The sequence below is a fragment of the Canis aureus genome, chromosome 32 (genome assembly GCF_053574225.1).
Source record: "Canis aureus isolate CA01 chromosome 32, VMU_Caureus_v.1.0, whole genome shotgun sequence".
NCBI lineage: Eukaryota > Metazoa > Chordata > Mammalia > Carnivora > Canidae > Canis > Canis aureus.
In genome coordinates, this window is record NC_135642.1 from 27,984,640 (window position 1) to 28,056,728 (window position 72,089).

Sequence of the window (72,089 nt, forward strand, 5' to 3'; positions counted from 1 at the left end):
GTTTTGGACAGATCAATGCATTTTCTTGGGCTTCAGTTTCTAAAGGGATTCTCTTCACTCCCTCACTCCACATGTGTTTATTCAAAGATTACTTGCCATGGGCACACACCATGGGTATCTACACAGTCAACATGGTTTCTAACCTTCTAAGAGTTGGTATGGTATGAGAGGCCAAGTAGCAAAAAATTGTAATTTATAGTTGACTCTTTTTCATTACATAATTGCTTTGAGAAAAAAATAAATGATTTATACAAATGCTTGATAAACTGTGAAAAGCTATTAAAAAGGGTCCAGTATTCTACCCATATTTCATTCTCCATAAATATTTATTAAACTGTACTTCTATAATGATCATTTTATTGTGAGATGATTTGTGCATTTGGTAAAGACATATTTATAGATTTTCTTAATTCATGAAATTGGAGTATATTAAAATAAGATGATATTTCCGAAAGAGAATACTTAACAGGACACTTGTACTCTCCAACAGGCTCTGTACTCTCTCTTATTCTTTCCCAAAGCCTCATCCCTCTTCCATCAACCTCTCAGACACACCATTCCCCCCTACCTCACTCCTAAAGCCCGCTGACCATGAGTCATATAGACAAGGTGAGTCTCAGGACACAGGGGGTGGGATAAGATGGAGGGTCTGTTGTGTACATTACTGGTCAATTTTGTCTAAGCTGAACATGTAGAAGTTTGTTTCTTGGATCATGTAAAAATGTCCCTGTTCCATGGTGCCTAGATAAAAATGGCTACATTGTAATGTCATGTAAGTGAGAATATTTCTGAAAGGAAGGACCACTGGGAAATTTGAATATCACAGCACATAATATGAACTAGACACATTCCAATACATCAGCATTAGAAATAATTTTGAAAACTGTTTCTAAGTTTGATTTTAGTTTGAGGCATTTCAAAGCATCCCATGCCATGAAAAAAATTGAGAAATCTTATTTATTTGTATGACAATTGTTTATTGTGCTAAACTTTTTAGACCATACCATGAAATATAAAACAAAGCTCTTACTTTTGAAGTGTTTATTACCCATTTTGGGGGGGCGGAGACACAAGCATGCATACATATACATACACACAGATAGAAAGTTAAGAAACTATGATTAAGAGTGAAGTGAGTAATTTACACCATGAGTGGTAGAAGCATTTGATTGTGAGAATATAGGCATTTGATTGTGGGATATTTCACTGTTCAGTGGAATTGTGAGGGAAGGGTTCATTTATGAGTTACAAAGTGGGCTTGGCCTTCAAAAGAAGAAGTGAATAGGCTTTGTTCGGATGGGAAGAGAGGCAGAGGAAGGGCATTTTAGACGAAAGGATAGAGCATAAGTAAGGACTTGTAGGCAGAAATGAGTAAGGCATTTAGTGGGAACTAGATAAAATGGAGTGCATCACGTTGGGGGATATTGATATATATATTTGGATATATGAGGAGGAGTGATATTGCGGAAGACCTTGAATGTCAGTCTAGAGAGTTTGGACTTTACCCTTAAGAAAATGGAAAATCAAGGAGTTTTAGGGGAAAGGATGTTGTAATTCCTGTTTTAAAAAGATTTCTCTTTTAAGGATGTATAGGGTGAATCAGTGAGGAGGGGGAAGCAAGGAGATCATTTTTCCTTCATTTTAAATGTTGTTTTATTTTTTCTTTTTATTAATAAAACAAATATAAAGTATAAAAATACATAGTACAGTGAACATCTATGAACCTACCTCCCAGTTTCTTTTTTTTTTAATTTTTATTTATTTATGATAGTTACAGAGAGAGAGGGAGGCAGAGACACAGGCAGAGGGAGAAGCAGGCTCCATGCAGGGAGCCCGACGTGGGATTCAATCCCGGGTCTCCGGGATCACGCCCTGGGCCAAAGGCAGGCGCCAAACCGCTGCGCCACCCAGGGATCCTTACCTCCCAGTTTCTGATGAGCAACTAGTCTATTATATGACAGTCCCCTCTTTGGTTCTTCAAATCTGTCCCTTCTTCCACCACCTGATAGTTAGCCCCTATCTTGAGCTTTTTGTTTATCATTCCTTTGCATTTCTTCATAAATTTACTACCTAAGTTTGGTCCCTAAAATATGTTAAATAATTCTGTATAAAAATGAAAATACATTACTCAGTAAACTCAAATAAGAACAGTAAAAGAAATTAAAATAAATAAGAGAAATATATGAAGAAAAAAGAGGAACTAGTTGACTTGAAAGAAAACAAAACCATAATTGACAAAAAAGTCAAGGCATCTTTCTTCAAATATAACAATAAAAGTAGACGGGAGCACACCTGATGTGATGAGCATTGAGTGTTATATGCAACTGATGAATTATTGAACACTACATCTAAAACTAAGGATGTACTATATGTTGGCTAATTGAATTTAATTTTTTTTAAAAAAAGGGTGCTTGGGTGGCTCAGTTGGTTAAGCATCTGCCTTGGGCTCAGTTCATGATCTCAGGGTCCTGGGATGGAGCTCCCTGCCCAGCAGGGAGTCTGCTTCTCCCACTCCCTCTGCCCCTTCCCCAGCTTGTGCATGTGCAAGCTCTCTCTCTCTCTAATAAATAAATACAATCTTTAAAAAATTACCAAGAATTAAAGTTGTACACTTCTGGCAACTTAGATCAAAGAGAAAGGAGAGGAAAGTACAAGTAAATAATGTTTGAAATTTAAAAAGATACTTTAAAATTGTATGATGTACCTGTATTAATAACTTTGAAAGTCTACATTAAAGAATTTATAGGAAAGCATAACTGACCAAAATTTACTTAAGACATATAAACAGCAGTAACTGTGATATTAAAGCATTCTCAAAAATCGACTGCCCAAAAAGGAGCTTGGCTCATATTTGTATATAAATGGAGCCTACCATTTTTTAGGGAACAGATATTTCTTGAATTATTTATTTTTTTAAAGTTTTTATTTATTTATTTGACAGAGAGAAAAAAAGCACTAGCAGGGGGAGTGGCAGGCAGAGGGAAAAGGAGAGGAGCCTGATGTGGGGCTAGATCTCAGGAACCTGAGATCATGACCTGAGCCGAAGGCAGACACTTAACCAACTGAGCCACCCAGGCACCCTTTGACTTATTTAAATCATTCCATAAAATAGAGAAATATGGAAATCTTTCCAGTTCATTTGTTCATGGATAGTATTAGTCTTCTATCAAGATCTGAAAAATAAAGCACAAATCACCTATTTATAATTTTAATGGTGAATATCCAAGTAAAAAAAAATATTGGAAAATTAAATCTAACAGTATATGTATTTGTGTATCATGCATGATGAAGTAGGGTTTTTTGAGAAATGCGTGTATTTTAACAGAACATTTAAAATACAGTATAATTAATTAATGACATAATGATTAACAGAATAATCTTTAAATGCAATATCTTCATTAAATATTCAAGACATTTGATAAAACCCAATATCCATTCATGTTTTTAAAATAACATTTCTTAGCAAATTTTTAAAAATGTCTTAGTATGATAAATAGGAATCATGAAACTTAATGAATGGTATAAGAAAGGCATTATTTTAAAATTCAGAAACAATATAAGGATGCCTGTTTTTCATTATTGTGATTCAATATTTTTGTAATAGTTTCTGCCCATACAATAAGGCAAGAAAAAGAAATAAATAGGAATATTAAAAAGGAAAATAGTAAATGATGATTATTTATAGTTCATACTATATTCTCCTACCTTAATTAGAAGCCTGGTTTCCCCCAAGTTTATAGGATGTGTATATGTTATAATTGAGGCTGTAAGTTTCCCTGTATATGTCCAAGAGATAGTAGAAAACTGGATTTTTATAGCTTTCTAGAAGAATTAAGAAATTAAGGAATTCCTTTCAAAAGCCCCAGAAAGCTTCTCAAATTTATTGGCCCAAATTGGACCACATTTTTATTCCTGAACGAGGCATGTTTTCAAAGGTGGGAAAATGATTCTGATAGGCTTATACTCATCAGTGTTTACCCTAAAACCTGGGTATAATCCATCTTTCACCTAAAGCGTATAATTGGTGAAAAATAAAAAGGTAGGTATCCAAATGAAAATCTGATACTATTAGAAAAAGAATTGAATAGATTCCAAATAGGCAACTAACAGTTTCACTATAATGTCAGCTAGAAACCTACGTGAAACTATTAAAAAGTTCATTAGGATGGACAGTTAATAGATATATACATAGAAATAGAGTTTTGCTTGTAATGGTCAATTAGAAAATAGAATAAAATAAGGGATTTCCTCCTAACTTCAAAAATAAATACAACTAAATATCAAATAAATAAGAATTTGCAAGACCTAATGGAGAAGGGTACAATGTAATTTTGCTTGAGAAGATAAAAAAAGATGGAATAGAGAGATGAGAATTATATTTCTGAATGGGAAAATTCATATTATGACTTTATAAAGTAAAGGCTTCCTCATTAATTATAGTTGGGAAGAGATGGAACTTAAAAATGATTCTAAAGTTCACCTAGCTAATAAATATTTGAAAATAATAATGAAGATGGTACCTATTCTAAGCAGAAAGGCATCAAAAGGTATAGCAGGGCTAGAGTAATTAAAAATCATAATTTTATGTTGGGGAATTTTTTATATAGGATAGATGAAATTCCAAATCAAATGGTGTTGGAAAACTTGTCAAAATAGTTGGGAAATGTATTAGAATCCTACCTTATGCTATAAATCATAATCTAGAAAAATTTAAAATATAAGTATGAAAAGTAAAATCATGAAAATATTGGGAAAAATATAAGACAAAGTTTAATATTTTTGTAATTTTGGTATAGGTTGAGTCTTTCTTAGAATAAATAACAAAGTAAGGGATGTCTGGGTGGCTCAGTGGTTGAGCGTCTATCTCTGACTCAGGGCATGATCCCTGGGTCCTGGAATCGCGTCCCGCATCGTGAGGAGCCTACTTCTCCTTCTGCCTATGTCTCTGCCTCTCTCTGTGCATCTCTCATGAATAAATAAATAAAATATTTTATAAAGTAAAAAATAAAATAATATTATTTTTTAGCTGTTATATTGGGGAATGATTGAAAATGGTTTGCATTAACCAATATTGAAAAGAATGGGAGCGATAAATAAGTACTTTTAAAGCACTTGATATATGCATATTCTTTGATCAGTAAATAACTCAGTTTCAAGGAAGTTGTGTTAAGAGATCAGTAAGTATATATACGAGAATTTTCATTTAATGGTGGAAATTGGAAACAACTGTCAAAAGGAGCTAGTTAAATTATAGCATGTTTGTACAATGCAATGCTATGTAGTGATTAAAAAGATGAGTTATAAAAAAAAAAGATGAGTTATATAGGGGTGCCTGGTGATTCAGTCGGTTAAGCATCCGACTCTTGATCTCAGCTCAGGTCATGGTGATCTCAGGGTCTTGAGTTCAAGCCTTGCAATGGGAGTTATACATTGGTATAGGAAGATGAACAGAATGTTTTACATGAAAAAAAAAAACCACTCACCTAATATCAAGGAAAAAAAATATATATATAGATCTACTGAAAAAGAATTCTGGAGAGATATATTCCAATCTATTAACAGTGTTTATCTCTGAGAGATGAGATTATGGGATATTTTTATGTTTTAATTTAATACTTCTGAATTAGTTTTATTTTTTTCAATGTAATGATTTTATGCTCAAGGGGGAAGTGGTTAATTTTTCCCCAAATAAGTCCCAAGATGGCGGCCACCATGAAGAAGGCGGCTGCAGAAGACGTCAACGTTACTTTTGAAGATCAACAAAAGATAAACAAATTTGCACAGAATACAAGTAGAATCACAGAGCTGAAGGAGGAAATAGAAATAAAAAAGAAACAACTCCAGAATTTAGAAGATGCTTGTGAGGACATCATGCTTGCAGATGATGATTGCTTAATGATACCTTATCAAATTGGTGATGTTTTCATTAGCCATTCTCAAGAAGAGACACAGGAAATGTTAGAAGAAGCAAAGAAAAATTTGCAAGAAGAAATTGACGCCTTAGAAGCCAGAGTGGAATCAATTCAGCGAGTGTTAGTGGATCTGAAAGTTCAGTTATATGCAAAATTCGGGAGCAACATAAACCTCGAAGCTGATGACAGTTAAACATTTTATAATACTTTTTAAAAATTTGTTTAATAAACTTGAATATTGTTTAAAATGATAATTTCCCTTCTTCAAATGATATGGAAAGCAAAACTTTCTTTTTTTAAAATTTTCATTTATTTAATGGAAACTTGCCTATTTTCACATGTCTTGCTTATTTATTTTATATTTTTAAAAGAAGACAGTATTCATCTATGTATTTTGCATAACGATTCTGTCAAGTGTAGGGGCTTTATGTCATGTTATTAAAATCGGTTAAGCAAAAAAAAAAAAAAAAAAAAAAAAAAATCCCCCAAATAGAAAAGAAAGAATGTGGAGAAAACCAATAAAATAATTGCTATGAACTGCTCATTTATGTCCTCCACGCCCCCCCACCAGATTCATATGTTAAATCCTAATCTCTAGTGTGCTAATATTCAGAGGTGGGGCCTTGGGAGGAAACTGATTCTGAATGAAGTCTTGAGAGTGGAGTCCCCATCATGGGATTGGTGTCCTTAATGGGGGATAAAGAGGAGGTCTCTCTCAGCCACGTGAGGATACAACAAGAAGGTTGCTATCTACAAACCAGGAAGTGTGCTCTCACCCAAACCCAACCACACTGGCATCCTAATTTCAGTCTCGTAGTGGCTCAAACTGACTAAAACAAGAATCTGAGGTGGAACAACCCTGAAGGAATATTTTTCAGGATAGGTGAGACCTGAAGTTGTTTTTAGGCTCTGGTAAAGAAACCAATGGGGAAAAGAGATTGAAAGTGTGAGGAGATTATTTACCAGCTGAGATCCTAGAGGGGCTAGGACAGTCCAGCAGCATCAGGGCTAAGTTCAAAAAGAAGGAAAGAAAAGGAGGACAACTCTAATAAAATTAGGTTTTATTTTATTTATTTATTTTATTCAGTTTTTTGAGAAGAAGAGGCACAAAAGGTGTTATAGCTAACAAACCCATGGTTTTCCCCAATGGATTGGTTAGGGGAAAAGTTCATCAGCTGAGCAGGAGGTTTGGGACAGGTATCTTGAGAGGAATAGGAAGTGTATTGCTGTTACATAAAATGAAATAAGGCATGTTATCTGAATCATCAGGTATATGCTTATGAGATTCCTGAACTCCATCCTAGACCTACTAAATCATAGTCTCTGAAGGTGGGTGAACCTAATGCACCCTAGAATCTGGAATCTTTGAAATAAAAGGTTAACTAAGAATGTGCTCCCATTGCTGATGCTAGATCATAATGATCTGAAATAGGGTCAATCAATATATTAATCTAATTTGCTCCAGCATCATTCAACACCCTGGGATGTTGAGAGAAATAGGTGGCTAGGTACACTCAGAGTTGGGCTTTGGCCATGTGGATGTAGAAGAAAGTCAAGATGTCTGAAACACCAGTAAGTGCATCATTAACCTGGAAGATCACGAGGCTAGGAACTGGGTGGAAAGGAAGGAACTGAGGGACTGAAATTTATGAGGAGGATGTGTAGCACATTTGTGAAAGTCAGAGAGTTGGGGAAATGTGAGAAGCAGAAGCTGTAGTCAGTGAGATGCACGTTGGTGTGAAAGGTTCTGAAAGAGGAGATGGTGACATCCCAACAATGGCCTTCAAAGGCATTTCTGAACTAGAGTGGAGATAAATTTGTCCAAGTAGAAGAGGTTGGGGAAGTGAGGTCAGAGTGTGAGATAGTTCTCCTTATGAACACCAGACTTGTTGAATCCCATGAATGGAGGCAGAGCTGGTTACTCAAGCTACAACTAGATGGAGAAGAAGAGAATGTTGGGGTCAGGGAGTGACAGAGTCACAGGGAAACTGTAATTGCTGGCTAGGCTGGCCCCAGAGAGTCAGCATGACACTGCATCTAGGGAAGTATGATTCTAGAACTATTGGTGGCAGGATGAGTCAATATGTTGACAATGTACAGTGATCTCTTAGATGCCCATAGCTGGAATTTTACTTCAGTGCTTTGCATATGATTCCATTTTACTATACAATGTATTCATTTGGAAGTCTTTGTCACATAGACTATATAATCCCTTAGCCACTAGACATCTGTCTTCCTAATTTTTGAATATCCCCTGTGCCTCACATATGGTATACTCAGTAAAATCTTTTTCTGAATGAGTCAGTGAATGAATGAGTGAATGAATGAATGAATGAAACTAAGCGGCCCCATATTTCCAATAGGAACTCTGGTGTGAGGGTACAAAGGAGAGTGTGAGTGAGTTACGTTTGATGATAAGTTGTTCATGGTGATGAAGGTGAAAGTGTGACTGTCATCTGAAGGCAAAATAAATGACATAACAAAAATTTCATTCTCTACCTGAGCATGGAATGTCCAGTACCACAAACTCAGCCTCTGCTTTCTTGAAATCTCCCCCTAGGCAAGCTCACCTTTATTCTGGGCTTCAATTGTCACATCTATGAGCACACAGACCTTTCTTCTGACTCCAGAACCATATCCCTTCCTATTTACCCCCATCCCCCCAAGCACCAGAGAGCCCCGGTGGCTTAATCTGCACAAGCAGAAATCATGATCTGCCCCAGCAGTCCTGGTCTTCTTCAAGTGTTTTCTCTCTCAGTACTTAGCACCTCCTTCCCCAGCAAGCCAGGGACCCAGCAATCAACTGAGTCCCTCTTCTCACCTTCTATAGCCAAGCTGCCAAGTTCTTCCAATTTTAAGATATAAAGAACATTTGAATCCTTCCATTTCTTTCCATTACCCAAGCCACTCAGTCCTGGAATTCTGTAATAGCCTCCAGTGGGTATACTTTAGTCCCCCTCCAATCCCCTTTCCACCTCACAGCCAATCTGATTTTTTTAAAACTCAAATTTGGTGGTGTCGTGTTCTTGCTCAAACTACCTGTGTGATTTATCATTGCTTTTAGCCCTGAGTATGATTTATAGGCTCAGTATGTATGGTCTGACTCCTACCCATGGCTCTAGGTTCATTTTGCACTGTGTTCCTTCACTGTACCTGGGAGCCAGGCAGTAGGTTTCTTTTGTTCTTGGACAGGCATCGTACTGTTCCCACCCCCACTCCCCAAGGCCATTGTACATGCACTTCCTTCCCCACTTCATGCAGTTAAACCCTACACTTCCTTCTGATCTCAGCTCGGACATGATTTCCTTAGAAGCCATCAGAGGTCTCTCTGTTGAGGTGAAGTCCCCCTCTTTTATTTGCTCATAGAAATATGTCTTCCATCTGTGTAGCCTAAATCTTAGTTGTGACTTCATAGTTCTGTGTGTATGATTATTTCACTATGCCTATCTCCCTCATGAGACTCTAAGCTCTGTAAAGGGCAAGAACTGTGTGTGCTTTGCTAGGGGCAGTCCTTGGCACATAATGAGTATGCCATAAATATTTGTTAGATGAGTGAATGAAAAGACCAAAGAACACCCTTGTGTGGGGTTAGTTGTAGTCACTGCAATCAAGTCCTGTTTCTCTGGTCCATCCACTGGGACTTGGGAATAGCGTAGTCATAAGTAACCCTTCTAGACAATGGTATCCATGATAACTTAACCAATAGTTAAAGCCAAAATGTTGGGTTCTTATCCTGGCTCTGCAATGGTGTTCCCTCTGGCAAGTAAGAATTTCTTTAGGCCTAAACTCTATATTTCATCTATAGATTAGGTATCTCCTTCTATACTTGGGCTATCAACAGCTGTTCTCTCCAGATCTTTTCTCCCTCCCCTCTTGTCTGCCTCTTCAGCTGGAAATGACTAGGCCTCCTGCAAAGGGGGGGAGAAGCCTGAAACAGAACTGGCTTCTCTGTGGGAGGATTGGGAGGAAGCACAAAGCGTGGGTACTGATTCCAGGGAAGGGCCTTGGTATTCAGAAACAACTGCTGGATTCTGTTTCTTCAAACGAACTAGTTTTGAGAAGCAAGACTCGAATACTTGACATGACATGCTAGTCCTAAACAGTGTGTTGCCTGCAAGGATGTTAATTAATCAAACTTAAATGATATAACCTAGAAGCCTTCTTGAAGTGTGTTTAATCCCTTTCTCACTTAACTGGGGTCTCTCTTTCTGGCTCAGTGATCTTCAAGCAGTATAGAGTTCCAAGCCGCTATTGTTTATTTTCTCTGTATTTTGCTTAAATATTTACTTCATGATAAGTGAAGGGGAGTAACTTGGTTTTCAAACTGGAATGCTTCTACAGAAGAAAGTCAACAGGTTGCTTTCTCCATCATTCTGATTCGTGGATCCCAATCTGTCCTCAGTAGATGAAGCCCAGCTACAGTAACCAAGGAGGAGATCCATCCTGTCCTAAAGTCTTGCAAAATGAAACTTGCAATGGTCTCTTTGTATGTTAGTATCTCCATCTCTAGAATGGATGCAGTTGTTTTTAACCACCCTTAGGGAGGTGTCATTAAATTACTGAAATGATATTGGAAGAAAACAAGAGTGTTTAATTAATCTTGCAGAACAACACATCTGTATATTCTCCAGTGTGCATGAAAAGTTTCTTCAGAAGAGAATGTTTACACTGGATGTATATATACCTGATTTGATAATCCCAAACTACACCCCAACCACCCACTTCTGAATAGGGAAAAAAAAAAATCAGAAGCCTGCAATTGTGTAACATGCAAATCTCTTCTGGACCATTGCCCATCGCTGTGGTTTGGCAATACAACCAGCACAACATCTCTTTTCTCATCTCTTGGAGAAAAAAAAAACAAAAAACAAAAACCAAAAACCAACAGAGAAAAAAAATACCTTGAGAATAAAGGTAATGATTAATCTATCAGGCACAAAAAGAATCGTTTTTGGGATTTCAGGTTCTAACTCGCTAAGTCAGATAAACAACAGTGAACAGGGGATGAATTTCACCAGAAGAGGATTAAGTCACGGGCTCTAATTGGGACAGTGTTTGTACAGTCATAGAATCTCACCGGACATCTCCAGGAATCTGTGAGCAGTTGTCAAAACTTCCATTTTCACGTGCGAGTGAAGTAGAGACCAGAAGAAGCAGATTGTGGTGGAGAGAGTGGTCCTTGGAGAAGCCCCACGATGCAACCTGGGAAGGGGCGAAAGGGAAAAAGTCTCAAGCAGAGGCTGGTCTTGAAGAGCAGCTTAGCTAAAGAAACAATCTCTGAGTTCTTGGGCACCTTCATAATGATCGTGAGTATTTCCTGAATTCTGACCCAATTGTACCTCTCTTTCTGTGTAGCTGGTGGCGGATAGTTTTGTTTTGTTTTCTTTAAGCTTGTCACTAGATTCATCTCTTCCAGGAAAGAGCACGTTACTTCCAGGCTCTTTGGCTATTTACTGGCCTCAGGTTTGGTTTTCATTTTTTCATTTCATTTATTCACAAGAGTTGATGGGGGTGGGAGAAGGGGAGTAAACTACTTTCTTCATTCCAGAGATTTACTCAGACTCTGAGCTGGCTTTGATTTCAAAATCAATGAGAAATTTTTCTCATTAATTAATTGATTTATACCCTGTTTGTTTCCCATGAACGTTGAGAAGATTCAGTCCCTTAAAATAAGGATTGGCAGTCAATAAATATGAATGTCAAGAAACAACTCAGTATTACAAATCCTTGGCAAGGATTGTGTTTTTAGATAGCTTGACCTTTAGTAAATTAGAAATTGCACTAGGTAGAAGTAAAAATATGTATTTTTTGACCATCCACCTTTGGTTTTCATGATTTTCCCCCACTGTTTATGTTCAGTTACAAGAACCTTATATATAAAGGAAGGACTGATTCTAAGAATTATTCAAGAATTTTGCCCAGGGAATTGCACAGCTATTAATGAAAGACTGGACAGTTTACTTAGGTGGCATGGGCTCTAGGCTTTCATCCTATTGCACATTATAGCATTCTTTGGATGCTGAGTTTTTACCTGGAGCCAGACCATTTGTGAGCAGAAAATGAAATGTTCAAGTATTCTCATATGCAACAATTACTGACTTTAACTTGCCTTAAAAAAATAAATAAACCTGCTCAAAGATTTCCTGCTTCAGATATTAATAATTTTATTTTTCTTGTACATAAATTTTGAACATTAAAAGTTCTTTAGTAAAGTGCAGCACAGTGACTATAGTTAATAACACTGTATTGCATGCTTAAAAGCTGCTAAGAGAGTAGATCTTTAAAGATTGTTATGAGGAGAAAAAAAGTTAATTATGTGGTGATAAATGTTAATTAGACTTATTGTGGTGATCATTTTGCAGTATATACAAATATTGAATCATTATGTTGGACACCTGAAGCTAATGTAATGTTATTATGTCAGCTCTATCTCAAAAAAATTCTCTGCTTTTTATAAATACATAATAATTTAGGGGAATAAGCCAAGATCAAGAAACAAATGTAAACTCAAAAATTTGAATTAGTGTAAATTGAGAGAAAGCCATAAGTTTTCTGGTCTCTGAGAGCCTCTTTTTACTGGATTCACTCCAGTATTTTCAAGGCATATGGACAACCCTTTCTTGACCATCCTCACTCACTTGAGTAAAAACGCAGATGAGATGGGTAATTTGAAGGAAAAGAGAGAGAATAAAAGCCCATGATTTTTCTGATCTTAGTCAGTGCTTAACTGAAAAATCACCTTCAGTGAGACAAGAACTCTGGGGTCATGTTACTTGACAATTCGGTCCCAGTGAGGAGAGTGGATGTCCTCACAGACTCAATTCAGCAATACAGTGACCTATGGTGCAGAGAAGTAAAGCAAATTCAATTATAATCCACAGTGTCCTGCAGAAAACACAGAGGAGGAAGTGAACTAAACATCCATTTTGCAATTGAAAAGGTTAAAACCTCCTTTATTTCTTAATGTGAAGCTGTTTCATAATGCCATCCCCTCTGTCTTGAGTAAAAAAAAGTTGCTCTCAGCCATTCACCATTCTACTCATCCAACCAGTAGCATGTCTACTTCCTCTAGTATTTAAGATGAGAGCTAAAGAAATATCTTCATACTGTATGTTGAAAATTAAACTTTGTATCTTCTGGTGAAAGCCAATAATTGCCTAAGTATTTCATTCCCATCTACACTGTACATTTATTTTTTTAAAGCCAACTCTGATAGACTCCATAATTGTGGCTATAAACTTTTTATTGAGGCTTGGGGGATATAGAAAGGACGTTTTTGCACAAACATAATATTTTTTAACCAATTAATCTTCATGGTTTTGCTCAACTATTAGCCAAAGCAATTGTTTCTGCTTTATTAGAAAATGTGCATTTTGCATTGCTTTGTGTTGTAAAAAGCTTTGCATGTTGATAAGGCACAGGCAAAAAGGAACATAAAGAAGATGACACAGGATATAATAGGACTCATCAGTCCTTCAAAATTGGCTTCTCCCCCAGATGTTGGGAGTCCGGAGCCATTTTCCCTTCTCTCGAAACTTGCTCTTAGGAGAAGCATCTTTTTTTTTTTAAGATTGTATTTATTTACTTGACAGAGAAAGCGAGAGTGCACAAGCAGGGGAAGCAGCAGAGGGAGAGGGAGAAGCAAGCTCCCTGCTAAGCAGGAAGCCCCACACAGGGCTCAATCCCAAGACCCAGGGATCATGACTTGAGCTGAAGGCAGCAGACAGTTAACCAGCTGAGCCACCGAGGCCCCCCTGGAGAAGCATCTTCAACTCATTTACACCATGATGTAAATGACTGATAAGGCCCATTGGTCGCATTAAACTTCATGAAAAATTCTCTGTAAACTACAACTAAAAACAGTAATAATTGAGTTATAAGCCTATGAACTAGTTCCAATTTGAGCTTGTAGATATGGGATGGGTAGGCCTTTTCACCTTTGCTATAAAATCTTAGATCTTTGCCCTGAAGGGAGATAAAATGAGCAGAGACCTGGACACAGGATATGGAGGGCACAGGGCAGTGGGCAGTGCAGGAGGGAAGGAGGAAGTGGGATGGGTGGTACATGAGAAATGTCAGCCCCTACAGTGTTTTCCATATTTGCTCTTGCCTTCCTCCATGACTTCATGACCAAACTTCCCACCTTGCCAAGGTACTGAGTTTGTCATTCTGTTCTTGGAGCGGTCTCAGATACGCTGACTATAGAAATTCTGGGGCTTTAAAATTATTACTACAAAGTCTGCTCAGATCTTGGAGTGGGTCTATTCCAGACTGGATAGCTTTTGAAACAAAAGAATATATCATTAGCATTTAGATTAAAATAGGAAAAATCTTAAAATAAGTTAGTTCTCTCTCTCTCTCTCTCTCTCTCTCTCTTTTTAGAAAAAAAAAGTGCTTTGCAGGGCATAATTCAGTATGTTTTGTATTGCTACATATTTAGAATTTCCAGGTACTAGTGGGAGGGCTCTGAGATGCTGCTGGCCCTTCTTATTGGTGGGGAAGCTGAGGCATAGGTTGATGCAATTGTGTGTCCTTTGAATCTGTGTGGAACCCAGGTGTCCTGCCTTAAGCATGCACTTGTCCTTGGTCTCCACTGTCCTTTTCCTCCAAAAGGCATAGAGTGCTTTCTCATATTGATTCTTTTTTCTAGATTCCAGTATAGTTAATATACAGTTATATTTGTTTCAGGTGTACCATATAGTGATTCAACTGTTCTATACATTACTCAGACCTCATCATGATAAATGTGATCTTAATCTTCAACTTCACCTATTTCCCCCATGCCCCCACCCACTTCTCCTCTGGTAACCACCAGTCTGTTCTCTAGAATTAGGGTTAGGAGTCTGTTTTTTAGTTTGTCTCTTTTTTTCTTTGTTTGTTTTGTTTCTTAAATTCCACATATGAGTGAAATAATGAGGTGTTTGTCCTTCTGTAATGGACTTATTTTGCTTAGCATTATACTCTGTAGATCCCTCTGTGTTGTTGCAAGTCTCATATAGGTTCTTGTTTATTTTTATATTTATATCTTTCCTGGGAGAGAGAGGGAGAGAGAGAGAGAGAGAGAGAGAGAGAGAGAGATCAACTCCATTTTGCCAGATGGAGAAACAGGTATAACATAACTAAGGGGTTTACCCAAGGTCACCCAGACTATGAATGCAAGATGCAAGAGATGGGCTTGATATTTGATTTCATTTATTCCTAATGCACCACTGTTTGATGAAAATTAGCTCCTTTCATGGGAAAGCCCAAGAGAAACTTACTAATTTTATAGTCTAAAATAAAATGTGTTAGACACTAAAAGTGTCAAAAGATGATTATATAGAAGGGACATGATCATGGCAGGGAAATTTTATAGAAGGTCTATCAGCATAGAGTTTAGGGACCACTTCAGTACCAACAAACACACTCAAACCTGTTGTGACGCTAGGGTTCTGAGGTGGTTCAGTCATATCTTCAGGTTCCTAATGAATACACGGACCATGCATTGCATTGTGTTTCTTTTAGGGCTTCTATTTTCTGGAATCTCCTTGAGACCACCCTGTGGCTCAGAGCAAAGGACCCACAAGCAAGTGGTCATAAGAAGACACTGTAACTTCTCTTGCTTTCTGACTCAGCAGTCACTTGCCCTTTCTCTGATTCCTCTCTGCTTGGTCTGGCTCACTGCCTCACTCCACCACAGGATGTCCAGGATGAGGGTCCCACTGAGTGAGAGCTGTCTGTCTGCCAACAGGTGATTGGACGAAGCCTCTGCTGGCAGCAGTGCCTGATAGATTCTGGCCACAAATGGCACATCTACGGGAGCAGTGGAGGAATCTGTGTCCTCAGGCTCTCATGCACTGGCTTTGAATGAAGTGGTCTCTGTAGTCTCAGCCCTGTGTCTTTCAGATGAGGAAACAGATCCACAAGCTCACAGAATTTTGTCACATGCTTTTTCCACCGCAGTAGGACATCAGAGAGAACTTGCACAGTCAATCCCACCTGATTCTTATTATTTACTTATGATTTATGTTTACTTCTCAGCTTCTGGTGGATTTGTGCTTCTGTCCTGGGGTGTTTCATTACTTTAAGAAAGTCCCAGCTTCTAAATAGGAGCATGTGGAAGAGCTAAACACAGAGGGTTCTGTGTGCGCTCTTGCCCTGTGCCTTCCTCGGGGGTGGGAGGGCCCGAAGCAGGAGGTTCTTTCCCTTCCAGTGTGGTGATGTGATGAGGGCAAAAGACAACAAAAGGGGTTATACTGAGCATACACTATACCCAGATACTCTTTAATTCTGGAAAAATCTCAGGAGGTAAGGCAATTGTTCTCGTTTTACAATGATGAAATGAAGGCTTAGTACAATCAAGCAACTTGCCAACAGTTAAGTGTGTGGCAGAGCTGGGATTAGAGCCAAATAGATCCCTGCTTCTCCTTCACCATGCTGGAATTATCATTCTCACGTATGCTTTTGAGCTTTTACTACTGTTGCCTGAAACAATATATATATTACTGTTTTGTATGCTTTAAAAATGTACATACACGGGTTCCTAGTTTGTATACCTTCTACATCTGGAAATTTTTCTCCAAATACACTCCTGAGATTTATCTGTTTGGAGACATGTAAATGTGGATAATTCATTTTAGTTCCATAGTGCCGCGAGTTTATGGATCCATTCCCCTTGTGAACTGTTAGGTGGTTTGCAGTTTGTCACTCTGACCAACACTGCTGCAATGAACGTCTTAGTACATGTCTTCTTGCACATGTGTTTTCCAGTTTCTTCTGAATATACATTTAGGAGTGAGTTTGGTGGCCCAAGGGCATGGGCATTTTCAATCTCATGTATATTGCAAAATTGCTCTCTGAAGTGGTTTTAAATTTACACAACAAAAGGGGTTAACATTTATTGAGCATACACTATACCCAGTACCATCAGCAACCTGTGAGTTCCCATTTTCCATGTACTCTCCGACTCTTGATATTATCCGGCTTTCAGAGTTTGCCCACTTGACATGTAACAAATAGAATTTCACTAGTAATTTTAATGAATTCTTCATGCAGTTGACCATCTTTTCATGTTTACTGAACCTTTAGATTTCCTCTTCTGAAAATGGCCTGTTCATATCCTCTGCATTTAAAATTTTTTCATATTAGTTGTAATAGGATTACTGGTATTTTTCAAAATCCAGACAGTAGAGATATTTCGTGTTTCCTTATTGTATAGTTTAATGTCCTACTTTTGATATTTAAGTCTTTAAGTCGTTAGAATTTATTGTGGTGTATGATGTAGAGTAGGTGCTCTTCATCTGGTAGGAGAGCCAGTTGTTCCAGTAACATTTTTGACAGTCTGTTCTACTTCTATTAATTGTGATGACATCATTTACAGTTAGATAGAGATCATACATCAGTTCATATATAAATGTGGTTGTATGCCTAGACTTGATTGAGTTCTATTGATTTCTCTGTCCAAACCAGCACCAATGCCATATATTTTTGTTATAATTACTTTAAAATTATTTTTGTTATCTGATATTTTTCTTCCTTATGTTTTCAGTATTGTCATAGCTATTTTTAGCCCTCTATTCTTTCACATGAATTTTGGGATCAGTTTATCAAGTTCCATAAATACCCTGTAGACATTTTGACTGGAATTGCACTAAATTGCTATATTATTCTAGATAGAACTGATACCTTTAAAATATTGAATCTTCCATCCATGAACATGATGTAGCTCTTTCTTAATAGGTCTGCTTTTCAAACTTATTTTTAGGTTTTATAATTTACTTGATATAAGTAATATGTATCATTTGTTTGATATATTTCTAGGTACTTTGTGATTGTTATTACTATTGTGAACAGTACATTTTGAAATTATATTTTCTAAAACAAATTACATTTTGGTGATTGCCAGGGTTTAGGAGCAGCATCGATTTGTGTGTGTTGATCTTGTATTCAGCAAACTTGGTAACTCTCTAATTATGCAAGCAAATTGATAGATTATTTTGGATAGTCTATATAGATCAGGACTGTCAAATATGATAGCCACGAACCATACATGGACACTTAAATGAAAATTAAACTTAAATAAAATGACATTTTTTTTCTTCAGTTTTACTAGTCCCAGTCTGAGTGCTTAAGATCCATATATGGCTTCTGGCTACATCGGACAGCGTGGATATGGAACTTTCCTCTAACTGCAAAATATTCTACTGGACTGTACCTAGTATAGACAATTTTTTCCCTGAGAGTATGAGAACTTTTATTTTCTTTCTTCCTTAACCTTAAATATTTAATTTCTTATTACAAACCTCTCTAGCACGAGGTTATTAGAAGCTATAATTGTAGCATTCTTGGTTTATTCCCAACTCTAAAGAACCTGCTTCTCATATTTTACTATTAAGTGTGATAGCTCCTGTAGGCTTTTGGAGACATTCTTGATTGGAGTAAGGAAATTCCTGTCTATTCTTCATTTACTAAAACTTTCACCACAGATGATTATTGAATTTTTTAAAAATATCTCTTCTATATTTATTGAGATAAGCATATGGGTTTTTCTTTTATCTGTTGACAAAGAAAATTACACTGACAAATATTTTTAGCATTTAATCATCCTTACATTCCAGAGATGAATTCCCACTAATCATGCAGCATTTAGTTTGCAATGTTTTATTAAGGATTTAAACTATAATTTCTTTTTATTATGTTGTCTTTTGTCTAGTTTTATCACTGAGATTATATTAACATCAATGAAATGTTCTTTCTCTTTTTATATTTTCTAAAACACTTTGCATAAAATAAGTATTAGCTATTTTTTGAAGATTACTTACCATATGCACTGGAAAAAAGGGAGGGAGAGAAAAAAGGAAGAGAGTAAGAGAGAGAGAGAAGTGTATGCAAGATTTCTCTAAAAGTTATGTCTAATTTAGATTCTCTATTCTTACATTTTAGCAATTTATATTTTTTCCTAGGAAACTGTACTTCATTTGTATTTTCAAATGTAGTTTTTCAAACTTGCTAATATTTTCAAAATCAATATGGTTTCACCATAATAATAATAATGAAATTATTTATAATTTCAATTTCAATAATTCTGAAATTTTTTATGGTATTTGCATATGGCTTTTAATATCTCTACTGTAACTGTGGTGTTGTTTTATTTCTAAATTTAATATGGTCTCTTTGTTTTCACCCAGTAGTTTCTGCTTTGACCTTTCTTACATTGTTTCATTGAGTTGATCAGCTTTATTTCTCCCTTTTTTCCTATGTTCTTTCTATTTATAAGTATTTACCTTTACATTTTAAAAAATGTATTCTTGAATACGCTTTTGAATTAACAAAGTTTAAAGTGAGTCAATATTTCTTTACTTCTGAACAACAGGAAATTTTTTTAAAATCCTGATTGTAATCAACCACTCCATCTTACACATCATTTTTGTCTGATATTTAAATCTTATCCTCATAATTTTTATTATTGGTGTTTTTAATAGGGATCACTTATTTAAATTTAGTATCATTTATCAGCTTATTTGCTAACTATTCCTACATACATGCATCTGTTTTAGTTGCAATTTCCTTCTTTGTGCAGTAAAAACACTTTTTTAAAAAAAGATTTTATTTATTTATTCATGAGAGACACAGAGAGAAGGTAGAGACATAGGCAGGCTCCTTTCAGGGACCCCGATGTGGGACTCGATCCCAGAACTCTGGAATCATGCCCTGGGTCAAAGGCAGATGCTCAACTGCTGAGCCATCCAGGCAACCCTAAAAAAACTTTTTTAAGAAATTTTTCAGGAAGGGTGTGTGACAGATAAACTTTGTCTTTGTTTGCCTAAGTTTGTTTTTATTACACTCTCATGTTTCAATGATTAGCTGATAAATTTTAGGTTGATGATTGGTTTTGCTTGACATTTCATAAATCTCATTTCCACGTCTCTTGTTGCTGTTGACAAGTCTGTTGTTCATCTAACTTTTGTTCTTAATCTAAATTTCTCAGGTTACTATTAAGAGGCTCTCTTTTTTATGTAGTACACACACAGAGAAATACTCAGCCTTAAAAAAGAATGATATTTTGCCTTTTTTAACAACATGGAACAGACTTAGAAGTTATGCTAAATGAAATAAATCAGACTGAGAAAGACAAATACCATATAATTTCACTCAAATGTGGAATCTAAAAAAACATAACGAATGAATAAATAGAAAGCAGAATCAGACCTATAGATACAGAGGACAAACTGATGGTTGCCAAAGGGGAGGGAAGGGGATGGACAAAATGAGTGAAGGGGAGTGGGAGATACAGGCTTCCAGTTAGGGAATGAATAAGTCACGAGGCTGAAATACAGCACAGGGAATATAGTCAGTGGTACTGCAATAGTGTTGTATGGTGACACATGGTAGCCACACTTGCAGTGAGCATAGCACAACCTATAGAGAAGTTGAATCACTATGTCATACACCTGAAACTAATTGCATGTCAACTATACTGAAACTTTTACAATTATAAAAATAACAACAACAAAAAGAGTCTCTCTTTTTTTTCCCCTGAAATTTCACTACAATATGACTAAGGGTTATTTTATTTTATTTGTAGTACTCAGGATTCATGGTTTATCAGAATTTAAAGAGTCACGATTTTTTACCATTCTGGAAAATTCTCAACTTTATTACTTTGCCTTTCCCCTAGTCTCTCTATTTTCTCCTTTTATTTTATTTTTTAAAATATGTATTTATTTATTCATGATAGACTTAGACAGAGAGAGAGAGAGAGAGGCAGAGACACAGGAGGAGGGAGAAGGAAGCTCCACACCGCGAGCCCGATGTGGGACTCGATCCAGGGACTCCAGGATCGCACCCTGGGCCAAAGGCAGGCGCTAAACTGCTGAGCCACCCAGGGATCCCCCTCTTTTCTCCTTTTAGAACTTCTATTATGTGTGCATATATGCCTGACTCTCACTTTTTTCTTCCTCATTCTATCTGTATCTCTTAATCTCTCCACGATGCATTTTATGTAGTTGTCTCAAACCTATCTTCCAGTTCACTAATTCCTTACTCAGTTGTATCTAAACTTTTGTTTAACACACTCATGTTTTAAGTCTTTAGTTTCATTCATATATTTTTATTTCTAGAAGTTCTATTCGATTCTTTTCAAAAATTGCCTTTCTTATATGTTCATTTCTTTCATCTGTTTAACTCACTAAAGCCTAATATATTTATGGCATTTTACGATTATTGTATCATCTCAAGTTTGGAGGGAACTAATGATCCTGCTTATTTTATCTATTAACTCTCATTGACAAAGTATCCTTTCCTTTAGTGTTTCATAAATTTGTATTATAAACTCTTCAAGAAGGTTTGTTTCTCTCTGTGGGAATTCTATATGGCCTGAACTGTAGGGTTATTCTTCCACAGTAGGTTTGCATTTGCTTCTGCTAGGTTGCCCAGGTATATCACCAACCAGAAATGATTATTGTGAAGTGGAAAATTGGAAAGGGAAGATTGATGAATGTGCATGCCCTGTTGAAGAGCACTCTCCCAAAAGTGTGGGATGTGTGACCACGAATGATTAGGAAATCCCATACTTTCTTCAAAATGAAGCTGGTTCTCTTCAAGTCCTTAGAGCCTGAGTCAGGATCAGCTGAAGGAGGACTTTCCTGTAGACTTCCCCTTATCAGCAGTGAACATGAAGGGCCAGACTAGCCCGGAAAATTTCAGAGTTCCAAAGGACTTGGGGAGAAAAGTCAATTCTGGGTCACTGATCTAAAGGCTACAGATTCCTAAAGCCAAACAGTTCTGCCAAACAGAACGCTGCTTTTGATCCCTGCATTTAAATTTTGACTAAGAAAACTTGCCACTTTCATTGACTTTCAAAGAGGAAGTATTTTTGTTTTCTACTTTGCAGAGTGGGCTTGGTTGGTTTTCCTTTAGTCACAAAGCCCATTGCAACATGTTCCCATTACTTGACAAGAAAGGAGAACATAGAAATGAGAGCAGAAGTTGGTTCCTCTTTACTCATCAGCCTTATGATAAAGATACAACATAAAGTGAGGGATCATAAGAAAGAGAAGCCTCACAAAAGTGAGGTAACTGATAGAACGGATCAAAATGCTAAAACAGCCCAACAATGAAGGCTACCCCGTACATCTAGTGGGCACCTTATTTCATGTCTGTGGTAGGACTGCTAAGCCCACAGAATCCACAAAGCAAAGCAAATGCTTTAAAAGAAAACACACCAGCAAAATATGCCCCCTTCTTGATAGATTAACTGATCATGCTAAGATACACAGTCCTGGCATGGCCAGCCAACATCACAAAAGACCTGAGGGCCTAGTCCTGCTCAGCCTAGAATCAGCCCATGTGCCTTAGTCTCTATTTAGAAGTTTTGATTTTCTTTGGAGGAAATCTCCCAAAACACCTATGCCTCTATCAACAGGTAAGTAGTTAAAGATACTGAGGTGCTTCTTTACAGTGGACACCTATGTAGCCATGAAAGATGATGAGGCCAATTTTTTATATTTTATATTTTCTATATAGTGAAAAAAATTCACTAATCTATTAAATTAAAAAAGCAGGAGGAAAATGGTATGTATAAAATACTCCTACTTATATAAATATACACACACAATCTTTGACAGAATATACCAGAAAGTATTGATACTCGTTATCATGAAGAAAAAAATACAAAACATGGGATAGAAAAGAGACAAATTTCTTAGATCTTATTGCATACCTTTTTGTAATTGAAAAAATCTTACAAATTTATGTATATTTTCTTCACTCCCCTGCTCCCCCTAAAAGAGCTCACTCAGCAGAATTTCTCCCTTCCAAGTGTTTTAGGGAGCTGCCCAAAATGTGTTCTAAAGAACACTAGTTCCATGAATTATAAATAAAGGTGTATGAAAGAAAATATACTGACTTTCCCAAATATGTCCAAATAGGACTTATCAGAGCTTTTAATGTTCACTATAAACTCTAAGTGGGGAATAGAATATATAGATCTTCCCAGACTCACTTCGCCACAATCCCTTTTTAAAATTTTAATTCCAGTATAGTTAACATACAGTGTTATATTGATTGCAGGGGTACAAGATAGTGATTCAACAATTCTATATATTACTCAGTGCTCATCAAGATGAGTGTACTCTTAATCCCCCTCACCTATTTCTCTCACCTCCCCATCCATCTCCCCTCTGGTAACCACCAGTCTGTGCTCTAGAGTTAAGAGTCTGTTTCTTGGTTTGTCTCTATTTTTCCTTTGTTTATTTGTTCTTTGTTTCTTAAATTCTACATATGAGTGAAATCATACGGCATTTGTCTTTCTCTGATTTATTTTGCTTAACATTATACTCTTTAGATCCACCCACATTGTTGCAAATGGCAAGATTCATTCTTTTTTATGGCTGAATAATATTCCATTGTATGTCATATCTTCTTTATTCATTTATCTATCATTGGACACTGGGATGCTTCCATAATTTGACTATTATAAATTATGCTGCAATTATGCTGTGTAATTTATGCACAGAGGGGTGCATGTATCCTTTCGAATTAGTATTTTCATATTCTTTGAGTAAATACCCAGTAGTGCAATTACTAGCTTATATAGTAATTCTATAATTAGTTTGTTGAGGGATATCCATACTATTTTCCACAGTGGCTGCACTAGCTTGCATTCCTACCAACAGGGCACAAGGGTTCCTACTTCTCTACATCCTCACCAACACTTGTTGCTTCTTGTGTTTTTTATTTTAGCCATTCTGAAAGATGTGAAGTGATATCTCATTGTAGTTTTGATTTTTATTTCCATGATGATGAGTGATGCTGAGCATCTTTTCATGCGTCTGTGGGCCATCTGTATGTCTTCTTTGGAGAAAAATTGGAATGACAGAGAAGATTGGCATGGCCTCTGCACAAATCTCTTTTTTTGAGGAGCATCTCATGGAACTGATGATCTGTGGAATGTACTTTAGGAATTGCAGGGCCTGGAATGAATTTAAAAAACAAATCAGCCCCAGAATTCCTCTCTCTTTAGCAATCTTTCAGACCAAAAATGACCCAGGATGTACTTAATGTTGTTAGGCCACTCTGAATAAAGGGAAAGCTTTCTCAGCAACTCTCCATCCGCATGCACAAAATCAGACCACGGTTATCCTAATATGAACACTCACACCTTAATAAATAAATGCTTAATTAGTTCCTTATTCTGGCCCTGGGATCACGATCAAGTTCTTGTCCAACCTAGCATTATTTGGGTGAGTTGAGGGATGTGAATGCCTGATGTAGGTCAGAAAAGGAGAGCACTGTTCTTTAAAGCTTGTGAGAAATAATGGTGTTTAATCACCTTATATTTCTGAGGCCCAATTTTATTATTGGTACTCAGAGAGCTCTGAGGTTGGCCATCTGCCCATTCACCTGGTTCTCAAATCTCAGATTCCTCTGTTTTTATGAGCCTGCCCTAATATCATCTCTTTTCAAGTACAGCTGGTTCTTGAGTGGTGATTGATCTTATCCTGACATTCTCTCAGGCTACGTGCCACCAAATATTTTTAACCAGAATGTCCAGGTTGCAGTCTTGGTTTTTTGTGACTATTTTGTTATGACTGAGAAAATTTTATTTTTCAATTGAAACTAACTCACTAAAACTAACTGACTGGAAAACCATACATAAATATGCATTCTGCCCAAATGAAGGGGACAAGCAGACCCACCAAAACAGCAGTTGTCCGAAGAGGAGCACACCACTAGGGGTCAGAAAACTTGGCTCCAAGTTCAGATTCTGCCATTTATTAGCTGTGCAAATATTGCCGAATTGTCCAGTCTTCCACTTTCTAAGTCTTTATTTTAATTCCAGTAGAGTTAACATACAGTGCAACGTTGGTTTCAGGTATACAATATGATGATCGAACACTTCCATACAACATCAGGTGTTGATCACAGCAAGTGCCCTCCTTCAACCCCATCACGTGTTTCCCTCCATCCCCCCCTCCTCTGGTAACCATCAGTCTGCTCTCTAGAGTTAAGAATCTGTTTATTCATTGTCTCTCTCCAGTCTTCCACTTTTAAAATTGCAGATTAAATGTTGGCAGGTAATGTATGTGACAGTGTGGTGTTCACGCTATAAATGTTTGTTCACCTAGCCAGTGGTCAAAATCATGTGTAGTCAAACCTGGGCACCATCGTTTACTACCCATACGAATGTGAGAAATTCTCCTAACCTCTCTAAAAACTTCATTCCCTTATTTGTGAAAGGGAGGAGATGAGAGGACTTGACTCATAGGGTCAAGTGAGGACCAATGGGCTAATGTATGGAAAGTGCTTAGCTCATCAAAGCACTCAATAAATATTAGTTTTTTGTTGTTCCTGTTATCATTATGTGTTCCAATGGATATAGTCACATAAATTAAATAGATATATGATAGGCAGGATGTGGGACTTCTGGTAACATATACCTACAGCACAGGCTGGAGGGACAAGGTTTGCAGAGAATATACTGGCAAATTGGCATTTGTTCTCTCTCCTCCCCAGTCACAAAAAGCAAAATGTTTATAGGAGGAGGGAAATCTCAGGCAAAGCCCCAAAGCGACTCCTGTCTCAAGAATGGGGATGGTGTTTTTGGTCTTCTTCTTACCACCACCATAGATAAGTCATGCCTATAGTCGATCCTTTGTTTGAAGGTAGCCACAGATTCTCCCTCCAAGAACTGAGAAGTTGTGCTACATCTCAGGGATGTTATCACCATGCTTATCTGTGGGGCCAAGAAGTCCCTGGAACCAAAGCTGAATGGGTTTCTCCTTCCAGGGCTTCAGATGGGAGTCATGCTTATTTGAGATGAGGCAGGTCACATATATGAGTGAAGTGGACCTGGTGGGATTAAGGAAGATGTGCATTTTCTGTCTTAGGAGGCATCTGCCACCCAGACTCTCTCCACTGTGGCCAAGTAGGAAAGAGCTAGGTTTTTATTCAATTTTCAAGTTTTTCAAGAATGGTCAGAAATCAAAAGTTCTAGATGCAATTTTTCTCTTTTTAGATACTGGCAGCAATTTTTAAAATTAAAAAAAAAAAAAAGGCACCATGTAGGCCAAACAAACGTTTCTCTGAGCCAATCCATTCATGGCTGTCTTTAGCCATGGGCCACCAGTTTATGACTCTGCTCTAAAGGTGTCCTTAACCGCGTTCTACAGACAAAATACTGTCACCAGTAAAGAGCAAATGGAGAGATTGTGAGAGTCTAAAAGCCTTCTGTTAAATATCTCTGTTTATAAGGGGCCTCTCTATGGGAAATCTAATTCCTACATGTGAGATTGTTGTCCTTTTCTTTTCCCATCCTCACACCTGGCAAAACTGACTGAAGCATTAGTGTGAAAACCATTTTTTTAAAGATTTTTTTAATTTATTTTTTGAGAGAGAGCAAGAGGTGGGGTACAAAGGGAGAGGCAGAGAGAGAGGCAGACTCCCCACTGAACAGGGACCCCTGCACAGAGCTCAGTCCCAGGACCCTGGGATCATGACCTGAGCTGAAGGCAGACACTTAACCGACTGAGCCACCCAGGCGTCCCATGTGAAAAACATTTTTATTTCAGGCAGTATCAAAAGAGAAATCTCGATCTCATATAATTTTAATCAAATGTATCATGAGGCCAATCTGTCATGTGCATATATTAATATATCTCAGATTTAATAGTTTTATGTCAGATGATTCAATAATTTGGGGTATTAATCAACGATTCAAGAATTTGGGGAGACCTAAATGTTGAAATGGCTATCACCTAGTTAGTAAGAGAAAATTATGAAGCTGTGTCTCCATGGACACTTTCCCTAGGCATAAATGCTGAAGGTATTTTTTAATAACAAGCCTACAATATTAAATAACAGAACCACACTTCATCCATACTTTTCTTGCCAGTTCTTAGCTGTTACCTTTCCCACCAGTCTGTGAGCTCACAGAGGAACTGTGTCTGTTTGGGGGGGGGGGGTTGCATCCCCGCTACCAACAGGCATTATGCATGGCACTTAGAATTTTCGAATGTACCTATATACAGAGAATTAAAGGAAGAGAGGAAGGAACAGCTTGAGTGAATGTCAAATTCCAATTAGGGCTACTTGTAGTTTTGAGGATCTTAGTTTCCTACAATTGTGCTTTTTTAAAAAAAGATTTTTATTTATTTATTCATGAGAGACACACACACACAGAGGCAGAGACACAGGCAGAGGGAGAAGCAGGCTCCATGCAGGGAGCCGGATGTGGGACTCGATCCCAGAACTCCGGGATCACGCCCTGAAAAGGCAAATGCTCAACCACTGATCCACCCAGGCATCACGCTATTGCTATTGTGCTTTTTGAAAGACAGACTGGACAAACTACTTACTTGGCTCAGGTACAGTTGAGGGCAGTTTAATTTAAGTGAAGAAACACAACCTTTGGACACAAATGTTAATTTTAGGTTCCAAAAGATCTTTTCACTAGCGGTATGTCCTGAGGCAAATTACTTAATTTCTTTGTCCCAATGTTTCTTTAGATGAAAACAGCAGATTTTCCTCCCTCTTAAGTTATTATGGGAACTAAAAGAGAATATTTGTAACTGTGTGTGTGTGTGTGTGTGTGTGTGTGTGTGTAAGCAAATCAGTTTCTTTAAAATACAAATGTTGGGGCACCTGGGTGGCTCAGTCGGTTAAGGGTCTGCCTTCAGCTCATGTCATGATCTCAGGGTCCTGGGATCGAGCCCCATGTAGGGATCCCTGCTCAGTGGAGTCTGCTTCTCCCTCTCCCTCCGCCCCTCCCCCTGCTTGTGCTCTTTCTGTCTCTCTCAAATAAATAAAATCATTTAAAAAAATAAATAAAATACAAATGTTGCCACAGATATACTCTTTTAATGATGACTTCTGTCTTATGAACATTTACATTACATGATAAATTTTCTACCGAAGGTTATTTTTCATTTAAAATATATGCCTTGGGCAGCCCCGGTGGCGCAGCGGTTTAGCGCCGCCTTCAGCCCGGGGCGTGATCCTGGGGACCCAGGATCGAGTCCAGCGTCGGGCTCCCTGCATGGAGCCTGCTTCTCCCTCTGCCTGTGTCTCTGCCTGTGTCTCTGCCTCTCCCTCTCCCTCTCCCTCTCCCTCTCTCTCTCTCTCTCTCTCTCTCTGTGACTATCATAAAAAAAATTAAAAAAAAAAGAATAGATGTGAGTGCTAGTAAGTCCCCAGATACTGGCTAGCGCCGCAAGAAATCTGTGTGGCTCGTGGGTGTGATTCATCAGTGCAGAAAAGGACTGCCCTCCCATTTCTCAGCCCACTCACTTCCGGTGCCAGGCAGGTTTGGTCAGCATTAGGGACATGAGTGTGCCTTCTGCTGATGGTCACAAAGTTGTGAGATGCTATGGGAAAAGGAACTAGCCAAAAAGAACAAGAGGAAAGGGTTTGATGGGCTTTCTGGTCTAGTGTTCTGCTGAGTGCTCAGTCGTCTACTGGAAGATGCCTGTGCAGGGGGAGCTAGAAAACAAGCAAATAATAATCAGTGAAACCAGTTTTGCATAAACCAAAAAGCTGCACTTAATCACCAGCCTATCTCACCGATCTCTGAGAAAGGTGGGGAAATGGGGCTGAAAAGGATTTTTTCCTAGGTCATTGAAAGCTTTGGTGAAAAAGCACAAGTGTTGGGTATTTTTCTGAACCAGAGCGACCACATTTGTTCTCATCAGGATAGCCACTTGTCCTGGCACAAAAACCCAGAACTACAAGAAGATTCCCAATAAGCTTCATCCTCAGTCCTTTCTCTCGGGACTGGTGCATGTGGTTTACAGTGTGGCTTTTTACACTGGGTAGATGGGTAGATGGATAATCGATGGCTGCTTGTGTCCTCAAGTCCTTCAGCCCTCCTGGACAGCCCTTCACTGCAGTGTGCATGTAGGGAAGCTGGTGCCCCGATTCCACATTCTGTGGGACCTTAGTGGTCTTTCGGAATCTTTCCATGAGTCCTAGGGGGTGTTGGTTGCCTCTGATGTCCTCTCACTCCCTCCAATGTGTAATGGTTAAAAGCACAGGCCTCTGAATAAGACAGACCTGGGATCAAATCCAGGTTCTGTCTCCTTTGTTTTTATTATGTAATATTGGAACACTTGCTTGGCCTCTCTCAGCCTCCATTTGTTTATCCATAAAATGGAGGTAGTAATACTGTCCTCTTCTCCCAGAGTGAGCATATATTGGTAGTGATGACGTAATACAGGTAAGGCACTTAATATGTAACAGAGCACAGAGAGCAAACCAAGTAGCCGGTAGCTGGTGTTTGTATTTCCTTATCCATACTATGCTAAACAGATGGGTAGAGACAGCAAACGTTTCATGCAGCCTTTGCTCCAAAACCTGTGACAATACTTGCTTTTTAGGAAGCCTTTCCAACTATTCTTTCAGTATCCATGAGTTCCGAAAACACTGAACTACAAAAGGTAGATACAAGACCTGTTATCTTTTCCTTCTTTGGATGATGCTTGATGCACACAGAGAATCTGAGATCCCTTGCAATAATCACAAGGTCCCCCAATGATCCCTGGCATCACATCGCATGTATTTGCAAACATTTTCTAAAGAATCCTTGGCCTTTATTAACTATTGTTTTTATGAAAGGGCTCAGTTTTTACATTGTGACTAGACAAATATTTGTGGAGTGTCTATTATATACTGTGTACCATGTTAGGAACATTTTGGTTTGCCCTTTGAGGAGGTAATAGATACCCAAGAGGTTTGAGAGTGGCCAAATGAAATAAAATCTGAGGGCTTATTATTCTCCCCATCCCAGCATTTGTTTGTGATAATTACTTTATCACTTTGGGCTTTGTATTATGTCCAGTAATCAGCTTGTCATAGGGGTCATGGCTCAACTGGGAACTTCCCAGCAACTCAGCTGAGATTTCTTAGAAATTACACCTCCCACTTCTCACATCCTACCCCCTGTTTCTATTGAAGAGATTTACACAGAGTTTTTACCCCTGCTTACGTTTAGATATTTTATTATACCCCATGAGATCAATATCTGAGCATGGAATGTGAAGAAGCATGAGCTGCTGTGGGGGATATCACAGTCTTAGTGGGGTGACACAAGGCAAGGTGGAAATGACAATGAAATGACACTAAAGACGCAGTAGGAGAAGCAGAAGAGGCCTCTAAGGGCTTAAGCTGTCAAAGGAAAGCCCCACAGAAAAGGTAGGATTTTAGCTCAGTGTCAAGAGCACACAGAGATTGGTTGGGGAAAGGGACAGATGGAAAAGGGACATTCTGCGGGAAGGTATAGTGTGAGCAGGTGTGCAGAGTGGGAATGAGTGTCATGAAATCAAGTGACTGGGATGCCAGCCTGGCTGATGTAGGTTTATGCTGAGGAATACTGGGCAGAAACTGGGTGGGGTCATGAGGCAAGGCCCTGGGTACCAGGAGAAGGGGTTTGTGCTGCCATTTCCTGAGTCATGGTCGGGGGTAGTGGCGCGTTGAGTCCTGCTTCATCTTGTCATGGTCGCTGAGTGGGGATCCACTGGGGATCAGGACACTGGTTGGAGGCTGCAGAAAAAAAAATCTCAGAAGACGTAGGAATGATTGGCTATGGGTGGCAAAGGGAGAGAAGAGGAAGGAATACCAAATGATTCCAGAATGTTTGGCCTGGGTGATTGAGAAAGACTAGTCACTAATCAATCCTTCAAAGGATTTCTGATGGGATCCCTGGGTGGCTCAGTGGTTTAGCACCTGCCTTTGGCCTGGGGTGTGATCCTGGAGACCTGGGGTAGAGTCCCACGTCAGGTTCCCTGCATGGAGCCTGCTTCTCCCTCTGCCTGTGTCTCTGCCTCTCTCTCTATGTCCATCATGAATAAATAAATAAAATCTTTAAAAAAGAAAAAAAAAAAGGATTTCTGCCTTTCAAAAGTCCTCCTTGCTTTTCCACTGAAATTCTTTCTCTAGCTCCTGCCACGTGTGGCACCTGTTGAATAACAATATGTTCAATATTCAATACATTGAATAACAACGGTATTGAGCCTCTCCTCTTTTCTAGTGTTGCTTTCCCACCAAAGATGCTAAAACCTCGCCAGCTATGAAAGGAGAGGAATCACAAATAGGCACAACAACGTGAAGCTCTTGTCAGCTTCACACTTCCACCTTTTGCAAATTTTGATCCTATGACTAGGAATGAAACAGCAACTATTTCTAATATCTGTCAGAGATGTGTTTTTCTCCCTATTTTCATTGCCAGTCAGTGAGTCAGTGGTTAAGTTCATGAGTCCCTTTGTCTTAACTTATTCAGCCTAAATTGGGGTTTTCCTTTTGAGTTTATACTAAAAGCAACAGTATCCTGCACTTGCCATCGCTCCTTGTTATTTAAATAGTGCTTTCATTATTGTTATCCCATTTGAACCTTCCTGAACTATCTTATGAGACAAGCCGGTCATCACCATCCTTTAATAGATGATCACGTGGAGACTGAAAAGTGACATGACCACTTAGACAGACACCAAGTGTCATACCTGGAAATAGCACCTAGAATCCAGTTATTTCGTTACCTGCCATATACTAGATGCTCTTACAGAGACAAAGACATTTAATATGTGATCTTGAGTACCTTATAAATTTGGGGAAAACAGGCATAGATACGTCAATGGTTAGAGTACATCCTGTGCCTGAGTGCCCCACTAGATGGCAATAGAACCAATAAGCAGAAGGTAGAGGATGAATTACCCTGTCCTAATAGAATGCACAAGTAAGGGAGAATTGTGCCCATTTCTGGGCTCTGTGTTTTAAGAGGGACCCTGAAAACCCAAAGCTCAACCAGGTGAGACTCACCAGCAATCAAAGATGAAGGGGCAGGCATCCAGGAAAGAGAACTCAGAGAGGACCTTATGCTCCCTGCATTTATTGGAAAGCTTGATATGTGGAACGTGCTTATTTCTCATATTTCTCATTATTCTCATAGTCCTGAGAATGGGCCTAGAGCTAACGGACAGAAATTGCAGAAGAGAGGATTCCAACTTTGTATAAGGAAGGACTCCCTAGCCACTGGAACAATAATAAATATATAGAACAAGCTGCCTGATGTGGTAATGAGCCCCCCCCCCCCCCCCGCCCCGCCATATCTCACAGTAATCCTATACAGGCCAGATGAACACCTATTTAGGATGTTGTAGGGGAAAATGCCTCTATCAGATCCAGTATGTGTGCCATTGAGATCAGAACCAGCGTAGTGTTAAGGCTGAGGAGAGAGCATCATGCCAGGTTGGGACCCCAGGCTTTGGAGACTACATGGTGTTCACTATGTTGTGAAGAAGCCAGGCTTTGGAGACTACATGGTGTTCACTATGTTGTGAAGAAGCCAGGCCACATGGAGAGGCCATGTGTAGGTGATTTGGCCACCACTCCAGCTAAGGCATTAGCTGACCGCCAGTATTCACTAAACACGTGAATGTGTTAACCTTCAGGTAATTCTAACCTTCCCACTTTGAACCATCACACTTAATATCAAATGGAGCAGAGATGAGATGCCCTGCCCAACATGGCCCAAATTCCAGATTCACAAGCAAAATAAATGTTATCATTTTGAGCCATTAAGTTTAGGGGTAGTTACATAGTGCTGGATAACAGGGACACAACGGTTATGTCATATTCTAAATTGCCACCCATCTTCAAGGCAACTTACAGGTGTTGGGTCAAGTAGAAGGTGGTGTTATTTGCAGAAAGGGGGCTGTGTGCTTGGGCTCATGAGAGAAGAGAAAGCTTGGTGAAGCTATTGGGTGGATATGAATGAGAGATGAACGAGGACTTGACCCATGATTCATCACACCCTCCCTTCTCGACCGGGTTTTATGAGTTTTCTAACTCTCCTTGAGAAAGAAGCTATATTGAGCAGATCTGCAAAGACGAGATCCTGCAGATCCTGACAAGAAGGTGGAAGAGAATTTTGAGGTGTGTAGATGGAGAAGGGAGTGGTGGACTTAGAAACTCAACACCTGAGGAAACAGAATGAAACAAAATAGGCCAACATATTGTTTGCTGTTGGTACGGAAAGGAATCGTAGAGATTGTGTTCTAGATAAGGAGACCGAGATCTGGCACGTAGGAAACGACTAAACACTAATTGTATAGTACAGACAGTACAATTGAATTTCAGAGAACAAAGGTTAGGTGTGGTGAGGGTATGGATGGGTGATGGGTTCAAAACAGCTTTCCAGATGAGGGGGGACCAGAAAACTGAGACAAGGTGGATATGATAAAAGACTCTGTATTGGGCAGCCCGGTGGCTCAGCAGTTTAGCACCACCTTCAGCCCAGGGCGTGATCCTGGAGACCCAGGATCAAGTCCCACATCGGGCTCCCTGCATGGAGCCTGCTTCTCCCTCTGCCTGTGTCTGCCTCTCTCTCTCTCTTTCTGTGTCTCTCATAAATGAATAAATAAAATCTTTAAAAAAAATAAAAATAAAAGGCTCTGTATCTAAGAAGGGGAATGGTATGACAGTTCCTCTAAAAGTTAGGGCAGGGAACCATGTCGGAAATTCTCTCATGGAGGACAGTTCTCTCATTTTGGAAGCGAAAAAGTTACGCTGGGCACACGAAGAAGGGAACCAGAGTGGGTGACCAGTTCCCCCAGCAGTCAGGCCGTGGTACTTTAGGGTATCCAAAGTCAGCTTTCCTGGTGCTGTGGATGCAGGCGGGAGGAGGCAGGCATGGGACGCCACTAGAAGGTAGTTACCTGACTTCCTCATTGCCTTTCAGGCTATAATCAACATATTTTAAAATTAAAAAGCAATGATGTAAATATGGACTGAAATCTTCGAGTGTGATTTCTGAAGGTCACTGAAGTCCCCACACCGTTCACTTCTCCTCCTTCCTTTCCTGCAGCACACAGCATCGATTACCCTCCTGAAGAAAGAACAAAAAAGCAATTTCAGAATCTAAAGTGGAAGAGGAGGGTATTAATCAGAGTGAAATTTGACAGGACAGAGACCTCCCTGAATCTGCTCGGACCATTTAAAGCCTTTCTGCCCCCTCTGGACTGACTAACACAAGCATAGGCGCATCAGACCGCAGGAGGGGGAAGATGCTTATGCGGAAAGCAGTAGTATGTTCAGACTGGCCTGTGTCTGGACGTGTCTCGTCTTACCCCCCGTTGTCTAAATCAGGTCATGTCAGCTGTCAGTAACATTTCATTCCTCTTTTCAGAAGATGCTGTCAAAATGCCAGTTAGTTTGGAAGTTGTGCACAGGGCAGTTAATTGGCTTTAAGTTAAAAAGAAATATGCCAATGCGGTGGTGGTTTTAGTTTGGAGAGTTATTATAATAGATAGGAATTCTAGAAAAAAATAGGTCAAGTCTAAGTGGAATTGATAGGCTAATTGATAAGCTATGAGATGGACTCAGGGGGTGTTTTTGAATAGGAAAAAGGAAATGCGTTCCTACTACAACCTTATTTAAGATTCATTGTAGGAAAAAAAAAAAAAAAAAAAAGATTCATTGTAGGGTCTGGAGCCCAGCCTGTGCATGTGTGATGTGTAGCCCAAGGGCTTCTCTCAAGATGTCAGGCCCACCTACTTAACCCTACTGTCTAGCAGTTAGAGCTAAGATGACCTGATATGTCTTAGACTTGGGGATTACAGAAGCTGTTGATCAAGAGAATTTCTCTGCCTTCAGGGAAGAGTAAACCAAAATCATTCTACGTGTATTAAATTATTGTTTGTAAGTTATATTCCTATGAAAGACCTCATAGATGCACCCCGGGGGAAGCTATTTAGAATTAATTCATCACTGTCAGCAAATTGCCCACGTGCGATCTCTCATACTGTGAGCTCAGACTTCCCTTCTCACCCTTTTGCAAAGAGACAGGCAGTAGCTGGTTATTACCTTCCTGATAAGAAGCATCCACATTCTTAATCTCTTTCTCCTTACATATATTTGCTTCTGAAATCTTTCTTCATATGCCCTTAAATATTCATGGCTTGATGCACCCCTTGAAGTCGGTTGCTCTTTTGTTATGAAACCCAAGCTGGGCTGTGTATTCTAGAAAAACTTTGGTCAATTCAACGTAGAAAGAGCTATGATTTAATGATCCTACAGTCCAGAGCTTATTCCTCCAGGACCACACTAGCTCTTTAAACCACAGTATGAGGATGGCCGATGGCCATTTATTGTCTTGTTACTTTCCTACCAGACTTGCATGTGATTCTTCTCTTTCCCAATAACACTCCCTCACCAAATGTTTCCTTAACGGGCCATGATTAAATGGTTTTGATTCATTGTTCAGTGAGTATGTAGGACCCATTTTTTAAACATTAGGAAATACATGGTGCTACAGCCAGAATGCTTGTGTCCCACCTCACCCCCCAACTTCATTTGCTGAAAAACTAATGCCCCCAGCAATTGTATTAGAGGTGAGGCCTTTGGGGGTGATTAGGTCATAAGGATGGAGCCCTCATGAATGGGATTAGTACCTTTTTAAAAGGCTTTCAAGAGAGCTCACCCCTTCTGCTATGTGAGGATGCAACAAGGAAGTCTGCAGCCTAGTTGAGGGCCCTCACCTGACCATGCTGGTACCCTGGTCTTGGACCTCCAGCCCCCAGAACTGTGAGAAATAAATGTCTGTTGTGTATAAGCCACCCAGTCTGTAGCATTTTCTAGCAGTACAGACTAAAACATATGATAAAAAAGAAAAAAAAAACCCATACGTAATGAAAAGTTTTTTTCCAGTATCTGCCGCAGCCATCTAGCTCCAAACCAAGGAGTCCAATCCCACCTCCTGCTCTTTTGTGTGTTTTGAATACAGTTGGCAGTGTGCCTTAACAGTGTTCTGCATCTTTCCTTAAAAAATAATAGATACATATTGGGGATCTTTCCCTTTGGTACACACAGATCTCCCTCATTCGATGATAACAGTGGCATAGCACTCTGCTGAGAGGATGTACCATAATATATTTATTCCAGACATTTCTGGATATTGATCCCATTCTCCAAAGTATCCTCTACAGCTGAAGACTGTGAAAGTTCACTGTTGAACTTCATTTTCACTGTTCACCGATTTGCACAGTGCTTCCTATGAGCACAGCTCTGTGCTTGGTGCCTAAGGGAATGCAAGCAGCAGCGAGTTGGGCAGCCTCTGCTCCCTAGGAAATCACAGCCCTCTGCAGGGAGAAAAGACATGCAGATGAGAGCCTGTTTGCCAGTTCTCCCGACCCCCCTCCGCCCCCATCCACCTTTGTTTTCTTGCACATCAGATGCTCTTTCCCATGGCCTTGTACATGGTACATGTGGCCTTTCCATTTGTGGGATGGGCATCTGACTGTGAACCTGAGACAGCTTACACTGGGACCTTCTAGAGCAGGGATTGCCAGCTCCCCTACAGGGGCCAGCAAGGAGATTTACGTGAGTGCAGTGAAATGAGTAACCCAATTGGGAGTGCAAGAGCTCTGTTTAAAGGGAGCTGTGGGCTGCTGCTCTGCTCCAGGAAATCATTTCCCAGAGGCTGCTAGATCTTCTGATTGATTAAAAGGAAGCAGCAGGTAAAAAATACATGGGATCTTTCTGTGTTATTTCTTACAACCTCAAGGGAAACTACAACTGCCTCAGAATAAAAAGTTCGATTTAAACTCATAGCCAGCACCCTGGATCAGTGTGTGAAATTACCCGATTTACAAGCAGGGGAGGAATGCTAACACTACAGGCCCAGCAAAACTCATCTGTAAGCCAGATACAGCTTCAAGACCACCATTTTGCTATCTGTGCATAGCTGGATCATTATAATTTGAGTTGCCTGAAGCCTGAGGCAGCCCAATCCACGCATTTGCTTAAAACATATTTCTTGTTCCTGGGACTTTCCATTGTCTTCAACAGTGGCCTTTTCCACTTAGTTATTGAGCTTCCTCTCATTCCAGGTCCTTGGATGTGGCTCCGTTGCCCAAGCTATCCTCAGTCGAGGACACTTTGGAGGAATTATCACTATCAATGTTGGATTTGCAATGGCAGTTGTAATGGCCATTTATGTGACTGGGGGTGTCTCTGGTAAGTAATAGAAATAATAGCTGCCATTAATTGAGCCATTCCAGTGTGCTAGCACAGTGTTGGAGGTTTTACAGTTTATTTGGATCCCAACAGCCCTGCAAGAATATGTATTTGATCCTGTTTTTATAGATGTCAGAATCAAAATGGCCAGCAAATGGTGACTTATGCAAAAGCAGCAATTTAGTAAGACACAAGAGATGGGGGTTAGGACTAAGAACTGGCTGATTCCTATACTGAGCCATTACATTCTATTCTTCATCTGTCAGTATGATCTTTTTCTGGTTTCTACCCCATGCTTGGAAGCCATTCCCAGAGACCCAAAGATCGTTCCAACTGAGACAAGTCCCTGGACCTTTCCCTACAGCAATCGGAAAAGTCTAGGCCACTTGCAAAAAGGCTGGTGCTTTCATGGACGTGGTCTCACTGAGCAGCTGTTGGTTGATTTCTGCTCTGAGAGGTGGACTGGTTCGAAGCCATTCACAAAGTTCTGAGAAACAAAATGAAATAATAATACTTAATGCAGTCTGGGAACTCAAGAGAAGCCTGTGGAAGTGATGCAGTCCACAGAGACACTCAGAATCTTTCAGCAGCCTGGTCCAAACACCAAGGCAAGACTGCTAAGGATAAGGGCAGAAAGGACAGCAAAGCGTAGTGGGCACTGTGCTGGCTGCTGTACATACCCCATCCCCTTTCTCTCCAGCAGCACTCTGCAGCAGGCTTTCCAGTCTCTATTCCACCAAAAAAAAAAAAAAAAAAACAAAAAAAAAACAGGAGCTCCAAGATAACAAGAAAATTGCTGGAGTCCTACAGCTGATAAAGATGCAGAGAAAAGATCTGACCCAGGTCTCTGTGACAGAAAAGCCTCCTGTCCCCACCGTTATACAGTTTGCATGATGGCTTATTATGGGAAGGGCATGACATTACAAGCAGGGCCTTTGGGCAGAACAGTCCTGGCAGAGGGTCCTGTGGTCAAGCCGGCTGGCCTGGTGACAGATGCTGCCACAGGAATGCTGAAGAATTGGTTGCCCAGACCCCCTGGGAGCCTCGTGGAGCTGGGCATCTAGAACCGTCATCTGCAGGCTGCCACCCTTTCCATAGCACATAGACTCAGCTCCTGGGGCCGTCTGGGTTAGAGATTCCTGTGAGTGATTGTTTGGCATGAGTGATGTTTATGTTCACACTCTTGTCAAGTCTTTGCTGTGATCCCAGCGCTGTAGTGCCTCCCTAAACACAGGGGTAGACAGGGGACAGTCCTGACTGTGCCAAGGCCTTGGCAGCTGACACAGATCATAGTTGCGGCCTAAAAGGAGTAGGCAAGATGCTCTGCTGCTGCCCTCTCTGTGTTCCCATTACATTCACACAAGGCTGGTTTCCACACTGTGGAATATAAATGCAGGTGTATTTTTTTTGGTAGAGACACAGATTTGGAATATTTCACCTGCACAACACCCCGAATTGAACATCATCACATATTTACTTAGAGGAAATTAGTCCCAAACTTTACCAATGTAGGTAATAGCTTTCATCACCAATGTGGCCCATGTCTATTTGCATCTACTGATATACTCGGGGATTTGGACAGTCACCATAGAGAAAAAAAGGCAGAGACCAACAGGAGGAAGAGAGAGTGAGGGATGGTGTGAGGTCTTCCCATCAGGTCCCTGGACTGGGGTTAAGCTCCTGTGCTCAGAAGAGTGAGAGCTAGAGCCAGTGGGGCTCTTTCCAGGTGAGGGGTAACTGGCTACCAAATTGTTCACGAGAGTCCAGGAGACCCAAAATACAAGTAGAGCAGTTTCTGAGCCTGGCTGATACAGGTAGCATTGGGTTGGGAAGGAAGCTTATCTCCCCATCTCTGGGACCTAGCGCTCTTCAGGTTCCTTGAGGCCTGGTGGCTTTGGAGATATGCAGAGACAACATACCAGCCCACCGTTGACATCCCCACAGGCATCAGTATTGCCTTTTAGCAGGCACAGGAATAGGACAGGAAGACTGTGTGTGGAAGGTGACTTTCTCCTGTGGCTGCAGCTAACATACTGGTTTGCGAGCACATGCGAGGCTCTCTTTGAGGATTATAAAAATAACCAGTGGAGAGTGGACATAAACATGAACAAGATTCTATTTTGTGGTCACTGACTGGTGAAGTCAACTGACATCTGGTTTTGCAATAGAAAACACTACCTTACTGGAAGGAAGTTACCATGCCCACTGTTCCCACATGAACAAGCCAGTGGTCCGCCACTCCAATCTGGCCAATCAGAACTAACAACTCCCCCATTAATTATGCAATGCACCCCCCCATTAAGTGTTTATGCCGCCTGCTTGTATGGTGGTTGTTTTTGATGTAGAGGGTTTTTTTTTTTTTTAAGATTTCATTTATGTATTCATGAGAGAGAGAGAGAGAGAGAGAGAGGCAGAGGGAGAAGCAGGCTCCACACAGGAAGCCCAACGTGGGACTTGATCCCAGGTCTCCAGGATCACGCCCTGGGCTGAAGGCAGCACTAAACCACTGAGCCACAAAAAAAAAAAAAAAAAAATTAAACCACTGAGCCACCCGGGCTGCCTGATGTAGAGTTTTATGAGCAATAAAAATTCTTCAAAAAGCAAAAGAGCTTTGCATAATGATAGATAAAATATTAAGGTTGTCTCTATCACAGAATGGCCTGTGCGTGTGGGAAAGGAAGCGACGTGCCTAGAGCAGCACCTTGAAAGAGTTCATTCTGCTCACATAAGACTTTCATCTCATGGGCCTGGTGGGCTCCAGCTCCACCCTGGGCTCTTCATATGAGTCATCTGATCGTCACAACAACCTTGGCAGAGCCAAGACTGGAGGGCGGCGCTCCCTGGGTCTAGCATTCGTGTTCACTCCACTACACTGCTCTGCTTTGTCCAGCAGTGAGCCAGGGGCTGAGCACTGGCCTCTGCGAGGAGAAATCTTTCCATTGCTTGGCAAGGCACCCTCCGGGACACACCCCCTCTCTGATTCCCAAACAACATTCCCTCTCACTGGGCCTTTGTAGTCTGAACTGCCCGAATAAAGGTTTCTGACTATTTATTTGCTCAACGTTCATATTTTGAACACCTACTGTGTGCCTTGCATTGTGTAAAGTCGGAGATGAAGAATGAGCACCCTGTCTCAGAATGTCTGCGAGGGGCTAAAAAGCAGAAACCTACCTGTGGGAAGTTTTCTTTTGGAAGGGGAGCGTGCCAAACACAGAGCTCTCTAGAGCATCGGTGGATTCTGAGGGAAGGTGTTGCTGATTGGAGGTGATTTCTTACGGGCTCTTGTGCTTTCACAATGGATCCCTCTGGGCTGGCTGGGTGGTGGCTCCTCTCCAAACAGCCACTGGGAAAAGGGAAACAGGCCTGGCTTCGGGAACTTTCCACTGCCTATGTGTTCCTCTGTCCTAACCCCTGTTCCCAGCTTGCCTAGTGGCAAGCTTACTAAGTGGTGATCCTGCTGGTCTCCAGAATTGTGGCTCTCTTAGACTTAAAAGTAAAACAAAACTTTGGATATGTTCGTAAGGCTTCAGGAAGTCACTCATGCTTTGCCATATTGGCATTTTCTTGCTCAGATTAGCCCCTAAGTGGCAGGGGCAGGTGAAGAAAGAGCCCATGTGGTTTAGGCAGCAGGGAGAACAACTTTCCACAAGCCCACTTTGGCTTACAGACTCAGGAAGAGCATTGCTTTCTTCACAGGGGGAGGCCTTCCAGAAACAAGCTCACCTGTAGGTTCTATAAGGAGTCAAAGGATGAAATTTCTTCTTTTCTTCCTTCTCCTCCTCTTCTCCCTCTTCTTTATTACCTTTTGTTCACAACTATGGCCACAACTATGTCCATTGAAATGTGGACACATTGACAGTGACTCTACTTCCCCCTGCACACAAAGTGTACTCTTCAAATGAACATGTTTCATTTCTAGGAACTAAGCCTAAATGCTCAAAGATGATATTTGAAAATTTTTTTTCTGCCCGCTAAGGCAGGGAAGACTTACAAACATGGTGAAGGAGGTCTGGAAGTGGTATAACATAGAACATAGACTCTAGAGTTTGTATGAACCTGCATTTGAATCCCATTTCTACCACTTAACTAATCATGTAGGCTTTAAAAAGTTGCTTCATTTCTGTGCCTCAGTTTCCTCACCAGTTAATTGGAGTAATACCCAGCTCACTGGGTTCTAAAAAGGGTCAAATGTGGGTAATACCCCAATAATAACGTATGGCAAATGTTTAGTAAATGCTGTTGTTAGTAGCAAAGCTGATTGGGGTGTCGGTGACCAACCGCTGAGCAAACCTTCTCTTGGATCTGGCAGCTAGACGAGGAACTAGGAAGCTGATTTCTCTAGGAGAGTTTAGGTCAGGGTAATAGAAGTGGTGCTACATTTGTGTGTGAGGGAGAAACTGAGCTGTTCCTCTGTGAACAGTGAAACCAGACACTGTGGTCACCTCAGAGTAAATTGAGCCCCTCACCCCAGTGAGAGGCACAGCCCACCGACCTAGGTTCTTTGCCCTTAGACATCTCTTTTCCATCTTAAGGTAGTTTTATATCTTCTGGACATAGACCAAGGAATTTCTAGATGCAGATGTAATCCTTAAACAATATATGGTGTCAATATATTGACTTTAAAAATATATTGAAGTTAATAGTTTATATCAATCTCTTTGAGGTTATTGTTTCATAAAGACCATTGGATAGATGATAGCTAAGTAGATGATAGATCGATGTCATAGAGATAGAAGATGAACCTCTTGAGCACAACTTTTTTTCCATATCTGACTCCCTTTTCAGAAAGCTAACCTTCTTAGACAGTGTCGAGTGTGGTTATTAGTCCCCCTTTTCTCCCTGCCCCCATACAGTACAAACACACATCTAAGCCTCTGTCTCTCCATATACAGCTCTCTACCTAGAAGACTGAGTCTTCCTGAGGTCTCTACATAAGGTCTTCTGTGTAATAATCCTCCCTGGCCTGCTGCTGACATCCCTAATCATCTTATCTTTCTTGCAGGTGGCCACATCAACCCAGCTGTGTCTCTTGCAATGTGTCTCTTTGGACGGATGAAATGGTTCAAATTTCCTTTTTACGTGGGAGCCCAGTTTTTGGGAGCCTTTGCAGGAGCTGCGACCCTCTTTGGCATTTACTATGGTGAGTAAAGCCCCTGAGCCCAGACCTTAGGGAGAGTTGGCCAAGATTTGAGAGTCATAATTACTTGCTAGGAAGAGATGAGATTAGGCAAGAAGAGGGAAGTGTTCCACAATCAACAGGCAGTTCTAAGAATTCTAAGTTCTGAAGAGTGAGGCCAACATTATCATTAGGACAAATTCATGAAGTCTTTTTAAGAAAATGGTCACAATTTAAATGGAGGGCAGAACTGGAAGTCTATCTTTAGGGCCAATCAGTACTACAGCATGAACATGCACGAGATAAGCAACAGGCCAGTGGCTTCTCCACAAGCTTCCTCTGGCTTGGCTGGGAGAAAGCGTGTTCACTGGTAGCAGAGGGTATGATGATTAAGTATTCAGAGAAGGAATCTGGATTCCTTCCTTTGAAGGAAGGGGTGCAGTTGAGAATAGGCTAGGTGGGGATCTCCTCCCCATTCTGTTCTGCAACAGTCCTGGGGGCAGAAACAGTCCTGGCGATTGAAGACACAGACTTTAATTCTATGTTATGTCAGTAAGTAGCTGTGTGACTTAAGTAAATCTTCTGACTTTATCCATCTGTTTCCTCCTCTGGAATGTAAGAGACTTGACTTCTAAGACCATTCAAAGTAAAAGATCTTGGGATTGCATGAAATTAACTGTCAAAGTAGTTCCCAGTGTAAGTCTCAGTACATTATGATTCTCAAAATGAAGTCCTTCAGAACTAGAATTTATGAACCATGCCTTAGAAAAATACATTGTGGAAGGAGACTTCATCCCACAGAGTGTCTTTCTGAGAAAAAGAGCTTAAGAGGACTGGTGGAGAATTTGATACCAGATCAGAAGAGAGAAACTCAGAGAGCCAGCTGCTGTGGCAGGAGAGACCTGGGGTCGGCCCTGGCTGTGTCAAGGACTGTTGTCTCTCTTGCTTCAAGGGCATCTTCACTGGACCATAACACCCTCAACTTCTGGCCTGGTAGTATGTGTTACTTGAGAACCTCCTGGGAATTATGAATTCTGCCCACAGTAGATCACAGCTCCATTTTGGCATTCGGTTGATCTCAAAAATTCCAAGAATTCCCCCCAAAGAATATTAGTTCCCTGGACCCACCAGCTAAGGATTTGGATGAAGTGTGGAGTGAACTCTGGAGGGCAGTCAGGACTTTCTATTTTTGACTTGACATCCTAGAATTTCTCTGGGTATCTCTAAAACTACCATGATATGAAGTGAGGAGAAGCAAATGGTATGGATCTGTCTAGCTGAACCTGAGTGTTTGTAGTTGTTTAGCACAAGACCAGGCATAGGTCTCCCTAGGTTTTGCCCAGAGAACACTTATGTGCCAGAGTTCTGTCTTCCATAGATGGACTTATGTCCTTTGCTGGTGGAAAATTGCTCATCGTGGGAGAAAATGCAACAGCACACATTTTTGCGACATACCCAGCTCCATATCTGTCTCTGACGAATGCATTCGCAGACCAAGTAAGTGTATACTTAACAAAGATCGAACTTTGGTGAAAAGATACGAGCTAATAAGAGGGACACACAGGAGCATGCAAAATCAGAGGTCACTAGGCATAACCCAAGCCTTTTTGACAAGTTTTTCCTTTACCAAAGTTGATACCACTAAAAAAGTTTTCTGCTTTCTTTTTAATAGGTAGATTGGAGGGTACCTGGGTGGCTCAGTCGGTTGAGCAGCCAACTCTCAATTTTGGCTCAGGTCATGACCTCAGAGTCATAGGACTGAGCCCAACAATAGGCTCCCCACATGGTGGGGAATCTGCTTGAAATTCTCTCTCTCCCTCTCCCTCTGCCCCTTTACTCACTCTCTCTCAAAATAAATAAAATATTTAAGTTTTTTCTTTTTTTTATAAATTTATTTTTTATTGGTGTTCAATTTGCCAACATATAGCACAACACCTAGTGTTCATCCCATCAAGTGCCCACCTCAGTGCTCGTCACCCAGTCACCCCCATCCCCACCCCCACCTCTCCCTCCACCACCCCTAGTTCGTTTCCCAGAGTTAGGAGTCTTTCATGTTCTGTCTCCTTTTCTGATATTTCCCACTCATTTTTTCTCCTTTCCCCTTTATTCCCTTTCACTATTTTTTATATTCCCCAAATGAATGAGACCATATAATGTTTGTCCTTCTCTGATTGACTTATTTCTTTTTTTTTTTTTTTTCTTTTTTTTTTTTTTATTGGTGTTCAATTTACTAACATACAGAATAACACCCAGTGCCCGTCACCCATTCACTCCCACCCCCCGCCCTCCTCCCCTTCTACCACCCCTAGTTCGTTTCCCAGAGTTAGCAGTCTTTATGTTCTGTCTCCCTTTCTGATATTTCCCACACATTTCTTCTCCCTTCCCTTATTTTCCCTTTCACTATTATTTATATTCCCCAAATGAATGAGAACATATAATGTTTGTCCTTCTCCGACTGACTTACTTCACTCAGCATAATACCCTCCAGTTCCATCCACGTTCCATCCACGATTGACTTATTTCACTCAGCATAATACCCTCCAGTTCCATCCATGTCGAAGCAAATGGTGGGTATTTGTCGTTTCTAATGGCTGAGGAATATCCCATTGTATACATAAACCACATCTTCTTTATCCACTCATCTTTTGATGGACACCGAGGCTCCTTCCACAGTTTGGCTATTGTGGACATTGCTGCTATAAACATCGGGATGCAGGTGTCCCGGCGTTTCACTGCATCTGTATCTCTGGGGTAAATCCCCAGCAGTGCAATTGCTGGGTCGTAGGGCAGGTCTATTTTTAACTCTTTGAGGAACCTCCACACAGTTTTCCAGAGTGGCTGCACCAGTTCACATCCCCACCAACAGTGCAAGAGGGTTCCCCTTTCTCCACATCCTCTCCAACATTTGTGGTTTCCTGCTTTGTTAATTTTCCCCATTCTCACTGGTGTGAGGTGGTATCTCATTGTGGTTTTGATTTGTATTTCCCTGAGGGCAAGTGATGCGGAGCATTTTCTCATGTGCTTGTTGGCCATGTCTATGTCTTCCTCTGTGAGATTTCTGTTCATGTCTTTTGCCCATTTCATGATTGGATTGTTTGTTTCTTTGCTGTTGAGTTTAATAAGTTCTTTATAGATCTTGGAAACTAGCCCTTTATCTGATTGGTCATTTGCAAATATCTTCTTCCATTCTGTAGGTTGTCTTTGAGTTTTGTTGACGGTATCTTTTGCTGTGCAAAAACTTCTTATCTTGATTAAATACATGCACTTGTTTCGCGTTGGTTGAGGTCCAGAAAAGAGTGGACAACTGGACATTTCAACCCCTAAAGGGGCAAATAGGGTTTGCTTTATGATTACCTTCTCTTCTGTGATCTGAACATGAACAAGAAAAGACATTTCCATCTCAAATCAAGGACTGTGAAATGTGGCAGTTGAACCTAGAGTATCATTGATCCTCTGTGTCTCCTCATATGCATAGGTTTATCTAACCTCTTAAGATAGCTAGAAGTATCTCTGCCTTATTGTTATATAAACAAGCTGCACCTAAACATCTGTGATGTAGCTAGCCAATAGCACAGCTATTCTGGTCAGTTTGTGGCTGATCAACGTTGTCAGCCTGATAGCTTCTTCCTCCCTTAATGTATCCCAGAAAGACCGCTGGTCAGCCTGGAAGGAAAGAAGAAAGGAGGGAAGGAGGGGAGGAAGGAAGGAAGGAAGGAAGGAAGGAAGGAAGGAAGGAAGGAAGGAAGGAGAAGGGAGGGAAGAAGGAAGGAAACAAGGGAGGATGAAAGGACATCTAAGTTGTTTTCTTGTGATTAGGATTGCACGATGGGGCAGAGTAGAGTGGGCATGTGTATAAAATGGATCTACCAGTTTGCTAACTCTGTCCACTTCCATTTAATGGATAGATGAAAAAAACTATGCCCTCATGTCCTTAGTCTTTTTCCTTTCCACTTTGCTCAATAAACCAGACAGGCAAAAAGCCCTTCTTGAGCACTCTCTGTGTGCTCGGCCCTGTGTCCAGAGCTTGAGGGACTGACAGGTACACATGAGTTGTAAAGGTCTGAGATTTGGAACTTGCATGCCCGAATTAACATAGCAGTTCTGTTCCCACTCCCTGAGCAACTTTAGCTAAATTATTGAACTTTGAGGGTCTCAGATTTGTAAGTGGGGATAATATTAGCACTTACCAGATTCCTTGCCAAGATAAAGTGAATAATATCAGGAAAATGCATTGTAAACCGTGTCTGCCCAGGAATTTAGAATCTAGTGAAGAACTAAATGATCACCTAAGGACAAAAGGAACAATACAAAAGTGAAGACAATTAGACGGGAAACTGGACTGTAGGAGTCACATTAGTAATTTGGAATACAGAGTCTAAATGAGCTGGGGTGGTGAGAAAAGTGTCAGTAGAAAAGATAACAGAGAACTGTAACTGCCAGAAAAAGGAATGTTCTCCTAAATGAGCTGAAAAAAATAGAAGGATAGTATTCAAATAAAGTAGTTTAGGGTCTTATACTCCATTCCATACTGGAGTAGTAGACTCATTTCCAAATGTCCACTTCAAGAGGGTATATCGCTGAAAGAGAAGAAGCAAAAAGCTAATGATATTGCACAGAAATGAGTAGAGAATGGGGATGTTTACTCTAGGGAAGGTGCGTGTGCAGGAGCTGGGGGGATGGATGGGATTTACTAGTAGCTTTCAAAGAGCTGAAGGAATGTCAAATGCAAAAGAACTTAGACTTGGTATGTATACCCTCTGAGGAGATTTGGTAGAAGTTAGTACCTAACAGATGCTCAATAAATATTTATTAATGTACTTACATATTAATTATGTAATATTTACACACTAGTATTTATATGCTAATTATAAAATATTTAGTTCATGAAATTATGGTGAGATAAAGTTACATTCAACAAAAGTTAGACTTTCCTAGCAATTGGGGCTGGGCTAAATATAGACCATTTCCCACAGGACAACAGTCACTAGAGGTGTTGGAGGCTTGTCTGGGTGACCTCCAGGGCTGGAAAGTGGGGGTGGGGCATTTCTCAAGAAAACTCAAACATCAGATGATGGGCATTGTGGAGTGTGTCACCTTTAAGATCCTTTCTGACTTGGAGACTAAATTAGCCAGTTGGAAACTAGGGAAAACTGGTGCCATCTGAAGGAAGGGGGCAGGGGGTAGTTGTCGCATAAACTTTGGAGAGCAACACAGAAAAAAGTGTGAGAGGGAAAAGATGGAGGGTAGGGGAGGAGATTGCTGAAAGGAGGATGGTAGGGGTCCTTTATCTCTCTGGGCATCAGTCTCTATTATGTGAGAGAGATTGGCCAGGTGACAAAAGCTTCAAAGTGCCAGGAGGATAAAGAGGGTGGGACCTGTTGGTGCTTTGCATGCACATGGGCTGCAGTGGCGCTCTGCATTTGCTGGGTCAGTAAGGATCCCAGAGCAGCCTCAGAATGGACTTTCGGGATGTGGAAGGGTGGGATTTCTCAGGGATCCTACTTTCCATTAAATTCAGGCACAGTCTGAAACCCCACGCCTTTTGATGGGGTTATTAAGCCCGTTCACGTTCAGAGTTACTATTGAGAGATATGAGTTTAGTGTCATCATGATATCTATTCAGTCCTTGTTTTTGTGGATTGTTCCACTGGACTTCTTCTTAAAGGGGAATTTTAAGAGTCCCCCTTAAAATTTCTTGCAGAGCTGGTTTGGAGGTCACATATTCTTTCAGTTGCTGCCTGTCTTGGAAGCTCTTTATCTCTCCTTCCATTTTGAATGAGAGCCTTACTGGATAAAGTATCCTTGGTTGCATGTTCTTCTCATTTAGGACCCTGAATATATCCTGCCAGCCCTTTCTGGCCTGCCAGGTCTCTGTGGAGAGGTCTGCTGTTACCCTAATACTCCTCCCCATAAAAGTCAGGGATTTCTTGTCTCTAGCTGCTTTAAGGATCTTCTCTTTATCTTTGGAATTTGCAAGCTTAACTATTAAATGTCAAGGTGTTGAACGGTTTTTATTGATTTGGGGGGGGGGGGGAAATCTCTCTATTTCCTGGATCTGAATGCCTGTTTCCCTTCCCTGATTGGGAAAGTTTTCAGCTATGATTTGTTCAAATACATATTCCGGTCCTCTGTCCCTTTCGGCGCCCTCGGGAACCCCAATTAAACGTAGGTTTTTCCCTCAGATTGTCATTTATTTCCCTTAATCTATCCTCATGGTCTTTTAATTGTGAAGGGAAGGGAGAAGAAATGAGTGGGAAATATCAGAAAGGGAGATAGAACATAAAGACCCCAACTCTGGGAAACGAACTAGGGGTGGTGGAAGGGGAGGAGGGCCAGGGGTGGCGGTGAATGGGTGACGGGCACTGAGGGGGGCACTTGATGGGATGAGCACTGGGTGTTATTCTGTATGTTGGTAAATTGAACACCAATAAAAAATAAATTTATTATTAAAAAAATAAATTCAGGCACAGTTTATCTTATAATGAAGAAGGAGGCATCAGAGTCAGGAGCTGTTGGAGGACATTTAGAGGTTTCTCATGTGAGTTCAGGTCCTTTCCATTAGAGGTAAGAGAGAAAGAATGCTTTCTCTCTCAAACCTTGGCTTGCATCAAAAAGGACAGTGTTGGGGCACCTGGGTGGCTCAGTGGTTGAGCATCTGCCTTTGGCTTAGGTCATGATCCTGGGGTCCTGGGATCGAGTCCCACATCAGGCTCTTCTCAAGGAGCCTGCTTCTCCCTCTGCCTGTGTCTCTGCCTCTCTCATGAATAAATAAATAATTAGTCGAAAGAAAGAAAGAAAGAAAGAAAGAAAGAAAGAAAGAAAGAAAGAAAGAAAGAAAGAAAGAAAGAAAGAAAGAAAAGAAAGAAAGAAAAGGACAGTGTCTTCATTCCTTTTGAAAGTGGCATGTTTCATTCTACTAGAAGAGCTTGAGTGAACAGGTATCATTTCCCTAATCTTTAGTACTATTTGCATTTTTTTCATTACAAATCCATGTTCCCCACTTATTTGTTTCTTCATTTTACTTTCCTCTTACAAATTTTCTGTTCATTTCCTTTGCCCGTTTATCCATGGATGTCTCACCTTGTTTTTCTCACCAGTCTGACTGTCTTCAACCAGGTTTCCAGCCAGCAGCTTGCCTTTCTATTTAGCAGGATAGTAGCTTGTTGGGATAGTTGTAGAGAAGATAACAGTCTCCGGAGCTGAAGTCTCTGGGTCCACATCCTTGAGCGAGTACAAGTGGCTCACAAGTGGCTAATGTGTAAATGAGAGTAATGCTAGCACCCACATCTAGGATTGCCATGATGAGAAGAGAGCCTGGCACGGTGTGCTCACCAGTGACTGTTAGTTATCACTAGGTTTGTTCTTACCGAGAGGCAGTGAATTCTGAGGTGGGCAAAGGAGCAGGATACAGGTTAAACCCCTTATGCATTTTCTCCCTCCCCAGGTAGTGGCCACCATGTTCCTCCTCATGATTGTCTTTGCCATTTTTGACTCCAGAAACTTGGGAGTCCCCAGAGGCCTAGAGCCCATTGCCATCGGTCTCCTGATTATTGTCATTTCTTCTTCCTTGGGACTGAACAGTGGCTGTGCCATGAACCCAGCTCGAGACCTGAGCCCTAGACTTTTCACTGCTTTGGCAGGATGGGGGTTTGAGGTCTTCACGTAAGTAACAGTGGTGTTGGGGGAAGAAAGATCCCTGCTGCGCCTCATGGGAAAGGGCTGGGATTAAACTAGAGAGGTCCAGGAGAGTTCTCTTGGGAGCTTGGAGATCAGGTGCATGCTCTGGTCATCAGTGTGGATTGTTTCACTGGCAGTTTGTGATATGGGGTGTGGTGGGGGAGGGGAGTAGGGAAGACACACATGGACACAGGGAGAGAGACAGAGAGAGTCTCTGGGTAAATTCAAATGCAACAGGCTTACCCTGTATAATAATAATACTAAGTCCTCAGGTGGTAGATGGTTTTATGTGAGTATTTTGGTCATATAACTCATCTGCAGATTCACTTTGTGATAAAATTGGGCCTAGAATTTACATCTTGTGATACTACTACAAGGCTCTTGATAGTGAACTATGCTATGCTTCCCTCATTCAGCAAGTCTTTACCAAACACTGTCTGTGCTGTGGTCACTGTGCTATGTAAGGAGATTTCAAAATCAGCTAAAACACTAGCCTTGAGCAATAATAAGTGCCTTGGCAACCCCAAAAACAAAGTGCTGAGTGAACATAGATCAGAGGATGACTAACTATGCCTGGGAAATTGGGAAAGGCACCACCAAAGAAATGAGAGCTGAGTTGGGTCATGAGTAGGAAATCCCCGGCAGAAAAGACATAAAAGAGAGCTCTTGCACAGGAAATGGCAAGACCTCATGCTTTCTACCTCAGAACGTGCTGGGTCAGTAAGGAGCCCAACTCCTTGGGGTTGAGGCAAGTTGAGGAAATACGTCAACTGTTGGCAACTGTTCCAAAACAAACTGTGCCCATTTAATTCCTTCCCACTTTTGCCCCATACAACCACAGTGGTCTGTCCTCATCTACTTATCACATCTCTCGATGGGAAAGGAACTCACTTTGGTTCATCAAGGAACAGGGCGCTAACATGGAGAAAGAGAAGTAGGAAAGACATGTGTGAGGAAATTTTAGTTTGATATTTGCTGTGAGGAAAGACTTGAGTGTCCCTAAATGCTTACCTGTACATGTAATCATACACATGTGATGGCTCATTTCAGTGAAAGTTTGGGTTGCCTTCACCAGTGTAAAAAATTAACTGTTGAAATAACTGACACCACTCAGGTCACCAACACAGATAGGTCTGAGAGCTACCACAATGTAAGCATCCTGAGGTCAGAGACCTAGCAGCTTCCTCACCTCTGCACTCATAGTGACAAGATTAGGGCCTGGCATATACAGAGTCTCAAGAGAAGTCAGTAAAAAGAATGGAAGGATGGGCAAATACTACATGTTAAACATGTCCTAAGAGATGAGGGATACAAAGAAAACCAAGCAACATCCCCTGTCTTTAAGAAGCTAATAATGCAATGAATTTTCTAGAGCAGTGGTTCTCAACCAGAGGTGATTTTTTCCACTCAAAATATTGGGCAACGCCTAGAGACATTTTTGGCTATCACAACTGGGGAAGGTGGAGATGAAAGTTGTCACCGGCATCTAGTGAGTTACAGGCCTGGGATAGTGCCAACCATCCTACAGTACCCGTACAGATCCCCACAACAAAGAATTATTCAGCCAAAAAATATTAAGAGTGCCACAGGTGAGGAGCTCTAGTTCAAGAATGATTGCCACTAGAACATGAAAAGGTTGAACAAAATGTCCCTAACTAGGAAGGTTCTTTTATATTCTTCCAATGGAAAATGAAAAACATATGTCAGAAAGATTCCCAGAACCCAGAGCCCAGAATTAATCTGAGTTTCATTAATCCCACCTTCCTGAGCCTCACTTTAGAAGACCACTGCCCCCATGACCAAGTCACCTCTGTTGGCTTCACACAGACCCCTGGAACAAAGAGGCCTTGAAGGCCACCCTTTGAGCCCTGTTTCATGACTCACCCAAAGCTCTAAGAGTGGGGATGTTCTAAAATAGGTAGAAGTCTTGCCTATTCTCTCTTGGCTTTGTCAAGTATATGGTAGGAGATCATGTCTGTGGCAAAAATGCTAGAATCATCCACTGCCAAATGAGCTCCATGTCCCTCCATGTCAGGGTCTTTTCTTTTCATGCATTGGTTTATTCATCCCTGCAGCAACCTGATCTCCTATTCAAGGCCCTGTGCTAGAGATGAAACCCTGCTGCCCTTCTGCTTCCCTTGCGTTCTGTTTCAGAGGGGTCAGCATAAGCGCTTACACAAGTTGAAGCTGTCAAGTGCCATTAAAGAGATTTGACTTGTTGACTCTAGGACTTGAGAGGTTTACAGCTCCAAATTTAGGAATTATGGAGGTAGAAATAGAGGCATTTTATAGTATTTGGACATCTTGAATGGGGGACAGTGAAGATATTTCAGGTAGAGAGGATACTGTATACAAAGACAGAATGTTAAAATAACTAAGTGATCTAATCTAGCTGGAAGGGTACGTGAGGAAGGCTGGAAAGGACAAATCTTGTCAGGTCACGGAGGATCTAGACTCCCAGAATGAAAAATTTGGATTTGGGCCACTCCTTATTCTGGAGATTATGGGAAGCAGCAAAGGATGTAGAGCAGAAGTTTGACATACTTAGAACTCCAATTTAGTTAAATTAAAACTACATCACTACATACAATAGATTAAAAAGGAGAGAGTAGGGCAGCCCCGGTGGCGCAGCGGTTTAGCGTCGCCTGCAGCCCAGGGCATGATCCTGGAGACCTGGGATAGAGTCCCACGTCGGGTTCTTTGCATGGTGCCTGCTTCTCCCTCTGCCTGTGTCTCTGCCTCTCTCTCTAGCTGTGTCCCTAAGAATAAATAAATAAAATCTTTTGAAAAAAAAAAAAAAGGAGAGAGTAGAGGAGCAAAAGCCAGTTAGAAAAGAGCTAGCTGGCTGGTAATCTTCAAAAATTCCCAAGAAAACCTTTGAGGGATAGCGATCTCCAGAGAGTTCCAATCTCCCTCCCTTTCAAGGTCTCCTATCCCTGGTAAGCATCTCAGGAGATATCCTAGCTTGGATCTATACCCAAGGCCTCTGATAAAACCAAGACTGCCTAATTCTCTGGTCCTCACTTGCTTCTGTCTGGCAGGCAATGAGGATGACTGGGGACTGGGGCAGGGGGCACCAGAGGGTCTGTCTGACAAGGACAAGTCAACAGACCATGGCTAACCCTTGCTTTTCCCATAAATATTAGGATGTTTTCCATCTACTCTCTCCCCAGTAATTCACATTAAGGTTTTAATGACTTCATGGATGAAAGATCTCAGGGGTATCGTTAATATTTTAAATAGTTTACCCAAAGGAATAAATGATGGTGGTACATAAGTGAGTAACACGGACATTTCCCTGGCGCACCCCACATCACCACATGCATATGACACTGTGGACATGGAAGACTGACCAGGCAGGAAATCATGTGTGAGGGCCTCCACTTATGACTTGTGACCCTGGTACAACATGCTCAGCCCAGACAGAAGAAAGTCCGGCCAGTTAATGGAGGACATGTGTCTTGGCAGATACCTGGGACCCTAATCTGTTAAAGGACAGTGGGATTCGCCAGGAAATCATGATGAAAGAAAGGAAATGACAAGTGAGACAGCTTATACTTGCTTCATGTGTTTACCAAAGAGAAGGCTCCTAGCTCTTTAAAGTCCATGTACCTCTCATAGGAAAGTCCTCCTGGATTCCTGGGGGCTTGGGAAAGGGCCCTGGGAGAGCAGAGAAGTGCACAAGTCCTCTCTCCTGTGCAGTAAGAGCGACATCTGGTGGCTACTGTGCTCAACCTCAGGGCTCTTCCCTCCAGCCTGCATTCCTGATCCAAGATTTCTGGGTCCTAGGGACGATCCAGGTAGAAGGGATCACCAAGCAGAAGGAAGAATGGAGGTCAAGGGCAGGGCTTATTTCCTTTAATATCCTTTCTAATCCAAACGTAATACTGTAATACAAACAAAAGGCCACCTGGAACATATGTGTGTTATTAAGCAGAATGAAAAAAGGAACAACCATGAGCCTTTCCCCAACTGTGAAGTCCTCAAGTGTATGTGAGAGCTCCTGCCCTTTCCCCACCGCCTCCTCCCCATTATCCTCAACATTGGTGTTTCTCATTCCTCTGCTTTAAAACAGTTTTATCTGAAATGTATAAATCCATGAATAATGTTATAGGATTATTGTATAGTTTGGCTTGTTTCTGAACCTTGTGTTCCTTCCTATGGAGTTATTTTAATGGATTTCCTATCTTCAAAGAAGATGGTGACAATTTATGAAGGTACCTGCTTTCTCTCAGAGCTATACTTTTAGTATAATGTATTGTCATTGAGGACTTCTGCAAAGGACAGAGAATCATGGCAGGAAGCCCTTTATCAGAAAGTAGCTTTAAGCTGTGACCTTAGAAAATCAGCATGAAATTAAATTATATTTAGTAGGTAATTCATATATCAACCTTCCATTTTTTAAATTCATTCATTGACAAACATTTCCTGATTGGTTTGTTCTGTTTTTTGTGTTTTGTGTGTGTGATTGCCCTCATAGACCAGCCCTGCCCAGGAACCTCTCCACATCCTTCCATTAGTAATCCCCAGGATTCATCATTTAAGAATGGAGGAAAGACGGTTCCTGAATAATCAACCAGCACTGTCCCTAGATGCCTCCAATTCTGACAGTGGGTTCAGGGACTGTCTTTCCTGAAAGAAAAATAAATGGGACATATTGTCTCACGGGTACTAATAGGACAATGGAATCAATCATTTGAAATCAGGTATATGGAAAATCTAGGATGATGATTGCCAAACTGCAGTGAGTGTCCTTATACTTAGCTCTTGCTGAGTTAAATGGAAACCATGAGCAGGAGAAAGACTGGCTTGTTAGTGAATAACTAGTAAGGCCAGGAGGAAGATCCAAATGGTGTATCACTAATTTCTTGTTTGATTTCAGAGCTGGAAATAACTTCTGGTGGATTCCTGTAGTGGGCCCTTTGGTTGGCGCTGTCATTGGAGGCCTCATCTATGTTCTTGTCATTGAAATCCACCACCCAAATCCTGATCCAGACTTCGAGACGGAACAATCTGAGGACAAACCAGATAAATATGAGCTTAGTGTGATAATGTAGTAGTGTGCTTAGTTTGGGTTTACAATCGGCTGAACTAGTGTTCTCTTCAGAAAAGATGGCATCCAGGGGTCTGTGTTTTCATAAGACTAGAATGGAATCCACCCAATCTTCTCTGCTAGCCGTTGTGAGGCACCTAATTGTAAAAGCATTCAAGTGAAAGTTTGCAAATGCTGACCTCTTCACCAGTTTCCCACAGGACACCACTGACTGTCCCCTGAAATGGCCTTATCTCCTGCTCTGTTTGTTTCATCCTTTGATGGGAATCCTTGTTACTAAGCAAGCACTGGTAACTTAGAACCTTGACCATGGACTTATTTGCATGATCTTAGCTGCATTACCTGTACAGAATAGCATTACAAAAGCTTTGTTTTTCCACAAAGATTATGTTTTGAGTATCAACCAAGACTAAATTGGAAGGCAACACAGTGATTTCAGTTAATATGTCCATGAATTAGGGAGCTAATGAGTTTACTCTGTAGTTATGTTGTGCCACTATATTTGTATAAATACCGATATTCTTCAAACCTAGGGATATAGGAAACAGTAGAATACATCTGGAAAGCACAGGGGAAGGACATTGTGCCATTCAGAAGCCTCAGGAGACAAGATAAATTTGGGAAACCAAATGGAATTTTTTAATGGAAACCATTTATCAGATAAATCTCTTGCTCTTTGCATTTTAGAGGGCACCAATTAATTTTCTTGTCTTTAGCATATAATAACCTAAAATACAACTGTAACCTCAGTCATGAAAATTACATCACCCTATATTTTTAACTCCAATGTATTTTCCTAATTGTCCACTTGAGGAGAGACATTTGACAAGTTGAGCCAATGGCTGCACTCATCCATTATTCTACACATGCCCCGAAACCAAAACTGGAAGCCATTGGATCCTGGTCTAGTGGAATCTTCAGGATAGATGGTCCTCGGAAAGATAATGTTACCTTTCGGGCTTACAATTCACAAAACGCTTTCAAGGTTATTATCTAATTTAATCCTCGTAGTGACTTTCTGAAGTAAATGCCATGCTGCCCATTTTTTCAGATATGGAAACAAAATCTCAAGGAAGTTAAGTGAGTTGCTTAAGGTCACATGGAAAGTTGAACCTCATCTAATGCATCCCACACCTTTCAGAAGATCAATAACTGGCCAAGAATATCACCTAGCCCTCTTTGGCTGTCCAGAAGACATGGGATTGGCAGCTGCCAGAATGTGTACTCCTTCTGGATGTAATGGTCCTGGGATCCTAAAATATAAAGACCTTCATCATATGGTTTTATTCCCTCTGTTACTGAAACACTAACAAAAGGAAGAGGTAGCAATTTGGTCATATTTTTCATGTGTTGGAAAACATTATCAGAAGGCCTCTCTTCCTAGTCCACCCTTGCTCTTTCTAAGTCTCACTCACCCCTCCTTCCCTGCGAATCACAAACATTACGTTTGGGGGATTTCCCCCTGGTCAGGCTCTTCCCTGTGAAGTTCCCTAATTGATGTCACTTTGGTGACAAGTCTCTGAGAGTTACAAGCACCAGAGAAATTGCTCTACATCAAGCGATGCACCTTCAGTCAAAGCATTTAAAAGCCCAGCATTCCCAGAGGTATCGAGGTTCCCAATTGCTTTGTGATCATAACAGAACAGAAAGTAAATGTGAAATGTCTCCAGTGGCCTATGTTCTATAAGCTAACAACTTGGAATTTTTTTTTCTTGCTCTGAAACTACCTGGATATTTCCTATTTGAAATAAAATCGGTGGCTCTTTTTTAAAGTTTTTTTTTAAGTTTTTATGAGTATTATGACCGCTAAATATGCATGTTTACCCTGTCTACAAATTGAGATTTCCTGGGGAGCTTTTAAAAAATACTCATGCCCCGTTAATCATTTGTAAATACTGCAGTGATTCAAATGTGCGACTGGGGTTGAGAACATTGACTTGGTTAAATTATAATATATCTAAGATTTCTTTGAGAACCACATCTGGTGGTGCCCAAGTGATTTCTGGGAGGATTCCCAATAGGGGGCAACTTTACCCCCTTTTCACTCCATTCTGCTGCTCCCGCAAAGGGATATTTGGCAGTGTCTGGAGAGATTTCTGGTTGTCACAATTGGGACAGAACAGTTGTTAGCATCCAGGGAGAAGTCAGGACGCTGCTGAACATCCTACAAAGAACAGGACAGCCTTCGATGCCAGCCTCACAATAAAGAATTATTCAGCCCAAAATGGCAATTAGGCAGAAGTTGAAAGATTCTGAATTTGAGAACAGGTAGGGGGAGGAATAAGAGAAGACACTGAAACCCTGTGTCTTGAATCAAGTTCTGCAAAAACAGAAATGCCCGACAATTATAATTATTAGAGGAAGAGGCAACCTAAAATTTGAGTTTTCAGGTTGGATTGTGGAATCCATGATCCATGCAGGTGTGCATTAAACACTAACTGGTGATTAATGACTGGGATCATGAAGAGGAAATGCACACTTATGGAAATCAACCACAGGAAGGCTTTTTTTAAATGGAAAAAAAGGTACTCTTGTTTGAGGTGCTCACATTCAAATTCTTCCTCTCACCCAGTTTATAAGTGGGTCTTACCTGTGGCTGGTTCTTTTGCCAGAGAATGTCTTTGTGGTTGAATGATCTGTATTGGAAGTCAATTAGAGTCAAATAACCTATTTTTTAAAATAGATCCTTTAGAAGCTGGAATTGTAACATCCTCCCCTCCTCTCTTCCTTGTCAATCAGAAAACTTAATAGAAGCATTTATTTTAATGCCCAAAACAGAATTTCCCTATGATTCCTGCACTCTGTTAAGATCTCAAAGCCTGTCAAATGTTGTAGAACTTTTCTAACCAGTAGAAACCAGAGTTAATACTCAGCTATTGAAGAGGTTAAGTGAAGTAGAAATGTCACATTTAAAAGTCTGATCCTTAAAATATAAATTATTGTTTCCTTTAAATTGCTTACACACATACACACAAACATACACACACACGTCTTATATAAAAACACATCAGTGCTCAAAAATATCATCATGGAAAAGGATTTACAACTTCCAGTTAAAAAGAATGGTTTACAAGTTTTATTTAGCCATGGAACCTATTGTTCAAATAAGATCTTATGTGGTAACCACTAGTAAACCAAAGCTGCTATTAATAGAAAGAGAATGGGGAAGGGGGTAGGAGTCACCCTGCCTGTGATACCCTCATCTGCCCCCAGCCCAATGCTGAGGGGTCTCTGCAAAGAAACTGTATGTGTGTATGTGTTGGGAGGGAGATCTTCAGAACACAATTTGAAAATCGTTGATAAAGGACTTGGGACAAGTTGTTGATGAACATTTTTGTAAAAGCATGAGATACAAAGGCAAAACCTACCTAAGGTCATAGTACTCCAATCTCAGGTAATTTTCCAAAGACTTCTTAATAAATTAATTAGATAGGTTGAAGCAGAACTACTTAACCCACCAAACATCATCCACAAAGAGATGTTGTATATCAACTTGCAAACTGCGAATTTAAGTTCTCTAAGATGACATGTTTAACTAATCACAGCAAATGGAGAGAAACAATGTTAGTCCTGGGTTAGTTACTGGGTTAATTAAGTCTCTATAAAAATAGATAGATAGATAGATAGATAGATAGATAGATAGATAGATGATAGATAGATAGATAGATAGATAGATAGATAGATGATAAATAGGTAGATAGGTAGGTAGGTGGATGGACTGATCCACCAAGCTCCAACCTCTTACTTGCTTCTAGAAACGGACTAGCTCTTACCTAGAGAAGCCTCTCTGTATTGAGGAAAGAACGGCCTCCACATGAACTGAACATGAATAAATGAGCTGAATGAGCTGAGAGAAAAGCCAGGGAAGTGTGTGTGGATAGAGATGCTGCCCAAGTACAGTTTGACTCTGTCTCCCTCCAGATGTGTTATTTGTGGACTTTAGACATGTATGCCTTTGTGGGCCCCTTCCTTTGCAGAATCTTTAAAAATAAATAATGTTTTATGATTATACTGGTAGCAGGCTGGTTATAGATTACATACATATTTTTCTGTTTTGTTTTGGTTTTGTTTTTAAAATTTACTTATTTGAAAGAGAAGGGATAGAGGGAGAAGCAGGCTCCCCACTGAGCAGGGAGCCCAGTGCAGGACTCAATCCAAGGACCCTGAGATCATGACCTAAGCCAAAGGCAGATGCTTAACTGACTGAGACATCACTGAGACACCAGTGGTTCATATGTTGTTTTTCTCATATGATGCTAGAGAACATTAAAACATTTTCATGGGTTCTAGGCATCATGCTCAATGAATAAATAGGCCCTGCCTCCTACTTTCTCCCTCTAGCACGCTCCTCTGGTGTCCAAGCACCCAGTTACAATGCAGCCTCTTCCTGTGGCTCTCAGCTGCCTGCTCATAGGTTCTCAGATAATAGGTAGAAGGGCAGACTGAGCCCAAGAATAAAGGGATGGAGACTGAGAGAGCCTTGAGAGTGCTAGAGGTTGTGAGGGATACTCCAGAGGCCAGTCCTACAGCCATGGGAATCAGACACATCTTGATCCTTCCTTCTCCATCACAAACACTAAGTAAAAAAGGGGCTTCTCGACCCAAGAAGGAAGCAGTGAAGGCCTAGACACCATAAGCTCCAGAGATGCTATAATATGTTATTAACATGTAATTCTAGTGTATAGTCTTGCAAAGCATGTTCACATTCAGTATCCTGTTAAAATTCTCAGAACAGCTGGATGAGTAGATTATTATACTCATTTAAAGGTGAGGAAACTGAGGCTCAGAAGCCTAAATGATTTGCACCAAGTTCCAGAGTGAAAGAGTAGCAGAAGTGGAATGCAAATCCCATGCCTCAGTAGAGTGACCACTGCTGTTTTATTCACCACTACTGTCCTAGTGCCTGGAACATGGTAGCTGCTCAAGAAATATTAATTGGATGAATGAAAGAATGGATTATGGAATCAAACTCCCTAGGTTCAAATCCTGGCTCCTCAGAATTTTAGTTTCTAGTACAGTAGCCGGGTTACTTGTCTTAGTTCTTAGTTTACTTATCTATTAAGTAGGTATAATAATAGTGAGATAACCAATGTAAAGCTTATAGAACAATTCCATGCCGTGGTATGTATTCAATAAATATGAACTGGTGCTGCTATAGCAGCAGCCATTTTTAGGAATGTTATTACAATATATTGTAGTTTGAAAATATGGAGTAAGGAAATCAGAATTTGGTTAGAAACTCTTCTCTTACATTCTATAATGTAATAATTCTTGGTCACGTGTATATTCTGGAGCTTTAGAATGGAATCAAATATAAGTTGTTATCAACCTAAAATAGATTGTTCCAGATAATCTGTTATGTGTAAGCCTCATGGTAACCACAAAGAAAAAAAAACCTATAGTAAAAAAACAAATGATAAAAAGAATATAAGAAGGAAAGAAAAAAACCCATCAAACCACAAAGGAAGAAGAGAAGAAGAAAGGAACAATAAAACAGCTAATAAACAATTAACAATATGGCAACAAGTACATACCTATCAATAATTACTTTAAGTATAAAAGGACTAAATTCTCCACTAAATGATATAGAGTGGCTGAATGGATTAAAAACAAAAAAGGAAAACAGGACCCATCCATATGCTGCCATAAGTGACTCACTTTAGATGTAGGAACACACAGAGACAGAAAGTGAAGGATGGAAAAAGATATTGCATGCAAGTGGAAACCAAGAGAAAGCTAGAGTAAACATACTCATGTCAGACAAAATAGACAGTAAAACAAAAACTTTGATATTAGACAAGGATGGATGTTACATAATAATAAAAATGTCAACCCAACAAAATGATATAATATTTATAAATATTTATGCACCCAATTTTGGAGCACCTAAATATATAAAGCAAATATTTTTTAAAGCAAATATTAACAGACTTTAAGGGAGAAATAGACACCAATACAATAACAGGCAATTTTAATACCCCACTTTCACCAATGGATATATCATCTAGACAGAAAATCAATAATGAAACTTTGGCCTTAAACAACACATTCTACCAGATGTAGTTAAAAGATAGACACAGACCATTCCAACCAAAAGCAATGAATATACATTCTTCTCAAGGGCATATGGAAGATTTTCCAGGATAGATCATATAGTAGGCCACAAAATAAGTCTTAAATTTAGGAGGTTTGAAATCATGTCAAGCATCTTCTGATCCCAATGGTATGAAACTAGAAATTAATTACATGAAGAAAACTGGAAAATGTAAATTATGTGAAGATTAAACAACATATTAACAACCAGTGGGACAAAGAAGAAATCAAAACAGAAATCAAAAAATACCTGAGGTAAATGAAAATGGAAATAGACCAAAAGTTGTGGGATGCAACAAAAGCAATTCTAAAAGGAATGTTTATAGCCTAAAATGTATACATGAATGAAAAGAAACTTGAAGAGCCAAAACAAATGAAAAAAGGAACAAAGTGGGAGGACTTACACTATCTAATTTCAGCCCTTTCTATAAAAGCCATGGATGGTATGCCATTAACATAAGGAGGGGCAAATAGATTAATGAAACAAAATAGAAAATACAGACTTTGATCCACATTCATGCAGAAAATTGATTTTCAATAAAGGAACCCGTGTAATCCTACAGAGAAAGGACACAGGTTTCAAAAAATAGTAATGAATAACTAGAAAAGAGGAAACCTTGACTCCTACTTCATAGTAACATAATACACAAAAATTAATTCAAGATGGATCATTGGCTTCAGCATAAAAGCTAAAACTATAAAGCTTCTGGAGAAAAACATGGGAAGATATATTCACAACTAGGATTGGGAAAGATCTAGTAAAAGAATATAAAACAATAAAAATAGATTAATTGGACTTCTACAAAATTTAAAACTTCCACCCATTAAAAGACACCTTTAAGAAAATGAATGTGCAGGGCACCTGGGTGGCTCAGTCAGTTAAATGTCTGCCTTTGGCTCAGGTCATAATGCCAGAGTCCTGGGATTGAACCCTGCATCGGGCTCCCTGCTGAGCTCCCTTCTCCTCTTGCTTGTTCTCTCTCTCTCTCTCTTTCTCTCTGTCAAATAAATAAAAGTCTTAAAAAAAAAAAAAAGGAAATGAATGTGCATGCCACAGACTGGGGAAAATATACTTGTAACACCTATTAACTAACAGAATATCTAAATATCTTCAACCCAATAAAGAAGACAAACAGATCAATTTTTTAAATGAGCCAAGGACTTAAGTAGACACTTTATTAAGGAATATATATGAATGGCCAATAAGAATATCAGTGAAGTTCAAATTAAAACCATTATATAAAGTTACAGGCACTAGAATGGTTAATTCCAAAATGCACTGGACAACAGTAAATAACAGTAGCTGAACTCATATATTATCAGGGGAAGTGCTAAGTGGTACTACTTTATAAAAGTGTTTTTTATTAAGTTAAACATATATATATCCCATAACTGCATTTCACTCTAATACTTACCCAAGTGAAACAGAAAATATGTTCTCCAAAATACCTTATATAAGAATGTTAAGAATGTTCATAGCATCTTTGTTCATTATAGCCCTAATCTGGGAAAAATCCTAATGTCCATCAACAGGAAAATGGATATATAATTTGTGCTATATTCTTACAATGAAACATTAATCAGCAATAAAAAAATAACAGGCTATTAATACATGCTACATCTTGGATAAATCATTAAAACATGCAGAGTAAAAAAAATCAGACATAAAAAATACATTTGCTTCCATTTTTATAGAGCTTAAGGACAGGAAAAAGAAATCAGAGTAGTAGCGGCTCAGAGGTGGACAGCAATATTGGTTATAAAAGTGCCAGAGGAAGTTTCCTGAAAATATGGAAGCTTTAAATTTTTTGATTGGGTGAGAGGTCAAAACTCATCAAACCTTACACTTAAAAATCTGTGTAGTTAACTGTGTGTAAATAATACAAGAAATCTTCAAAAATATTAACAACTGATTTATCATTAGAAACTATAGAGGCCATAAATCAGTGGGATAGTAAATTCAAAGTAATAAAAGAAAAAGACAGTCAACCAAGAATTCTATGTCCAGCAACTATTTTTAGAATGAAGGAAAAGTAAAGTCTTACCCAGATAAACAAAAACTGAGAGAGTTTGCCACTAGAAGATCTGCACTACTTGAAATGCTAAAGGAAATCTTTCAGGGTGAAATTAAAGAACATTAGACAGTAACCAAATCGACATGAAGAAATAGACTGGTAAAGGTGACAATGTAGGTAAATATAAAAGGCAGTATACATGTGTTATTGTTTGTAAATTTTTTCCCTGTGATCTATTTTATTTTATTCTTTTAAATATTAATCCATTTTTTTAGAGAGAGAGAGAGAGAGCGAGCACAGGCAGGGGGAGGGCAGAAGGAGAGAGAGAATCTCCAGTAGACTCTTCACTGATCAGGGAGCCCAATGTGGGGCTCGATCTTACAATCCTGAGACCATGACCTGAGCCAAAATCAAGAGTTGGCCACTTAACCGACTGAGCCACCCATATGCCCCTCCCATTGTCTATTTTAAAACATAACTATGTAAAACAATAGTTATAAGGCTCTGTTGACAGCTTTATAATGTATAAGTATGTAATTTGTATGATGATAGTAGTATGAAATGGGAAGGGAACGAAGCTATATAGGAGCTAAGTTTTTTACAATATTGAAGTCAAGTGGGTATTTATCAGAAGTAGGTTGTTACAAATTAATAAATTTATTGTAATTTCGAAGGCAAACACTAAGAAAATAACTCAAAAAATAGTAAAAGAAACGAGATAATTAAAATGGAGAACTAGAAAATATGTTTAACACATAAGAAGGCAGCAATGGAGGAATAAAAGAACATAAATGACATTAGACATATAGAAAACAAATAACAAAATAGCAGATGTAAATTCTACCTTATTAGTAATTACACTAGTGTGAATAGAGTGAGTACACTAAATGTAAATGGAGTGAGTGAGATGTGAGAAGATGAAGATTGGCAGAATGAATTAGAAAACATCATCCAGTCATATACTGTCTACCAAAGGCACACTTTAGATTGAAAGCCAAAGATAGGTTGAAAGTAAAACAATGGAAAAAGATACACACCATGCCAACAGTAATCAAGAGAATGTCTATACTAATATCAGAAAATAGGTTTTAATTAAAAAGTGTTACTAGAGACAGAACGTTTAAAAATGATAAAAGTTTCCATCTATCAAGAAGACATAAGAAGTATAAACATACATGGTCTTAAATATAGAGCTCCAAAATACATGAAGCAAAAACTTAGGGAATTGAAGAGAGAAATAGACAATTCAACAATAATTGTTGCATATACCAATACCTCACATTTAATAATGGGAGGAACAACTAGACAGATCAACACCGAAATAAAAATCTGGAACAACACTATAAACCAGATAGACCTAACAGATATCTGTCTATAGACACTCCTTCAAACAACAGAATATGCATTCTCCTCAAGTGCACATGAAACATTCTTCAGGACAGACCATAGGTAAGCCAGTAAGTTGCAATAAATTTAAGGGATTGAAGTCACACAAAATATGTTCTCTGATCATAATAAAATGAAATTAAAAATCAATAACTAGGAAATTTGAGAAACTCACTAATACATGTAAATTAAACAGCACACTATTAAATAATCAACAGGTCAAAGAAGAAATCATAAAGGAAATTAGAAAATACGTTGAGATGAATGAAAATGAAAACACAACATTTGGAAATTTACGGGATGCAGTGAAAGCAGTGCTCAGAGGAAGATTTATAGCTATAAATGTGTACATTAAAAGAGAAAGATCTGGAATGCCTGGGTGGCTCAGCCGTTAAAGCGCCTTCCTTCGGCTCAGGGTGTGATCCTGGAGTCCTGGGATCGAGTTCCATATCGGGCTCCCTGCATAGAGCCTGCTTCTCCCCCTGCCTGTGTCTCTGACTCTCTCTCTCTCTCTCTCTCTCTCTCTGAGTCTCTCATGAATAAATAAATAAAATCTTTAAAAAAAAAGAGAAATATCTCCAATCAACAACCTAATCTTCTACCTTAAGACACCGAAAAAGAAAATCAAGCTGAACTCAGAGCAATGTTAACTACATCGGAATAAAAAAAAATCCTAAGAGTAAGCAAAAGGAATGAAATAATAAGGATTAGAGTAAAAATTAATGAAATAGGAAATAGAAAAATACTAGAGAAAATTAACAAAATAAGTCAGTCAGAGAAAGACAAATATCATATGATTTCACCCATATGTGGAACTTAACAAATAAAACAGATAAGTATAGCAGAAGGGAAGGAAAAATCAAATAAGATAAAAACAGAGAGGGGCAAACCATAAGAGATTCTATAGTTAACAGAACAAACGAGGTTACTGGAGTGGGGTGGGTGGGGGTCTGGGCTAAATGAGTGACAGGCATTAAGGAGGGCACCTGTTGGGATGAGCATTGGGTTTTATATGTAAGTGATGAATCCCTAAAGTCTGCTCCTGAAACCAATACTATACCTTATGTTAACTAACATAAATTTAAGTTAAAAAATTTAAAAGGAATGAAGTACTGATACATGCTACAACGTGGATAAATCTTGAAGACAGTTTGCTAAGTGAGAGAAACCAGACACAAAAGGCCACATATAGTATGGTTCTTTGTATACAAAATGTTCAGAACAGGCAAATCTACAGAGTCAGGCAGTAGATTTTCAGTCCCTGGTTGCAATGGTCCATACATAGGAAGAGGAATTAGGGAGTGACTGCTGGTAGTTACCAGACTCCTTTTGGAAGGCGCTGAAAATCTTCTGGGATTTGATGCACAACTCTGTGAATAGTCTAAAACCACTGAATCATACACCTTAATAGTGAACTTTATAGCATGCAAGTCATTTCTCAAATAAAAAGAATGTTAAGACCATTTAGATTATTTTATTTTTATTTATTTTTTAAATTTTTTTAGTAAGCTCTACACCCAACATGAGACTTGAAATCACAACCCCAAGATCAAGAGTCACATATTCTATGGACTGAGCCAGCCAGACACCCCTGCCACGACCATTTAAGAACAACTTGGGAGCATTTAGTTTTAATAGATATTTGTATGCCTATGACCCACAGTCTCATTCCTGTGCATATACCTCTGATAATCAGATTCATAGGGACATATGCATGGGGATGTTCACTGTGTTTTTGACAGCAGGATGTCAAATAATCTAAATAATTACTTGAAATAATCTAAAAGTGTACGACTAGGGAAATAGATAAATGAAATGTGGTGGATGTATGTTATCAACCACCATGCAGCAGTTTGCAGCAATGAGCCAGATGGACATCTCACACTCTAAATAAATCATAGAAATAGTGTTGAGTTCAAAAATAAAAAGTAAAAAACAGAACAAGACCCATAGCAAGTGCCATTTATGTCAAATAAAAATACATAAATACAATATATTCTTCAATGATGCATGCAAATGCAAAAATACAGCATCTTAGAATGGCTGCCAGTGGCAAGAGTGAGAACTGGGAATAAAGACTCAAGATGAAGGAGGAAAATAATAAAATAAAATAGAAGCAGAGCCAAGGACATGCAAATGTTGATGATGTGCCATGAATGAGAAGCATAAATAACAACTCTCTGCCCTTGAGGTCTAAGGAGAGAAAGAGAAGAGGAGGACAAGAAGGAAGGATGAAGTGGGTAGAGGAGGGCAGAGAGAAGCTAGCTCAAATACACTCCAAAATATTAAGACATGTTATCTCTGGGAGGTGACATCATTTCTCTACTCTTAAAAAAAAAAGGAAGGGGGTATTTTTTTTTCTTTTATAAGGTTAAGAAATGGTAAAAGTCTTAGATGGCTTTTGAGTGACATTGAAGGGCACCTTGATGCTACAAACAGCCAAAGGATTATAACCAGTACCATTCCCTTATGTCGTTAAAATGTATTAAAAATGACTGCCCTGTGAAGTGTAACCCATCACTGCCTCTCTCCACTCTTATCAGCTCTGTTCTAACATAAAATTGACATTTTGAGCACTCAGAGAGTCACCAGTGACCTGGATCGTACTCAGCGGTAGTCAAACATTGTCATCCTGTGGAAAGAAAGGCATTCGATAGGTTTATGTCTAGTCTTACAATAAGGCCATGTTTCAAACGTCTCAGAAGTCGCTGAGAGGGGGCTCTCCAGGACCTAATTCAAAACCTGCTGGCAGAACTGGATGGGATAAACAAGTGTCAGGAATGGCAGAAATTCTCTTGGAGCACATCTTAGTAGCTCGCTTAGCTCTCTGCTGGGGTCCACCGATCACTACTCACAGATTCAACTCAGATCGAAGATCCGATACCATCAGTTTTAGGGGGCTCCAGATAAGGAACCCTGGATTTTGTGCTTTCTAGTATCTCATTATGTCAGCTTCGTGCCCAGTTCTATGACTTGGTACCCAGGTTCTTGCTACTACAATTCTATTTCATTTCTCCCTCTGGTACTCCAGTTCCCCTTGCTTCTGCAAGTCCTGCTCCCTAACCCTAGGTCTCATGACTTCTTAGTGCTGACTGGCTTTCTACCCCACCCTCGCAGAGCTGAATAACTTTCAGGTCTGGTTCAACCCACTCCTGGGTTCACAGACCTATAACAGGATGACAGACCTATACAAAAGATGGCAGGAGCAAGTGTGGCCCCAATGGGTCTCCGTCTGATGGAGGTTGGAGCCCCAAGTGAGTTGACCCATGTGAAACATGCTAGGAACACAAAAGGTATGAGTTGGGCATAGGGGTAAGGGACACACTTTAATTAGTGTTTTGAGCAGGAAGAGAAAAGGGATAGGCCCACAGCTTCGGGCAGATGGTTAATGTTAACACATGGCAGATAGAAGCACTATTTTTACTTTTGCTATATTCTTCAACACGGTACCATAAAACTAGGGATAGGCATATATTATTCAAATTTTCAGAAAAGTGAAAAATAAAAGAGGTCAATTTTAGAAACTACAGATTGAGTAACAACTTACTGTTACAATAATAAAACGGTAACAATAATGAAACCCAACATGCATTGAGGCATTACAAGAGGAGCATGGTACTAACAGTTTTCCATAGAGTATCTCATTTTAATCATCACATCAACCCCCTAAAGAACATGTTATTATCCTCATTTTACAGATGAGACTGAGGCTCTGAGAAGCTGAATAACTTGGCTTAGTTCACCATTAAAAATAGCCAGGCTTTCAGCCCAGGTGTGTTTAACACTAAACCTGTGCTGTCCAAATTCTAAAACAAATTGTTTCTGACTGTGTAGAAAATAAAGCGGTGTTTGTTAGGAGCCTACATGACTTGATTAACGGCCAATCATGGCAGACTAAATTTGAACCATTTTATTGGAAAATTATACCCACAAAGTTCAAGGGAGGCAAATGCTCTGCTTTGTCATTATGAAGAAGAAGAAAAGCAGCGTGGTGAACAACAGACCAAACAGACTTGTAGCTGGAATGATCGTTTCCTAAAAGTGCTGCTTAGTCAGTAAAACAAACCTACTCCCGAGGAGGTTACAGTGCCCTGCTGAAGGACTCCGAATTTGCCTGGTCCCATTTAACAATCTTATCACAATTATTTGAATAAGATATGTATGGTATGTTTGTCAAATTGCAGAGGACACAATTATTATCTTAGATAACAGTGCAAAAATTCTTTCCCAAAAATCACATCGAGCTGGAATGATGAGTCACAATAGACAAGATGAAAATTATCAAGGAAAAAGATATAAAATCTTTTATTTAGGTCACTAACACCTTTTAGGACTACCTTAGAGAGAAGCAGCCAAACAGCCTTCCTGTGACAAATGCTAGAGATGTATAGTTAGCTACATATTCAGTCTGATGATACGATTGTTAAATGTAAAATAAGTCCAGGACAGTGTTAATAGTGTCAGGTTAAACAGGCACTATTCCTTCTACCCTTGGCATTGGACAAGCAATTTGGGTTCTAGAAATATTTTTTGAATGGGTTGTTTCAGTTATCTGTTGGCATAAAAGAAACCATTCGAACGTAGTAGCTTAATAAATGTTATCCTTATCTCTCAGGATTCTGTGTGTTGATTGGTCTCAGTCCTGTGGTTCTTCTCTTGATTTTGCTCAGTAACTCTTGCAGTTGCAGTCAGTTGGCAGCTGGGGCTGAAGTACTCTGGAGGCCCTTGGGCAGGAACATTCAAGATGGCCTCATCACCTCCAGAGCTGACTCCTCTGTTTTCCATGCGGCATCTTATCCTCCTGGGCCTTTCCTCCCCAGCAGGGCAGCCAGACTTCTTAACACATTGTCTAGCTTCCGAGAGCACAAAGACGCTAGGTGTCAGGCTTTCTCAAGGCTTAGGACCAAAACTGTGGCACAGTCACTTCTGCGCATCCAATGTAGGTCAAAGGACAGCCCAAAATTCAAGATGACAGGGACCACACAAGAACTTAAACACCAGGAGGCGTCATTTACTGGAGGCCATCATTGGAGTCCACTGGAGGAGGACAATGAGGTTTGCAAGGAATTTTATTTTAAAATTTATATATAATGTGAGAGACAAATGCGTTTGGGGATTTTAGCACAGACATGATGTTTTATAAGTGCACAAGAGTTGTTTCCAAATTTTGGGAGGACTGCGTACAGAAGATGGCTTAGATATCCTGTATAGCTCCAGGGAACGGGATTAGAACTGCAGGTAGGTTTCAACTCAACTGCTAAGTATCCAGTCATCAGGGGAATGGAGAGAAGCTTCTGTTGAAGCAGGAAGTCACACTAGAGAGCCTCCAAGGCCCGCTTCAGCCTCAAACGCTAAGCTGCTAATTACAGGCCTCCTCCTGTTCATTATTTCTTGGTATATTAGTTCTAGCTCCTTGGACAGATTTTAAATTGAAGAAGCTGGACAAGAATTAAATAAATAAAAATATTTCTGGACTAGCTTCTAGCATTAACTCTACCAGCAGTCAGCTGCTGTATGACTTTAGGTAAATCGGTTAATGTCTCTGGGCCTCAATTTCTCCAACTAGAAAAGGAGGGGTTTGGGTTGTAACTTCCCTCCTAGGGCAAAGTGAGGATGATAAACAGCAACATGGATTGAGTTACTTTGAGAATGCAGTAGGAATGAAAGTAGATAAAGTACTTGAGATAGTGAGTGGCCTATTGTCTTAATAGTGCTTAATAAATATTAGCTCTTGTTAGCTCCATCATGATGATGGTGATGACAGGGGTGATGATTCTATGATTTCCACATATACAATAAAATCTTGAATTACATTAGACCTTCACTCCTTTTGCTCTGCTGAGCAGCGATCGGGAAGTGACTCATAATTACTGGTCTAAGTGTTCTCACCAGGTAACCGGGTGCCCACCACACCCTTGTAAAGGGCAAACCCTTGGTTAATAATAGAATTCAATCTGAAATGGTTTGGGCAACAAATGTGTTCTCTTGCTCCATGTCAGCAGAGGGAGCCAAAGAAAAGGAACAAACCCTTTCTTAGATGAGGTGCCAACAACAAGACAGATCAGGGACTTTAAGAGAAGGGGCTTTATTCACCCTCCCCACCCTCATTTTATAGATTGTGAAACAGGCCAGTGAAGGAGAGGGGACTTCCCAAGGTTACCAAGTAAGGTTCTAAGAGAAGCAAGTCCTGGTTCCTGGGTCTTTGATTCGCAGTCCTCCTCAGGCTACCATATTGCTTTCTTGGTCTTCAAGGAAATCAGCTACTAACTACAGCTTCAGTGTTCTCATTTGCCTGACTTATCTGACAGCATAGCCTCTGGGTTCAAATCCTGGCTCTGCTCCATACTAACTGTGTGACCATGAGCAAGTTACACAGCCTCTCCAGGATTCAGAATTATATATATATTTTAAATGGTTATGTATTGCAAAAGGTTTGGGGGAGGAGCAAATAAAATAATGTAATAAAATGTCTTGTAAGGCATTTCATGCCTTGAACGTGTGAGGTGCCTTAATGGATATGAACACCATTTTTGTCAAAAGAATTTTATCTACATGAATTGAAAATGGATAATGTAGGTCCCAGATTCAGATGCTTCCAGGAGCTAGCCATTTAAATAAATCTGTCTGGGTATACAACAACAGGGACTTCTAGGGACTGTTGTCCTAGACAAACCACAGAGTTCATGGCCATGGGAGACAACCTTCACCAGGAGGAAATTCAAGCCCACTGTTGTCAGATCTTCTGACATGTTGAGAGAAACTGAAAACCTGGATTTTTATGTGCAAATTTCTGATTTTCAAAAATATTGCACAGGCCAAATAAAATCCAGGCCAGCAGCTTGTTAATTTAAAGTTAATTTTAGAGCGCCATATGCAGCAGACACACAACACACTAGAATTGAGAAACTCAGCCCAATAAATGCAGAGGAAGATATTATGTCTCTCATTTGGAGTGCCAATAATATGAACCCACAGGAATGTTTTTCTAAGGACCTTACTCAGCAAACACACTGAACCCCCGAGGATTATTTTGCAGTCTCTAGAATATCCTCCAGCTTTTCTTGGGGACTTCATATTCTCTGCCCACTCCATGGCTGATGCCATTTGAGTTGCCAGAGTCTTCCAGCCTGACTATAAATTATACATTCCACACTGACATATTTTTTCTTTACAAGGTAGAAAATAACATCTCACAATTTTATACATAACGTTCATTTTTATTTAACAGATACCTTCATTAGATATTCATTGGAAAGAGGCTCATTGTGAGCAGCAACTAGATGAGGGGAAAGGGGTTGAGTATCCAGAATTTTGAATACCATGTTGCCAGTGCACCTGAGGAATATGGTATACCAAACTTCTGGTACACCTGCAGAATAATGATCATTTTGTTCCAGTCAACAACAACAAAATAAATTGTAGGCACATCAGAATAGGAAAGAGAGAATGTAACAGTAAATAAAAATGAAAAAAAAGGGGGGAGGTGTCAACTAGTAGAGAAGTTCAATCCCGCACTGATTAAAGATCCTTGAGTAGTTCCCACTCTCCTACTCTTCAGCCCTATGGTTTATGCCCGATTTCCGGAGAATGTCTCCACCACTCTCTCCCTTCCTTTGGGAGAAGAAAGGCTGATTGGGAAAAGTTAAGTTTCCATCATTTCACTGAATTGCAAAATGTACTCAGCCTGATAGTTTTATTTATAGGGTTGGTGCCTTTCAAGCTACCTTTCTGGAGATTGTGGCAAGATACTGCCCTGAGTGTAATCTTTTGTGTAAAGCAGAGGTTTCCGATGAGCATGCCAAATGTGATTAGGTTGACTTAGTTATATCAGAATTTGCTTCAATACTGTAAAGAAG

General features: G+C 39.9%; 1 protein-coding gene and 1 pseudogene across 3 annotated transcripts; both read left to right on the forward strand.

Annotated features, from left to right (window-relative positions):
* The first annotated feature begins 5,697 nt into the window (after positions 1-5,697).
* LOC144302858 (prefoldin subunit 4 pseudogene) lies at positions 5,698-6,342 on the forward strand (annotated as a pseudogene).
* Positions 6,343-9,178: 2,836 nt separating this feature from the next.
* On the forward strand, positions 9,179-57,560 carry AQP9 (aquaporin 9). 3 transcript variants are annotated; one of them, XM_077881251.1, is made up of 6 exons: positions 9,179-9,248; positions 36,767-36,893; positions 41,896-42,033; positions 43,388-43,506; positions 49,454-49,671; positions 54,569-57,560. In XM_077881251.1, exons 1-6 carry the CDS (start codon positions 9,210-9,212, stop codon positions 54,741-54,743), a joined length of 816 nt encoding a protein of 271 aa, XP_077737377.1. In that variant the 5' UTR covers positions 9,179-9,209; the 3' UTR covers positions 54,744-57,560. The 3 variants fall into 3 exon arrangements, with proteins under 3 accessions (XP_077737377.1, XP_077737376.1, XP_077737378.1); XM_077881250.1 differs by lacking the exon at positions 9,179-9,248 and adding an exon at positions 10,719-11,218; XM_077881252.1 differs by lacking the exon at positions 9,179-9,248 and adding an exon at positions 11,262-11,375.
* Positions 57,561-72,089: the final 14,529 nt, after the last annotated feature.

Coding starts and splice junctions, on each gene's coding strand:
- AQP9 (XM_077881250.1), top strand. CDS start 11,108: ATGCAACCTGGGAAGGGGCGAAAGGGAAAAAGTCTCAAGCAGAGGCTG. Junction 42,034..43,387: donor CCTCTTTGGCATTTACTATG/GTGAGTAAAGCC, acceptor TGTCTTCCATAG/ATGGACTTATGTCCTTTGCT. Junction 43,507..49,453: donor CGAATGCATTCGCAGACCAA/GTAAGTGTATAC, acceptor CTCCCTCCCCAG/GTAGTGGCCACCATGTTCCT.